Below are 72,089 nucleotides of genomic sequence, written 5' to 3' on the forward strand. Positions count from 1 at the left end.
GAGTTTCAAAGATAGTAATTACCAGCCTCCACCCCAGAGAATACCCCAGTATGCTCCTAGACATATGTTTTCAGATGCCTGCTTCTCAGACCCGTACTTTAAGATAGGCAAATAAGCCTATTTCACATAATGTCTGGGTGCTTTTCAAATGGCTGCCTCTATGCTGAGCCCTAGGGTAGATGAGTCAGAGTGCAAGACTTTTAAGAGTGTTTCTCAGTTTGCTACAGCTTTGTAGGCCTCCTGGATGTGAGTCCTGTTGGTTTTCAAAGCTAGATGTTGTAGGGGCTCATCTCTCAGATGCATGTTTTTAAAGTAGGGGTGCTGATGTGAAGTTCAAACCATTAACTCCTCAAGAAGCTTTGGGTTTTCTGTTCTTTGCTGCTTATGGGTCACTGCTCCAGGGGTGAGGCTTATGGTGAGATTGTGTCTCAGCTTCTACAACCCATTTTGAAAAGAAAGTGCTTGTTTGACATGCAGAGTCACTTAGCTAGTTTTTAGTTTTTTTCCATAGGAAATTGTTCTATATGAACCTATAGATTCAGTGAGTCTATGTCGGGAGGTAAGCTCAGGGTCTTCCTATGTCACCATCTTGAACCAGAACACCTAGGCCTAATTAAATGTTAAAATTCATTTCCTCTCCTTAGCTCCTAATTTTACTCACACACACCAAGATAATTAGAATAAATAGATGTTCTAATGCACAGTAAGCTTATAACTTTCTATGCAAGCCAACTAAGATAAAATAAACACTGACTCACCTAGCAAGCATAGAACAAGTGTTTCTTTCACATCATGCACATTTTTTGTATTGAATAGCACAAATTTCTGTATTATAAAATTATTAAACACTAGTAGGAGCTATAACCAGTGGAGTATACTTAGAGAAAACTTAGAGAGCTTTTCAATAAATAAGTTCCACATAGTCTTATTGAAGACTACAGTGAAGATTAACATTGGGTAACTCCCATTATATGCCAAAGAGTTAGGGAAATTTTTTTTTGTCTCATTCATTTAATTATTACTTAGAGCTTGGCAGCTAAATATTAGTTTAGAGATTAAGCGACTAAGATTCAGAGGGTCAGAAAGTTCCTGTTGCAGGACTTAAACCATTTTTGTTTCTCTTCAAACTATACACTTCTTACCACAGTTTGGTGTTCTTTCCAGGACTGGTGTGAGGGTTGGCAACAACACATGTATCTATGGAACACAGCATCAGGAAATAATGCTAGTAATTATTATCACTGTTATTCCATACTTTCTTCTAATGGTTTAGTACAGGTCTTGTGCTACTTTTATAGAAATCCTTTTGCAAAATGTCTGCTTTCCAATTTCAAATCACACTGTGGCTACTTACTATATACTTGTAGACAAAAGAAAAAGAGACAAGAAATTAGCTGTAACTTTAGGAAAATCTTTCCAGAGAATCAAAACTCTGACCCATTTTTTTTTTTTTTTTGCAGATGTAGATGAGGCTTATAAATTATGGATAGGTCCACTGGTCAGATACAGTGTTGAATCTGACCCTTTCAGCTATTCAAGTTTATTCAATAATGGGGAAATGCCAGGAGAAGTAAGGGTGCAAAGGCTCATGTAGCTCTTTGGGAGAATGAACCACCAATGAATCACCATACTGTAGACTAGTATCTGCTTACAACCCCCTAGGGATTTCTGAATCAACAGCCAAGAGAGGGTTGAAAAGTACACTTGGGATTTTCCCTGAATTGAAGCACTTCTAAAGGGCTTGGAGAAGTTGGAAAGAGTGATTACTACATAGGAGACCTTCTCCTCTCTGTTAGCCTTCTCCATCCTGTGCCTGGTGTTGTGGCAGCCTATCACTCACCACAGAATATTTTGTTCTTTTTACTTTAACTTTGTGAGTTTTTATACAAGATCATTCTTCTTTTTTACAGAAGACCAGAGACCCTACTTGCATAGTAGAACTAAAGAAATAGCTACATTTTAATTAAATTTACACAGCTTTTATGATACCAGTGGGCAGCCTTCACTACTACCCAGAGAAACCCCAGAGCCATCAGATGTACTTCACATGTAATTAATCTCTAATGCTCGATTTTGTAAGGTATGTAATAATGCTGGCTGGTTAGAAAGGACAGCTTCAGAGAAAAGTCATATTAAAGATGGAGAGAGAAGCTTTAGGAAGAATTGGTTTTTAAGATAGCAACTAAGTGGGAACTTTATTAAAAGGAAAAGAAATAATGGGAATATCTTGCATTAAGTAAAATGCTTGACATCTTCAATTTTTCAGTTTCTTTTATTTTGCCCCAGACAAATGTTACAGAGTTTGTTTTTATAACATATACCATTTAAAGTGTTATGTCTGTAGCCTCTCAGATTTAATATTTGGGCAAGGGGAAGATTTGTTGTATTCAGGAATTGAAAATAAAGGGAGAGAGAAAGAAAACATCAACTATGACTACAATCTTCAATAGAATTTAAATCTCTTTCCCTGAAAATATTTTGAGAAATTATTTTCAATCAAGAGTTTTTATTTTTAATGATCAAATTAGCAAACAACACATTAAAATGCTATGTAAATCATGTATACGGCATTTTTCACAATGCATCTCACTCGTTCCTCACACACAGTGGGAGTCGGGAAGAGCAAGGAGTTTAACACCATTTCACGAGTGATGTAATAAAGAACTGTAGCGATCAAGTTGTTTATCCAAGGTCAAGCAGCTGACTAATGAAGAATGATAACTTCTGATTTAACCTCTATGGTTATTTCATTCTACAATCCTGATCCTATTGTCATTTCTAGACCTTTTAAACACTATGTATATCTCAACATAAAGCTTACATACTATATTGCTTACAAAAATTAGGGGATATTTCAAATAAATATGAAGCAATAAAAAGAAAAAGCATTGGATTTTTTTTATTAAACAATATCAGTAAAGCAAAACACAAATCAAAGAAAGTTGTTCAATTCTACAAATGAGATGCAAAACCAACTTTTATTTTATTGGTGAAAATGCACTTGACAAAAGGCTGAAAGTACTGGAGTATCTCTACACATTCCTTGATACCCTAAATTTTTGTAAGCAGTATATTAACATCATTATTGGTTACTGCCTAAGCTTGGGAGAAAAATTATGTAGAAGAGATTATTCCATTATTCTCTAAAATAGTCTCAGTTGTAAGCATGTTGCTTTTATGAGATAAAACCTCCTTCATTGTACCCCCCTTTCCAGTTTCACCCTTCTCTTGAATTCTCCAGATGGAATAACATTATCTCCATTCACTCTGTAGGCCTTGCTAGAAACATCAGCATTATTTCTTGACTCTTGTCTCTTACACATTATATTCAGTTATCAAGTTTTATAAGTCCACTTTTACAAAGCCTATGATCTCATGTAACCTCATTCTATTCATTTCTATGGTCACTGCTCAGATTCAAACCTTTATCATTGTTATAAAATGTGCCCATAAATCAAAATTTTAATTTCTACTCATTCTATCCTACTTACTGTGATGAGAATTATTGTTGGAAAACTTTGACTCAGTCATAATTCTTTTCCACTTAACAATCTTCATTGACTCCCCTCTGCTTACATGATAACAGACAAAAATATTAATAAGATATACAAGACTTTACACACCTGCATCCAATATCTCTTCTCAATTCCTTTCTCTCATTCATTCTACTCTGTGCCAACAATAGGCAACTCACCAATTACTCTTCTTTGCATGAGTTATGTGTATTCAACCCCTGTCTCTTGTTCATGGACAACATATTTCCTTTTGCATGCCTGGATCCATCTGTCAAAGTTCTATTCATCCTCTAGAACTCAATCAAAAAAATAATAATTTTCCCTGATTCTCCCCATTCCTCCAAAATAATTCTCTTCACTTTTGTTTTCCATCAGGTTACATTCCCTTATTTCAGCCTTTTTAAATTATGTCCTAATTATTCAATTTTTAGCTAGTATTTGGGGCACAGAGTTAAATGGGCTTTTTGGAAAGATGTAGGTCTCCATAAATTAACCCTAAATTATTTGGTTAGACATAACTGAAATGAAGAATCAGACAGCCTGTATTTTAAACCAGTAACATTTAGATTTCCTTCCCTGTATTTCAAAAAATATCTCCAAGCCTCCAGGGGCGAGGGAACAAACCTAATTTAATAATAGAAATACTAGTCAGGAAGAACAAGAGAACTGGCACCAGTTTGATTATATCCAGCATAACTGAACTGAGTGTCAGAGTGTGAATGATTTGGTGGGCCATTTCTAACTCCGCCTGCTTTCTCACCATTTTAAGGGTGTGTGTGTGTATATGTGTGTCTGTGTGATGTTCTCCTTGAGAACAGTCTAGCTACTCTAACATTCTCCTTTAACTGACAATCTAAAAATATGAATATTAGTCCCAACATCTAGATATGCTTGCGCACATAAAAGGACAAGTCTATTGGGACACCTCTTTACCCTTCAGCTTCTCTCTGCTTTACCTATTTTAGTTTTAGCCACTGCTGTGTAGATTACAGTCAAGTAGATTTCAATTTGATTAGATTCCAATTGAATTATCTCAGAAGCAACCCAATATATTGTCCTATGGTCAGAGAATATGCTCTGTGTAATTTCAGTTTTTCAAAATTTTTTTTTTAATTTTTTTTTAAATTTTTTTATTTATTCATTTTAGAAAGGAGAGAGAGAGAGAGAGAGAGAGAGAGAGAGAGAGAGAGGAGAGAAGGGGGGGAGGAGCTGGAAGCATCAACTCCCATATGTGCCTTGACCAGGCAAGCCCAGGGTTTCGAACCGGCGACCTCAGCATTTCTAGGTCGATGCTTTATCCACTGCACCACGACAGGTCAGGCCAAAATTTTTTAAAAACTCGTTTCATGGTGTGCCATATGATCAGTTTTGGTAAAAATTCCATGTACATTTGAAAAAAATGTACATTCTGCCTTTGTTCAGGAGTAGGTCCTTTGTTGGTAAGGTCAATTTTGTTATTTCTGTTCTATTTATTTATCTGGATTCTTTGCTTTTTACTGTATGTATCAGTTATGGAGAGTCTTCTAACATGATTATATATTTTTCTATTCCTTCTTTTAATTAGTCTGAAATTATGAGGCCCTGGCTGGTTGGCTCAGTAGTGGAGCATCGGCCGGGCATGTGGATGTCCTGGGTTTGATTCCTGATCAGGGTACACAGGAGAAGTGACCATCTGCTTTTCCACTCCTCACCCCACTCACTCTCTTCCCCTCCTGCAACCATAGCTCAATTAGTTTAAGAGAGTTGGCCTCAGGCACTGAGGATGGCTCTGTGGCCTCTGCCTCAGGCACTAAAAAAATGGCTCCATTGCTGACCAATGGAGCAATAGCCCCAGATGGGCAGAGCAGCACCCCATAGTGGGCTTGTAGGGTGGATCCAGGTCCGAGTGCATGCGGAGGTCTGTCTCTCTGCCTCCCCATCTCTCACCAAAAAAAAATTATGCTGTTAGGTGCATAAAATTTTAGAATTATCTTTTCCTTAACAGATTGACATTTTAGTCATTATGAAGGTCTTCATCTGCCTTCTTTTGAAAATATTTTTTATTTCATGTTTTCATGTTATTCCTAGTTTCACCTTTACTTTCATTCTTATATTTAAGTATTTAAAATGTTTTTACCATATATTTTAATTTTAAAAAATCTACTTTAGCAATTATTGTGCAGTTATATTTAATGTACTGCTTTTTTATTTATCATCTTATATTAGTTTTCTGTTTGTCTCACCTAATCATAAATTAGTCATTTTTAACTACTTTTAAGGTAATGCTAAAGCCTAGGATTACTCCTCTCACCCCTTTTGTTCATGTACTTTAATTATAAATATACCTTAAACCCCACAAGACATCATTGTTTTGTACCATCATTATTTTGTATTTTCATCAATTCTGTTGATCTTCATCCCTTCCTGCATTTTGGAGTTTAAATCTAGGGTAATATTCCTTCTACCTACAGAACTTTATTTGACATTTATTTTAATGTGGAAATACTGAAGACAAATCTCTCTATATAAGTTTACCTAAAAATATTCCTTGTCTTCATGCTGAAGGTTATTGTCATAAGATAAAAAATTCTAAATTTGGCATTTTTATTTTTTCCCCGGACATTGCAGGTAGCACTGTATATTGTATTTTGGATTCCATCATTTCTGTTGGGAAAACAACAGAAATGAGTCTAATACTGCTCCTTGGAAGGTAATATGCATTCTTTCCCCTAACTGCTTTCAGTCTTTCTCTTTGCCTTTGATCTTAACCCCTTCTGCTATGGATATACATAAGTGTGCTTTTCTATATATTTTATTCTTCTTAGGTTTATGGAACTTCTTAAATGTTTGGCTCAATGCCTTTTGTTAGTTTTGAAAAATTATAGGCCATTATCCCTTTTAAAATTGCCTCTATTCTGTCTTCTACCATTCTGGAACTATAAATGCATATAAGTTAGACCATTTTTTAAAAATGTCTCTTCTATCTCTATTGCATTTTCTGTACCTTCACTTTTTTTTAATTCTCCATATTTGTTTGAATAGTTTATACTCATTTCTTTTTCTGATATTAAACCCACATGTTATTTTTTTTAGTTTCAGCGATTGCATTTTACATTTTCAGAATTTTAACCAAATTCTTTTTATAATTTCTATATATCTAGTAAAATTTCTCATCATTTTATCCATTTTTAAAATATAATCACAGTTATGTTAAACTGGTATTTTAGTAAGCTGTTAAGTCTCTTTACATTTTCTGTTTTTCTTTTGGGTCCTCTTCCTAGGTATGTTAGGTGACCATTGTTGAATGATGAACTTTGTATGTAAGAAATTGTAGATGATGATGATAGCTCTCGCTACACGGGACCCACCTTTTTTCTATTATGTGACTAGAGCAGAAATAGACACCTATGAGGAAACAGTTTGATTTCAGACTGAGTTTTGGACTCATGGTGTTAACCTTTCCTCTGTTTCATCTCAACGCTGCAGTAAAGGTCCCCAGGGTGCTAAATGAGAGCTCTAGGTGTTTACTAGCACCCCTCCTATTTGCTGGGTTCTGAACTCATATTTTTGCCTTCAAATCACTGGGAACTAACAAAAGTTTTATCAAACTTTCCACCTGCTTTTTATACACCACAGCTTAAGAATTGGCAAATTATTCAAAAAGGAAACTAGTGTGGAGTGACAAGGCAATTTCTCTACACCTCTCTTCTTCAAGATCTTGGTCTTCTAAATCCTGGTTATGTTAAAAGGCCTAGCTCTCATTTCTGTCTCCATAGCCTCATAATATCACCAAAAGTTTGCTCAAATTTTCTTTCCTGACTTTTCCCCTGTACTGCTTAATTACTGGGATATGTCCCAAGGGGAAAAGTCATAAGTAGACAAGCTGGAATCTTCTTAATGGACTTCCCTTTTATTTAGGATTTTGGTACCTCAAGTTATGAACTCCACAGAAACTCCCTGATTATTACAGATTTTTTTTCATATTTTATCCAGATTTTCTAGTTATCAATCAAAATAGAAATATACTGATGATACCAACTACAACTTTTTGTATTGTTTCTCTTTTAAGAGGAAGTGTCTTATCAGACAGCTTATGGTTTTGAAGATAAAGCATAAGCATGTAGACTCATTTTGTAAAACCAATTTACTGGGTATCCCATTACTGGGCTGATGTTGTACTATACACTAAATATATACAGCACAGTGACATTATTTTTGTCCTCAAGGGTTCCTAGTCCAGTTGGGTGACAAGCAAGTAAACATATGACATGTACAGTGTGCTGAGTGCTCAGATAGACATGTACATAGGATTCTCCAATAAATGGAGGAAAGGAGATTTATGTAGTCAGGCAATTGGGGAAAGAAACAAAATAATTCTGGTTGCTATGGCACATTCTGGTTTTGTCCACTTAAAAAGTTCCTACTGCTATACAGGATCAAAGGGCACGTCTCCCCAGGTATCAGAGAGATAGGTCAAAGTACTTTCAATTCCTTTTTGTGCACTACATATTAGTTACCAAAACACTGTGGGAAAGAAATGTGTATAAACTATATATCAGTTAGTACCTTCTTGCCCTTTGGATTTCAGGGTATAATTAGCCCCGACTCCAGACAATTCCACAGCCTATGATATCTTTTAATTTCTAAAATTTACTATCTCAGAGGTTCTGCCTTCTACACAACCTTGTACTCCGAATATTTATCAGTGTGGAATCATTATGTTGTGAGAAATAAAAGTCCCAACACAAAAAATAAGGAGCTTAGATATGAAAGGGGCTTTACTGACTTATCTAACTGCAAAATTAAATTGGAGATGGAAGGCTAGTTAATTCCCCGTGCCCACATCGTCATCTCTTCTCTGTGTTCACATTTGATCTTGTGGTCAGAGGACTCACCTAAAGCTGAACTTTCTTTTTTTCTCGTTCACATTCATGTGAGAGTTTTCCTCTCAGAATTTTAGCAAAAGTCCTACATTTTATCCTGATTATATCAACTAGGGTCACATGACAAACACTGAAGCTATGGTTATGGCCAGGAAAATGGAACTACTGTGCAGATGGAATCATCTTCCCTTGGACACAGTAACTCTGATTGGGGGGTGGACACCTAAATGAATCTAAGGATCAAGGACAGAGAACAATAAATTGATACTTTTTGTATATAACTGAAAATGTCCACTACATCCACCTACACCAAAAAGTCAGTTTCTATTGGACTTTCTTCCAGAGAATATACCCACACACAAAGCTGCATGAAATATTTAGGTATTACCATAGATTTGCTAAGCAATCAGATGTAGTTGTGGAATATGCCTTTTACAGCAGAGAGAGCAAAATTCCATCTTAGCTATAATTATCTCACTCTCCCATTTTATTTCCAGCTATCCCTTATCTGGTGTCACTTTCAGGTGGAAACATTACTAGCCAGCTCATGAATCACTTTCCCTTTCTTCCCTAATTCAGAGGTCATAGAAGTAAGTGTTAGATTGGAGCTGCCCCGTTGCTCCACAGTAAACATGAACAAGAAGCACAGCATGGTTGGATGAAGCTTCTGGGGAGAAATATCAATATACATTTTTTTTTAAATGCACACATGCCATAAATTAGTGATTTTAATAACATGACAGTACTTTCCATTATAAACCAGATATTTTGTACCAAATAAACAGCCTATTGTTGGACACAGAATAGCTTTAGATTTTTCCTCCTATACTAGCAGATAGTTAAGACTTTGAGGATTCTATGAATAAAAGGGGAGAAAAGCCTTTTTTTGGTCTTCTAATATATTCCACAAAGCCAGAATGTGAGACAGTTTTACCTACTTCCTTGATTTTTCCAACCTCATTGTCTTGCAACGATGAGAGACAAAGCCATGCAATACTTTTTGCTTCTAAAAATAATTAAAAACTGCAAGGTCTGTGTGTCTTATTCTTAAGTCAAAATGATTTATGCTACTTATTATTTAATGACTGATGCTTTGACATCCTCATTGCACAGATGCAATTGAAAATATGATCACATTGTGATATATGTTGGAGGCAAGCATTTTTGTTTTTACACTCTGTATTTAATTCATTCAACATTCTTTTCACTTCATTGCTCCCTCTCTCCCCTGGCAAGAATAAACTCATACACCCAGCTTAGATCAGCTGTCAGTGAACACTGAGAGGTTCCTAAATTTGGCAGAATCCCCTCCCCTTCACAAGAGATATTCCAAATGAACAAGCTTGAATGCTGGGCTTTCCACCCCTCACAACCCAAATTTTCAAGTCTTTAAACTCCTTCCTTCTCTCTTCAAGTCTCAAGGGGAATTGCACTGATAAGGTTTCTATTCATCAAAAGAATGGAATGGCAGTAGCTCTGCTATTCCCAGGACAGCTCCTCTGGAAAAGGGCGGCTTCTCCCCTGAGAAGCTATTAGAAAGAACAGGAGTTCTCCAGCTCCCATCATGAATGCATCACTCCATTTCAGTTATTGTTTCTGTGGATTCCTTTTCCTCTTGACTCTCTCCCCCACCCTCAAGCAGTTTTTAAAATCCATTACCTAGGGAGTTTCAAATTGTATCTGACCTATTGATTCCATGAGATGGCCATGTCCAATGGGCATGCAATACAATATACAACCTGGAGCCCAGAAAAAGGCAACTTCCTGATAAAATGAGGAATACTGAACAGTAAACCACAATTTGGAATTTCTAGGGAGATAAAAAAAAATATTAAGTTTTCTGACTTGGGTTGGAAAATGAAACAGTATATGAAAGAAAACCTATGTAAAGCATAAAGCATTATGTAAATATAAGATATGGCCTTTACTAATAAAAATGAAAAAAATCTAATCTTAATTAGTTAGGGGCTATCTCCATCTCATGCATGTATCTCATCCATATCTCTATACCAGATTTCAGGAGGTTTTCAGTGCTGGTCTATACCTCTAAATCAGGGGATGTTTACAAGAAAGGAGGGCGTTATATGAAAACCTGTCAGTTCTCACTTTTTTGGAATTTCAGAGAAAGGCTTTGTGGGAGGTAGCAGAAACAGATCAAGAGCAAACACAGCTTAAACCTCCCTCTGTTGCAGGGTGTCTATCAAAGCAGAGTCTGTTGGAAAGCTATACCTTTCACACTTGACACTGGATGTGAATATCTCTGGTCTAAGATAATGGCTATGCCATGGACCGTGATATTGGATAATTTAATCCTGTTTAATTAAACCAAATCTTGATTTTGTGCTAACCTGTGACCCAATCCCTATGTTAGTCTCTTTGGGGATATTAAAAATATGTAGGACATGGCCCATAACCTCAAGGAGTTAAGAATATAATTAAAGGGACTTACAATTGAATTAGTTCATAAAGGGGGGAAGGTGCTACAAATTGTTATAAGAATCATTCTTCATTTTATTGCCTTTAGCTTGAACAATCAAATAGTCATACTTTGGAGGGAAAATTAATATGTACAAATAAAAGAGAGACACACGCTTTTATATTGTGCCTAAAGCAATAAAGCTTGCTTTGTCTCAGTTCTTCTGCAGAATAAGTAGACAGACATACAGGATTAGATATATAATGTGTGGGCACTCTTCAGTAACCACTATTGAACTTCAAAATGAGTTTAGTCATTAGCTTTGATAAATGAGGAGCCTGTTATTGATTTTTACACATGTCTATCATGGGATCTATTTAAAAAGAACAGTCAATTCCAGGAAAGATTATGTTAATCTTATTGGTTTGATTTCCTAATGGGAGGAGGCAGAGCAGAGAGTAAAAGGAGAGGTCCAAAAACTGGCCATATCAGTATCAATTTCTTGAATCCATTCAAAAAGCAATTATTTGGAAGAAAGCTAAGATTATATTGATAAATCTTTCCAGACAATTTTAAGCAACAGCTTGGGAGGATCATGAGGAAGGACATTGACAGGAGGAATACAATTACAAATTTATTTGTCTTTTTATGGTTCAGTTAAGAGTATCTTAGGTAGTCCAGCACATGGCAGCTCGTCAAACTTCACAGGGTAGCTGTCAGAGTTTTGACTGATGTACAAGAACGACTTGCTCATGTTTGCCCTTCCTTTCAGGGGAGTGCACACAGGTAAGACAGCTTGTTGGTAATTTTTATTTAATGCTCCCAGGATCTGTGGCTGCACTTTTATTGAAAGTTCTGACAATAAAATCCCACTCCCCGAAATTTCCAAGGTTTCTGCTGCAAGCACTTCTCCACTTAAACAGGCTCTTCCTCTGGGATTAGACAACTCTTTAGGGTCTTTTCTGATGCTTTCTGATCTTGGAGACAGCTGTTTAGTATGTTGGAGACCATTTTATTTTGTTTTGTTTTGTTTCTTTCTTTCTTTTTTTTTTTTTGTTTTTTTTTTTTTTGTTAGCTCCACTGAGAAAGCATCTAAAAGAAAAATGAAACACAAGGAATTAGCAGTGTGAAGGCACAGCAGGGCTCCAGGGAAGCCTTCATGGTTCTGAACTGGCAAATGTCAACTTGTACCAAGTCTGACGGTTTTCAACATTCTCCCCAATCCCTTCTCCATTCCTCACCTCCAGTGCAATCTATTCATTAAGTGAAGCTGTCCATTCCATACTTGTCTTTTAAGTTGGTCCTAGAATTTTACCTTATTTTTCTAAAGATTGAGTGTTTTAGTCTCAAAACCTCTCTCAAGCGGGTTGAGTTCTGGACTGTTTAGTGTTTCATCGGAAGTGTTTTTAATTAAGTAGGCATTACAAACCAGTTTTCATACCCTTGAAATACTTGGGCGTGTGTTTGAGGACAATAAATTGTAATATGGCCTGGAAATGCCTTAGCGTGGTAAAGGCAGCTATCTAACACATCCACCTCATCTTTGCTCCATCTGTATGGATTGTGTCAATGAGATATTCAGAGACCTGTCATAATGCTGATGAACACAGCTATCATTATTTGGTTCCCAATGTGAAATCCAAAACTTGATTTGTATTCTCACATAGAAAGTATGAAGTGCTATGACATAAGGCTTGATTGGTAAAGATTTGAAGGTATACTCTATTATTAGAAATAATTATTTCCCCCTCATGTGGTATATTCTTATTGTATCCAGTAACGTCTTATATGATATTTGTGTAATTCTAACATTTTTGGATTCTACTCCTAAAACATGCTAATTGTTTCATTAAAAAAAAAATCTTACCACAGCATAAAAGTGTATGAAGAATATAAACTGAGAATAAAGTCCAGTTCTTTAAAATTAACAAGTTTAGCTTTATAAAAAAATAAGCTTAATTGTTCTGCAGGAAAAAAATAATACTAAAACTCAGGGTCCAGAAAATAACAAAATGCTCATGCCACATAAACACTGGGGCATTTTGGAGGGGTTAATACATCCTAAGAAGCATGGAAAAAGTGAGAAAGCAAGGCACCCTACATGTTGAAACTTAACATTTCTGTGTAGAAGGAACACATATATATCATCTCTATTTATATTTTATTGTCCAAAGCAAATCACATGGCTCACCCTTGCTCAATGGGCTGGAAGTGTATTCATGAGTATGAATGGAGCACCTCTGGATATTAGTGAATATTATACAAGATTTGGCAAAAGTAAGTTTGCAGTTGTGAGTACAAAAAAACACAGTTTTATTCTTACATTTACTATTAATTATTGTACTGACTACAAACAACTGGAATCCTACTCTTGCACCATCCTGTATAGTTTCTACTTCTCATTTTAGAGATGAGAAGCCCCAGTGATTTTCATCTCTGTATCCTAAGTGACTGTTACACCATCTGATCCAGAGTACTAGTTAGTATAAATAATTTAATAAGGGCTTGAACCTAGGCACTCTGATTCATGTCTGTCCCCACCTGTTCCCTCGGTGCTCAAAAATAAAGATCATATTTATAAAGTAGATTCCAAAGAGCAATTTCACATCTTTTTGTTTGTTTGTTTGTTTGTTTCAGAAAAATGACCCAAGGTTATTAAGAAAGGTGTTTATTCTGTTTTTGGATTTAAGGAAACTGATACATAGAGAAAAGGTAGCTTACCTAAGATTTTATAGTAAGTGGTAGGGTAAGACTCCATTCTGAATCCCTGAATCTCATTGAGTTTACAGGAGGGTGTAAGTCAGCAGCCCAGGTGACAGCAGGCCTGGGGCAAAGAAATATCCGTTTGGCATCTGTTTCCGATTCAGTTGTCTTCAAATTTTTGCATTGTGGACTTCCTTTCATCAGGTTCTAATTCAATGTAAATGGGAAACCCTAGTCTTACTTTCTACAATTTGCTGAAGTAGTCCTTTCAAACTATTTGCATGCATCTTTTCAAATTAATGTTTTACATTTCTTTGGATAAATACCCAGAAATGGAATTGCTAGGTCAGATGGCAGTTCCATTTTTTTTTTTTTTAGTTTATTTTTTTTTTCATTTTTCTGAAGCTGGAAACAGGGAGAGACAGTCAGACAGACTCCCGCATGCGCCCGACTGGGATCCACCTGGCACGCCCACCATGGGGCGATGCTCTGCCCACCAGGGGGCAATGCTCTGCCCATCCTGGGCATCGCCATGTTGCGACCAGAGCCACTCTAGCGCCTGGGGCAGAGGCCACAGAGCCATCCCCAGCGCCCGGGCCATCTTTGCTCCAATGGAGCCTTGGCTGCAGGAGGGGAAGAGAGAGACAGAGAGGAAAGCGCGGCAGAGGGGTGGAGAAGCAAATAGGCGCTTCTCCTGTGTGCCCTGCCCGGGAATCGAACCCTGGTCCTCTGCACGCTAGGCCGATGCTCTACTGCTGAGCCAACCTGCCAGGGCGGCAGTTTCATTTTTATGTTTTTGAGGACCCTCTGTACTGTTTCCACAGTGGCTGCACCAGTTTGCAATCCCACCAGCAGTGCACGAGGGTTCCCTTGTCTCCTCATCCTTACCCTGGCCAACACTTGCTTGTTGATTTATTGACAAAAACCATTCTGAGAGGTGTGAGGTGATATCTCATTGTGGTCTTAATTTGCATTCCCTTGATGATTAGTCATGTTGAGCATTCCTTTGCCCTGACATCTCTCCCATGACGCCCCTGCCAAGCAGAGAATACCTGCTGCAGTGGGAAAATACTACAGCTCACATCCCACTTGGAGCCATAGCACACATTTCCCTTATAATGTGAACTTGTGACTTCAACACAGGCCAAGGCAACACAGAGTCAGGGGGCTGCTTACTGAAGAAATGCCCCATGAAAGCTGACTTCACACTTCTGTGGAATTTACTTATTAGACTTGGGTTTTTAAATATTATTCCTCTTGATTATTATTGATATTTATGCCTTTATAATTTTTTAATCATATAAGCTTTTCTTGATTATATCTTATATTAATATATACTTAAAATGTTTGGCTGATGAATATTCAGTCTTATCTCAGTTTTACAGTGAGGCATCAGGAAGATATAAAAGAATACTATTTGTAGTCAGTACTCTTTTGAAGAGAATCCTTTCTGCTCTCTAAATTTCCATTGATATTCAGCTACGGTAACATGCTGCCAAAAGGTTGTCTCTTTTGTGAGCCTATCAAATTCTCCCTGAGATTCTGTCTTTGGGTAAAAAACAGGTTTTTGAGTCTTCAGAGAGAATGTTTATCTGATGGCGTCCCCCAATATACAAAGATCAGATAGCTACATAGGGAATGGGACTATATGTATTTATATTTTAGTTATAGTTACAGAAAAATCAAACATTTTTTTAAATTATTTTACCCTGATAGGAATGTGATTATTCTAGATATTGATGGATTATTCCTTACCCCGTGTTTTCTGCAAAGTCCAGATATTTTCAAAAGGATGTTATGCAGGAAAACTATATATTTAGGAATATTCAACCTCTGAGACATTCTGGAAGTAAATAAGTTTAATACTTTTAAGTTCAAATGTGCAAGATTTTCACAATGTCCTAGAAATTAAAATAGATATTATTTTAGTTATATCTATAACCTCTTTATAGTTATTTTAACATGCCAACTATATTAACATATAATTTAACTATTGGAATAAAATGACAATTTAAGTTATTGAAAGAAATGTCAAAGTTGATTTTAATTTTGAGAAGATTGAAAATCTTGTCATATTTAGGAACATACAGAATTAACATAAAAATGAGTTAAAAATCATATTTTTCTTGCCTATAAAGTAGTATGACAATAACTCAAACTGATATGAAGATTAGGTACATTAGTAGTTAAGACAATGGTAATTTTGCTGACATAGGTTAGAAAACTATTTTTTTTTAGCAGTAACTTTATCATAAATCAAGAGCTTACATATTTGTGGGCCTCTTTATGCTCTATTCTGTTTCATTTGGGCTATTTATACTTATACCCATAATATATTGCTAATTATTGTGAATTTAGAAAAAGTCTTATATCTGATGGTGTGAACCCTTTAGGTATTTCTTCTTTTTGATAGTTTTGTGAACTCTTGGTCCTTTATTTTCCATAAAAATTTAGAATCTGCTTCTCAATTACCAAAAAAAATTTTTAGGATTTTGATTGAGATTGTATTTTGGGATAACTGATATCGAATCTATAAAAGCATTATATTTCCCACTTATTTTATTCTTTAATTTCTCGCAGTAATGTTTTATACTTTTCTGTAAAGAGAATTTGCATAGGTTTATTGTTAATATTTGCTTTTATTTTATGTTCCTTTTTAAAATTTTTATTTAGAAAATTGAATTTAACAGGGTGACATTGATCAATAATAGTACATAGATTTCAAGTAAAGTTTCTATAGCATTTGAACTGTTAACTATGTTGTATACCCATTACCCAAAGTCAAATTATCTTCCATCACCGTATATTTGTCTTTCTTTACTCCCTTCCTGCAACCCCCTCCCCACCTCCCCCACACCCCTTCTCTCTGGTAACCACTTCAGTTTAATTTATGTCCATGAGACTCAGTTTTATATCCCACCTATATGTGAAATCACACAGTTCTTACCTTTTTCTGATTTATTATTTCATTCAATATAATGTTCTCAAGGTCCATTCATGTTGTCGTAAATGGCACTATGTCATCATTTCTTATGGCTGAGTATATTCCATTGGGTATATGGACCACCTCTTCTTTATCCAATCCTCTATCGAAGGACACTTTGGTTGTTTCCATGTTTGGCCATGGAAAAATGCTTCAATGAACAAGTGTGTGCATGTGCCTTTATGTACCAAATTTTTGAGTTTTCAGTGTAAACAGTAGAGGGATTGCTGCGTCATATGGTAGTTATTAATTTTTTGAGGAACCGCTATACTTTCTTCCATAATGGTTGTACTAATTTACATTCCCACCAACAGTGAATGAGGGTTCCTTTTTTTCCACAGCCTCTCCAACCCTTATTACCTGTCTTGTTGATAATAGCAAATCTAACAAGTGTGAGGTGATATCTCATTGTAGTTTTGATTTGCATTTCTCTAATAGCTAGTGAAGATGAGCATCTTTTCATATATCTGTTGGCCATTTGTATTTTTTCCTGGGAGAAATGTCTCTTCATGTCCTCTTCCCATTTTTTTTATTGGATTGTTTCTTGTTTGTTGCTGAGTTTTGTGAGTTCTTTATATATTTTGGATATTATTCCATGTGAACTGTTGTTTGAAAATATCATTTCCTAGTTAGCTGGTTGCCTATTTGTTTTGTTGACAGTTTCTTTTGCTGTGCAGAAGCTTCTTAGTTTGATGTAGTCCCATTCATTTATCTTTGCCTTTACTTCCCTTGCCTTTCGAATCAAATTCATAAAATGTTCTCTATGGCCAAGGTCCATGAATTTAATACTTGTGATTTCTTCTATGTAATTTATTATTTCAGATCTTATATTTAGGTCTTTGATACATTTTGAATTAGTTTTTGTGCAAGAAGACAAACTGTAGTCAAGTGTCATTCTTTTGTGACTTTTCAATTTTCCCAACATTATTTATTGAAGAGGTTTTCTTTTCTCCATTGTGTATTTTTGGCCCCTTTGTCAAAGGTCATTTGACCATATATATGTGGTTTTATTTCTGGGCTCTCCATTCTGTTTCATTAGTCTGAGTGTCTGTTTTTTCTGCTGACACTAGGCTGTTTTGATTATCGTGGCTCTATAATATAATTTGAAGTCAGATAGTGTAATACCTCTGGATTCATTCATTTTTATCAGAATTGGTTTGGCTATTCATGGTTTTTTATGGTTCCATACAAACCTGACATTTTTTTGTTTTATTTCTTTTAAAAATGACATTAAGATTTTGATGGGGATTGCATTAATTTTGTATGTTGCTTTGGGTAATAAGGTCATTTTAACTATGTTGATTTTTCCAATCTATGAACATGGAATATTTCTCCATTTCATTGTGTCTTTTTCTATTTTTTTTCAATAATGCTTTGTAGTTTTCAGTATATAGGTCCTTCACATCCTTTGTTAAATTTATTCCTACGTATTTAATTTTTTTATTGCAATTGTGAAAGTAATTGTGTTTTTGAGTTCATTTTCCAAAATTTTATTGTTTCCAAAGTTTTATTGTAGGAAAGTAATAGACTTTTGTATATTGATTTTGTATCTTACAACTATAATGTATTGGTTTATTGTTTATAATAGTTTTCAGTGTAGTCTTTGGGGTTTTCTATGCACAGGATCATGTCATCTGCAAAATGGAATAACTTTACTTCTTCTTTCCCAATATGGATGCCTTTTATTGTTTTCTCTTGCCTAATTGCTCTGTCTGAAACTTCTAGAAGAACTATGTTGAATAAGTGTGGAGAGAGTGGGCAGCCTTGTCCTGTTCCTAGTTTTAGAGAAAAACCCTTCATTTTTTTGCCATTTGGTATTGATATTAACTGATCGTTTGTCATACATGGCCTTTATCATGTTGAGGTACTTTTTTTCCATTGCAATTTTATTGAGTGTTTTAAACATAAAAAATGTTGTGTCTTATCGAATGCCTTTTCTACATTTATTGATAGAATCATCTGATTTTTTTGTTGTTTTGTTGATGTGGTGTCTTACATTCATTGATTTCCATATGTTGAATCATCTTTTTGCTCCTGGAATAAATCCCTCTTGATTATGATGTATTATTTTTTTAATGTGTTGTTGTATTTGATTTACTAGTATTTTGTTTAGGATTTTTGCATCTGTATTCATTAGAGATATTGGTCTGTAGTTTGTGAGTGAGTGTGTGTGTGTGTGTGTGTGTGTGTGTGTGTGTGTGTGTGTGTGGTCCTTGTCAGGTTTTAGTATGAGTGTTATGTAGGCCTCATAAAATGTGTTAGGGAGTACTGATGCTTCTTTTATATTTTAGAAGACTTTGAGAAGGATAGTTACCAAATCTTTAAATGATAGAATTCACTTGTGTAGACATCTGGTCCTGGACTTCTATTTTGGGGGAGGTTTTTATAGTTGTTTTTATTTCCTACCTGCTTATGAGACCATTTAAGTTTTCCACTTCTTCATGACTCCATCTAGGATGATTGTGTAGTTCTAGATATTTATATATTTCTTCTAGATTGTTAACTTTGGTAGCATACAAACTTTCAAAATCTTTTTCCTCTTTTATTTTGAATTTTGTTTATATGAGTTCTTACTCTTTTTTTCTCAGTGATACTAGCCAGGGGTTTGTCAATTTTATCGATCTTTTCAAAAAACCACTTCTTTTTTGTATTAATTTTTTAATAGTGTTTTTTTTTCTATTTAGGTCTGCTCTAATTTTTACTATTCCCTTTCTTCTGCTGACTTTGGGTTGCCTTTGTTCTTTTTCTATTTCTTTTTTTTTTTTAATATTTTATTTATTGATTTTTTAGAGAGAGAGAGACAGAGAGAGAGAAGGGGGAGGAGAGGAAGCATCAACTCCCATATGTGCCTTGACCAGGCAAGCCCAAGGTTTCGAACCGGCGACCTCAGTGTTCTAGGTCGACGCTTTATCCCACTGTGCCACCACAGGTCAGGCTGTTCTTTTTCTATTTCTTTAAGGTGTAATATTAACTTGTTTATTGAGATCTCTCTTATATCTTGGTATAAGACTTTAGTAATATAAACTTCACTCTTATCACTGCTTTTGCTGCATCCCAGAAATTTTTATATGCCTTTTTGTCATTTTTATTTGTGTACATGTCTTTTGATCTCTGCATTTCTTTTGAATTCCATAATTTTGTGCCTTTTTTTTTTTTTTTGCAATAAAATTCTAATTTCAAAGCCTTATGGTCAAAAACTATGCTTGGTATAATTTTAATCTTCCTGAATTTGTTGATGTTAATTTTGTGGCCCAACATATGGTCTATCCTTGAGAATGTTCCATGCACACTGGAAAAGAATGTATTATTTAATGTTTTGGGATGAAATGTTGTGTAAATGTCTATTTTGTTCATTTGGTCTAGTGTGTCATTTAAGGCTAATATTTCTTTTTTTTCTATTTAAAGACTTTATTCATTTTAGAAAGGAGAGGGGAGAGAGAGAAAGAGAAAGGGGAAAGGGGGGAGGAGCAGGAAGTATCAACTCTCATATGTGCTTTGTCCAGGCAAGCTCAGGGTTTCAAATCAGTTATCTCAGTGTTCCAGGACAATGCTTTATCTACTGTGTCACCACAGGTCAGGCTGAGGTCAATATTTCTTTATTGATTTTCTGTTTGGATGATATATCTAAAATGTAAATGGTGTATTGATATCTCTAAGTATGATTTTATTTTTGTCAGTTTCTATTTTTAGATTAGTTAGTAGATGTCTTATATATTTTGGTGCTCCCTGGTTTGGTGCATTTATATTAGGAATATATTATATTAATTAGTGATATATTATCTTGATACAATGTCCCTTTTATCAGTATGAAATGTCAATCTTTCTCTCTGGTTACCTTTGTTACTTGAAATTAGCATTGTCAGATATGAGTATGACTACACCTGCTTTTCTCTGGAGATTATTTGTTTGGAGAAACATTTTCCAACCTTTCACTTTGAGTCTACTCTTGATCTTGCATCTTAGATGTGTCTTTTGAAGGCAGCATATGGTTGGGTTTTGCTTTTTTATCCAATTTGTTCCTCTGTGCCTCTTTATTGTTGAGTTCAGTCCATTTACAATTAAGGTGATTATTGACATTTGAGGATTTTCTATAGACATTTTATGTTTTGTTTTCTGGTAGCTGTGTCTTATTTGGCTCTTCTCTTTTGTGTTTCTGTCAGTTGTTTTTGTTTGGTGGTATTTTATACTTCTTCCCCCTGTTTCCTCTTTTTTTTTTAAGGTGTGTATTTAGTAGTGGCTTTTTTATTGGTGGTTACCATTAGGTTATTAAAACTGTGATATGTACAAGAGTCCTTTGTCTTATGAGTGCTTCTCTACTCCATCCTTGTTTGCTACTAAAGATGTTTATCCTCTCCCCTTTTAAGTTATTGTTGTCACAGATTTTCTTTGTTTTTATTGTGACCTTGCTGAAGCTTTTACTTGTAGGTTTTTTTATTTTATTTATTCAATTTAGAGGGGTGGAGGGAGAGAAGGAGAGAGAGAGTGAGAAGTGTGGGAGGAGGAGCAGAAAGTATTGACTCCCATATGTGCCTTGACCAGGCAGTTCCCAGGGATTCCAACCAGCAGCTTCAGCATTTCAGGTCAACACTTTATCCACTGCACCACCACAGGTCAGGATACTTGTAGTGTTAATTTGTTTTGTTCTTTGTGTCGGGTTGAATAACCCCCTTGAGTATTTCCTGCAGTGGAAGTTTTCTGGTGATAAATTCCCTCAGCTTCTGTATGTCTGCAAAAGTTTTTATTTCTCCTTTATATTTGAAAGATAACTTTTTGATAGATACAGTATTCTTGGCTGGTAATTCCTCTCTTTCAATACTTGGGTGCACTCTCTTCTGGGTTGTAGAGTTTCTGCTGAGAAGTCTGGTGATAAACTAATGAGCTTTTCTTTATATGTTTTTCTTTTTTTTCCCAGCTGCCTTGAGGAATCTTTCTTTGTCATTGGTTTTTGACTATTTAATTATAATGTGCTTTGGAGTAGGTCTGGTTGGGTTGAGGTAACTTGACATTTTATTTGCTCCTTGGATTCAAGTCTAACTCTTTCCATAAACTTTGAAAATTCTCATCAATTATTTCTTTGAATAGACTCTCCATTCCTTTCTCCTTCCTCTTCTAATATACCCACTATTCTTATATTGCTCTTTGTGGTGTAGTCAGACAATTATTGTAGAGCTGTCTCATTTTTTAAAATTCATGAGTCTCTCTCCTCTTCTCTGTGTAAAATCTCTAGTTGCCGGTCTTTGATGTCACTGATTCTTTCCTCTATCTGGCTTGTTCTATTGGCTAAACTTGCTACCTCAGTTTTCCATTCATGTATTGAGTTCTTTCTCTGTTTTAAAAGTTTCAATCACCTTGGTGAGCTCATTAAGTTGCCTATTGGTGTTTTCTCACATCTCATTGAATATTTTCAGAACTTCAATTTTGACATCTTTATCATTTATCTTCAAGGTTTTCCATGTGATTGAGTTTGTTTTTTTTTTTTTCCTGGAGGTTTTAAGTTTTCTTTCTGAATTATGTGTCTGTCCTTTGTAGCCCTGGTATTTGATTTCTTCTTTCAGGATTGCATTTGAGAGTGGTATGTTAAGAACTCTAACAAAAACAAACAATAAAAAGTATAAAGTACAATAAAAATTTTAAAAATAATGACAATTATAAAAGGAAAACCACAGAAAACAAAGATCAAAAACCAAAATAAAAAACAAACAAAACATCCACAAAAATAAAAAATATCAAAATTATAGAAAATAAAATTCAAAAGAGAAGAAGAGAAGAAGAAAACAAGAAAAAATAAAAACAAAAGAAAAAATAAATTTTGGTTTTGAGAGGTTACTATTTTCTTCCAGTGGATGTTGCTGTATTACTTTTTAGCTCTGTGAAATTCTGAGCTGTCTTCTGCTGAGATGTTGCTCTCACAATGATGTAGGTGGGGCTGCAGTTGCATTGGTGAGTGCTGCATTCTGTGAAGTCTTTATGGCTTTGGCTTTATGGCTTAAGTGTTCTGGCTTTATGGCTCTAGCAATGGTGATCTCAGGCCTGCAGGTGCTGCTCTTCACATCTCAATAGAACAGGGACCAGATATGGAGTGCCTCTGTTTTTCAGGGGAAAAAGTGGCTCTGGAGAGCTGGCTGTGGGGTTTGTCTCTGCCACTCTTCATACCCATGAGGTGAGAGAGGCAGGGTCTGGAAGGCTGGGGGACTGCACTTTAGTTTTCTCTGTCTCTGCTGATTGTGGGCTGCAGGCAGACAATAGGAACACTGGCTGTGACCCTGAGCTTGCCACCTCCTCAATCCACTATCTACCCCTTTGCCCTCTATCTCACTGCTCTTTGCAGCAGAAGGAGACCCAATCACTCTGGGCTTCCTTTTCTGTAACCTGGAGGAAAAAATGAGACAGCTGAAACTTCCCTCCTCCCTGTAGTCCAGCAGAGGAAACAAAAAACCCAGTCACTGTGGGTTTGTCTTCTCTACAGAGTTAACCACATATGTGTTTTATCTTCTGTCCTCCTTTTCAACCTGTCCCACCTTTAGTCCATTTGGTGCATGGGTCTTTCAGGTGCACCAGTGAACCCAGTTGGGGTTCCTTTCCTGTCTTATATTTGTTCAATTTGTTGAAATTTCAAGGGGAGAGATCAGGAGTTTCTCTCATGCCACCATTACTCTGACATCATCCTTATGTTCTTATTACTAGTATTGTTTTTAGCTTCATTTTCAAAATGTCTGTTGCTAGTAAATTAGAAAAAAATTTATTTATATATATCGATTAATCTTGTAACTAGGATTTTGCTAACTTTACTATTAATTCTACTGGATTTTATGAGTTCAATTGAAGATATTGGAAACATGATTTTTGTGAATAATTAAAGTTTTATTTATTCCTTTATTTTTTCAGCTTTATTGAGATATAGTTGACATATAACACTGTAAGTTTAAGGTGTACAATGTGATAACTTGATGCCCTTGTATTTTGCAAAATGTTTATCACAGTAGAGTTAGTTAATACTTCTATCACCTCATATAGTTAACTTTTTTTTGGAGTGAGAACATTTAAGATCTATATGCTTCACAATATTCAAGCACATAAATATTTTTGCATTACATCCCAGAAATTTGGTATTTTCTATACACCTTTCATTTTCTTCTTTTGCTCTTAAATGTTTTTTTAATTTAAAAATATTTTAATTACAGTTGCATACAATGTTACATCAATTTCAGTTACAACATAATGATTAGACATTTATATAATTTATGAGTGACCACCCCAATAAGTCTAGTACATATTTGACATCATGACTCATAAATCATTCTTACAAAACATTTTACTTTATTCTCTATGTATTTTATATGCCCATGATGGTTTCTATAACTAGAAAATTTTCCTTCTTAATCTGTACACTTTTTCCACCCCTCCTCTAATGCCCCTTCTCCCTTCAGGCAACCCATCAATTTGTTCTCTGTATCTATGAGTTGGTTTCTGTTTTTGTTCATTATGTTGTTTTTTAGATTACACATATAAGTGAAATCGTATGGTATTTGACTTTTCAAATTGTTTTATTTCACTTAGCATAAATTCTGGGTCCAACCATGTTGTCACAAATAGCAAGATTTTCTTCTTTTATATGGATAATATTCCACTGTATATGCACACCATTTCTTTATCCATTACTCTATAGACAGACACTTAGGTTGCTTCCTTATCTTGGTTATTGTAAATAATGCCACAACAAATATTAGGTTACAGATATCTTTTTGAGTTAGTTTTGTGAATTTATTCAGATAAATATGCAGAAGTGCTATTCCTGGTTCATATGATAGTGCTACTTTTAAAGTTTTGAGGAAATTCCATACTGTTTTTTATAGTGGCTGTACCAATTTACAATCTAACCAACAATGCATGATGGTTCCCTTTTTTCCACATATCCACAAACACTTGTTTGTTACTTTATTGACAGTAGACATTCTTAGAAGTATGAGGTGCTATCTCATTGTGGTTTTCATTTGCATTTCCCTGTTGATTAGTGATGCTGGGTATCCTTTCCAATGTCTGTTGGCCATTATTTGTTCTCTTGGGAGAAAAATCTAATCAAGTTCTCTGCTCAACTTTTATTTAGATTGTTTCATTTTTTTGGTGTACAGTTGAATGAGTTACCTATACATTTTGGATATTAACCCCTCATCAGATGCATCATGGGTGAATATCTCCTCTAATTCAATAGGTTGTCTTTTTGTTTTCTTAGTTTCTATTGTTGTGCAATCTTTTTATTTTGATGTAGTTCCATTTGTTTCTTTCTTTTTGTTTCTCTTGCTCAAAAAGACATTTCCAAAAAAATATTACTAAGAGTTATGTCAAAAAGTTTTCTGCTTATACTTTCTTCTAGAAATTTTATTTAAGTCTTTCTATTTTAAGTTTATTCTTGTATATAATGTAAAAAAATGATCGAGTTCATTATTTGCATGTTTATTATTTTCAGCTTCCCCAACACCATTTATTCAATACACTGTCTTTACCACATAGTATATTTTTGCCCCCTTTGTCATAAGTTAATTGATCATATAGGTATTTGTTTATGTCTGGGCTCTCTATTCAGTTCCATTGATCTAGGTGTCTGTTTTTATGGCAGTACTATGCTGTTTTGATTATTATAGCTTTATAACATAGATTGATACCATGCAATGTGATACCTCCAATTTTTTTCTCAATATTGCTTTGGCTAGTCAAGGCCTTTTATAGTTCCTAAAATATAAATTTATAATTAGTTGATCTAGTTCTGTAAAAAATGCCATTGGAGTTTTGATAGAGATTGCTTTAAATCTGTAGATTGCTTTAGGTTGCATGGATATTTTAACAATGTTAATTCTGTCTATTTATGAATACTGTATAGCCTTCCATTTCTTGTACTCTCTTCAATTTCATTTTTCAGTGTCTTAAAGTTTTCTGAGGATAGGCTTTTAGCCTCCTTGGTTAAATTTATCCCTAGGTATTTTATTTTTTGATGTAATTGTAAAAGGAATGGTATTTTATTTTTTCTTTCAGATAGATCATTATTGGTATATAAAATGCAACTGGTTTCTAAATATTAATTTTATATCTTGCTACTTTACTGAATTTACTTATTAGTTCTAATAGTTTTTTTAGATGAATTCTTTAGGTTTCTCTCTATAGTGTTATGTCAACTGCAGATAATAACAGTTTTATTTCTTCCTCCTTTTCAATTTAATTTTTTTTTCCTTGTCTGGTTGTTGTGGCTGGACTATCAATACTAACTTGAATAAAAGTGGACATCCTTGTCTTGTCACTAATCTTAAAAAAATAAAAAGCTTTCAGTGTTTCTCCATTAGTATGATGTTAGCTGTGGGTTTGCAATATATAGCCATTATTATGTTGATTATTATGTTGAGGTTTGTTCACTCTATTTGGACTTAGCTTAGAGTTTTTAATATAAATGAATGATGAACTTTGTCAAATGCTTTTCTGCATCTATTGATATGATTATATAATTATTATCCTTCAGTTTGTTTATGGCATGTGTCATGTTAATTGATTTGTGGATGTTAAACCTACCTGCATCCCCAAAATAAATCCTACTTTCTCATGATGTCTGATCTTTTTAATGTATTGCTCAATTGTGTTTGCTAATATTTTGTTGGGGATTTTTACATCCATATTTATCAGGAATACTTACCTATAATCTTCCTTTTATGGAGTGTCTATTGGGTTTTGGTATCAGGGTAATATTGTTCTCATAAAGTGAGCTTTCCTGCCTCTTCACTTTGTGAAATAGTTTGAGAAGAATAGGTATTAATTTCTCTTTGAAAGTTTGGTAAATTTGATCTGTGAAGTCACTTGGCCTTGGCCATTTATTTTTGGGGGGGTTTTTGATTACTGATTCTAATTTATTAGCAGTTATTTGTCTGTTTAGATTTTTTGTTTCTTTCTAATTCCGTCTTGGAAGATTATACATTTCTAGGAATGTATCTATTTTTTTCCAGGTTTACAATTTGTGGCTTTGAAATTGTTTATCATATTTGCTTATAATTTTTTTCTGTGGTGTTATTTTTTACTTCTCCTTTTTTTTTTTTTTGTATTTTTCTGAAGCTGGAAACGGGGAGAGACAGACAGACAGACTCCCGCATGCACCCCACCGGGATCCACCCGGCATGCCCACCAGGGGGCGACGCTCTGCCCCTCCGGGGCATCGCTCTGCCACGACCAGAGCCACTCTAGTGCCTGGGGCAGAGGCCAAGGAGCCATCCTCAGCGCCCGGGCCATCTTTGCTCCAATGGAGCCTCACTGCGGGAGAGGAAGACAGAGACAGAAAGCAAGGAGAGGGGGAGGGGTGGAGAGGCAGATGGGCGCCACTCCTGTGTGCCCTGACCAGGAATCGAACCCGGGACCTCTGCACACCAGGCCGACGCTCTACCACTGTGCCAACCGGCCAGGGCCTACTTCTCCTTTTTTTATGCTTCTGATTTTATTTATTTGAGCCCTGTATCTTTTTTTCTTGGTGAGTCTGGCAAATAATAATTTATGTATTTTAATTATCTTTTCAAAGAACCACTCTTGTTTTCACTGATGTTTTCCACTTGCTTTTTGTAAATTCTCTTTTATTTCTATTTATTTTTACCTCCCTTTTATTCACTTTGGGCCTTGGTGTATTATTTTCCTAATTCTTTTAGGTATAATGTTAGATTGATTATTTGAGATATTTCTTGTCTCTTTCAGTAGTCCTGTATTGCTATAAATCTCCTTTTAAAAATGATTTGTTGTTTCCCATGAACTTTGGGCCATTATGTTTTCATTTTTATTTATCTCAAGGTATCTGTTCATTTCTTTCTTAAACTCACTTTTAACCCAGTCATTGTTTCACAGCATGTCATTTAGCCTCCATGTGTTTGTGTTTTTTAGTTTACTTCTGGTAATCGATTTATATTTTGATACACTGGGATCAAAGTTAGCCTGGTATGATTTCAATCTTTCTAAATTTAGTGAGACTTGCCTTGTGGCCTAACATGTGATCTATACTGAAAAATATTTCATGTGGACTTGAAAAAATGTATATTCTTCTCTTTTGGGATAAAATGTTAAAAATGTCAAGTCTATCTATTATTTCAGAACATAGTTTCCTTGTTGATTGTCAATGGGGTGTTAAAGGGACTACTATTTCTATATTACTATCAATCTCTATGTCTATTAAGATTTGCTTTATTGTGATGGTTGTGGGGCTGGTTGAAAAAGGTGAAGGGATTAAGAAAAACAAGCAAACAGAAACATAGTCACAGGCTCTGGCAGGCTGGCTCAGTGGTAGAGCTTCAGACTGGTGTATGGAAGTCCTGGGTTTGATTCCTGGTCAGGGCACACAGGAGAAGTGCCCATCTGCTTCTCCAACCTTCCCTCTCCTTTCTCTCTATTTCTCTCTTCCCCTCCCACAGTCAAGACTCCATTGGAGCAAAGTAGGCCCAGGCACTGATGGTGGTTCCATGTTCTCCACCTCAGGTGCTAAAATGGTTCCAGTTGCAATGAAGCAACACCCCAGATGGTCATAGCATCACCCCCTAGTGGGCTTACTGAGTGGATCCCAGTCAGGTGCATGTGGGAGTCTGTTTCTCTGCCTCCCCACTTCTCACTTCAGAAATAAAAACAACAACAACAAAAAAAAAACCCATAGTCACAGACAACAGTATAGTGATTAGCAAGCGAAAGGGACATCGGGGAATGCAGAAGAGGTATCAGTTGGAGGAAAAAATGGTGATAGAAAGAGACTTGACTTGGGGTCATAAACAACAATACAATATATAGATGATGTATTATAGAACTGTACACCTGAAACCTATATAATTTTATTAACTAATATCACCTCAATAAATGAAATTAAAAAGATTTGTTATATATATTTAGGTGCAACTACTTTGGGTGCATAAATATTAACAAGAATTATATCATTTAGTAGGTTGACTCCATTATCATTATGAAATTCCCCTCCTTGTTGCTTGTTCTAGCCCTTCTTTTAAAATCTATTTTGTCTGTTATAAGTGTTGCTATGCCACATTTTTTTCATTTCCATTTGCAGAAAATATCTTTTTCTATTTTTTTTACTTTGTATGTGTTTTTGATCTAAAGTGGGTGCTTTGTAGGCAGCATATATACAGGTCTTTGTTTTGCTATCTCTTCAGCCACCCTATGTTTTTTGTGGTGTGTAAACTATTTACATTTAAATTAATTGTTGATAGAAATGTAGTTATTGCCATTTTATTATTTGTTTTCTAATTTTGTAAATTCTTTGTTTCTTATTCTCTTGCTCTCTTTTATAGTGTTGCTTTCAAGTTACTTTTTCTTTATTTCTTATATATCTTTTACATTTTTGCTTGTGGTTAGCATGTTCTTCAAATATATAAAACTATGTTTATAGAAATCTAACTTAAGGTGATGTTCGCTTAAATTTGAACACATCCTAAAATACAATTTTTACTTACCCCACCAGGTTTAATTTTGTCATTATAATTTACTTCTTTTGAGTGTATGTGTGTGTGTTTGTATATATCCCTAATTTATTGTTGAAATTACACATGTGCTTTATAATTTTATTTTGTTTTATTTATTCATTTTTGAGAGAAAGAGAGAGAGAGAGAGAGAGAGAGAGAGAATGAGAGAGAGCAGGGGAGTAACAGGAAGTATCAACTTCCATATGTGCCTTGATCAGGCAAGCCCAGGGTCATGAACTGGTAACCTCACTGTTCCAGGTTGACAATTTACCCACTGTGCTACCACAGTTCAGCTCTGTGCTTCCTAATTTTGCACTTTAACCCTTGCAGCTGGTGGCTCCACTGCTTTTACTGTTTGCCTTTGTCAGTGTTAATTTTTCCTTTATTATATTTCTTACTTATATTTTTATCTTTTCTAATTAAGGAAGTTACTTTAACATTTTTCTTAATTCTGATTTAGTGGTGATGAACTCCCTTAGCTTTTTCTTGTTGGGAAAACTATCTTTCTTTGACTCTAAATGATAGTCTTTCTGGGTAGATCAATTTTGGTTGTAGGTCCTTATTTTATATCTCTTGATGAATATTTTGTGCCAATTCATTCTGGGCTGCAAAGTTTCCATTGAGAAATCAGCTGACAGTCTTATGGGAGTTCTCTTGTACATACTTTTTTTTCTTTCTTTCTTTCTACTTTTAAGATTCTTTCTTTGTGTTTATGCTTTGGCTTTTTAATTATGATTTGTCTTAGTGTGGGCCTCTATGGGTCCATCTTGTTTGGGACTCTGCACTTTCTGGACTTGTCTGTATGTTTCCTTCACCAGGTTAGGGAAGTTTGAAAAGATTATATCTTCAAATAGGTATTCAATTCCTTGCTCTCTCTTTTCTCCTTCTGGTAAACCTGTGATTCAAATGTTGATTCATTTTATGTTGTTCCAAAGGCAGCTTAAAGTATCCTCATTGTGTTTGCATTTCCACTTAGGTATTTTCCACTACCTTATTTTCCAGATCACTGATTCAGTCTTCAGCTGCATGTAATCTGTTTTTGATTCCCTCTAATATATTCTTCATTTCAGTTACTGTATTCTTCCTTTCTTTTTGATTATCTTTTATAATTTGTATATCCATCTTTATGTTCCTATCTCTTTGTTAAAATAGTCACTGAGTTAATCTATTCTTTCCCTAAGTTCATTGAGCATCCTTATAACAAATGTTTTGAACTCTCAATCTGGTAGATTGCTTCTCTCCATTTTGTTTAGTTATGTTTTGGGGGTTTTGTCCTGTTCTTTCATTTGGGACATTTGTCTCTCCATTTAGGCTTCTTCCCTGTGTTTATTTCTATGTATTAGCTTGATATGATATGTCTCCCAGTCTTAGAAAAATAACCTTATATAGAAGGAGTCCTGTGGGGCCCAATAGCACAGTCTCCTTTTACATCTGAGCTGGGTGCTCCAGGGGTGTCCCTTGCATGAGATGTATGTGTTTTTCTGCTGTAATTGAGCCTTGATTGCAAATGGCACTAAAATTAATGGGTGAGTATGACCCTTAGATTGACTGACCATGAGGTCTGATTTTGACTACAGTGGAGGAGCTATTCTGCAGGGGTTATCTCCCTTGGCCAGGAGTTGCTTTAGCAGGCTTCTGGTATCAGCCAATTTGACCCTTTCAGGTGTGCTGTTTTGGGATTTGGTTTGTTGGTACTTTGGTATGGTCTGAAGTCAGTCACAGGGTGTGTTGGTTCTGGACCCTTTTAAGAGGGGCTCCAATGCAAGTTGATGAAAGCCACCTTTTGTGCCTGGCTTGTGACCACCTGATGATGGGAGCTACAAAGTGATATTCAGTTGGTTGCCACTTTTGCTGGGTTTGAAGGTATAGGAAGAGGCTATGCTGTGGATCAAGTCTGGCTGCTACTCTTGTTGGGCTTAGGACTTTTTAGTGGGCATCACAATGTGAGCTGAGGCCAGGCACCACTTGTTCTAGGCTTGTGGCTCTTTAGTTAACATGATGTTCCAAGTCAACACTGGTGGCAGCATGTGTGAGGCTTGGAGCCACGTGATGGGAGTTACTATGCAAGTTAAGAATAGTAGCTGTTCAAGATGGGCTTGTGGCCACTTAGGAAGAGGTATAGGGTGTTCCCATGCCACCTGTTGCTTGTTTTGGGTTTGTGGACCTTTCAGGATTTTAGGAAATTCTGCAGGATAAGCCTGGGTAAGCTACTTTCATGGAAAAGCTACTGGAAACAACTTGGGTCATGTGCACTAGTTGGGTGGTGTGAGGTGGAGTTTCAGAGAATCACCAGGGTGGAGTGAATGATGTTACCAGATTAATGAAGATCTCAGATTTGTTGCCCACCTATACTTGCCAGTTACATTGAAGAATGGCTTAACAAAGGAGAAATCTGCCTGTCAGTACTTTCAATCCCAAGGGAGAGTGCCCTGAATCCTGCACCTCCAGCCCTTGCCTTGAAGGTAATCAATTCAGTTTCTTTCGGTACATCTCTAGCAATTTTTGAGTTGCTTCCCTTGCACTAGAGCCCAGAACAAGTAAGTTTATAAGAGAACAAGTCAATGCTTGGGCTCCTTTGGAGGTACACCTGGGACATCAACAGCCCTCCATCTCACTCAGATGCATATCCCATTGGTTTTTACAGCCAGATGTCATGGGACTCTTTTATTTTACAGCCAGATGTCATGGGACTCTTTTATATCACTGGTGCCCTGATCTGGGGAGCTTATCTGGATCTGAAACCCCTTGCTCCTCAGGGGGAGGTGGGGCTAGAATCTTTGCAGCTGAGATATTCCTCATTCTTAATTACCTCACCATCGTGTGGGACCTGCCCGCCTCATCATGGCTTATTTTTTATACTATTAGTTTTAGCACTTTTGTTCAATTAGTCTTCAGGTGTTTCTCAATCATTATTGAGAAACTCTAAATCCTATAATTTAGTTATTTTATAAATTTGATGCGGTCATGGGTAGTAAGGTAGAGAGTACAGTCATTAACTACTCCATTATCTTGGCCAGAACTATTTTAAATTCTATTTTTGACTTGTTGCATAAATTATGATCTCTCATACAGCATTTAATAGAAGCATGTTTGGGCCCTGGCTGGTTGGCTCAGTGGTAGAGTGTTGGCCCGGCGTGTGGAAGTCCCAGGTTCAATTCCCGGTCACGGCACACAGGAGAAGTGCTCATCTGCTTCTCCACCCTTCCCCCTCTCCTTCCTCTCAGATTATCTCTCTCTTCCCATCCCACAGACACAGCTCCATTGGAGCAAATTTGGTCCGGGCGCTGAGGACGGCTCCATAGCCTCTGCCTCAGGTGCTAGAATGACTCTGGCCACAATGAAACAATGCCCCAGATGGGCAGAGCATCGCCCCCTGGTGGGAAACCCAGGTGGATCCCGGTTGGGTGCATGCAGGAGTCTATCTGACTGCCTCCCTGCTTCTAACTTCAGAAGAGAAAAATAGAAGCATGTTTGTTTTAGATGTGTCTGTGTTTCAAATTATAAATTTCCTATATTGGATTTAAAATATTTTTCAAGATTCCTTAGTTTGCTGAGGTGTGTGTGTGTGTGTGTGTGTGTGTGTGTGTGTGTGTTTAAATTATGAAGATATATTGAATTTTATCATCAACACTCTGGATCTGTTGAAGTAATAGGAATTTTTCCTTTAATACTTTAACATGGTAAATTTAATTATAGTTGACCCTTGAATAACATGGGAGTTAGGAGCTCTGCCTGACCAACAACACAATAAAAAGTTCTCATGTAACTTTAAATTGGCCCTCCACAGATTTAAAATTGTAATTTATTTCTGAATGTCAATCTACCTTTGCATTCCTAGAATAAGCCCAACCTGATGTTCATGTATGATCACTTTCTAGATAGGTACCTGTTTTGAGTCTGTTAACATTTCTTTAAGACATTTCTGCCTGCATTCAAAAGAAAGAGTGGCTTGTAATGTTTTTTTAATGTTTTTGTCAGGTTATAATTGCATAGTTATATTATTTTCATAAAATGAGTTGAATATTTTTCCTTTTTTATAATGCTTGGAAAAGTTTGTATATGATTGCTACTATTTCTTTTTCTTTAGATATCAGTATATTTAGAAGTATGTACCGATGAAGTTATTTGGGTCAGACATTTTCCTTGTGGAAAGGTTTTACATTAAAAATTCAGTTTCTTTAAAAGATATAGAACTATTCAGTTTTCCATTACTTCTGTATCCATTTTGGTAATCTATATTTTTCAAAAGCCTTATTTAATTTATTAATTTTTCAAATTTGTTGATGTTGCTTATCATCTCCTCTTATTATTTTTATAATATCTGTCTATTCATCTAGATTTTCAAATTTATTGATGACAATTGTTTACCATATCCTCTTATTATCTTTGAAATATCTATAGATTCTATAGGAATGACCTGTTTCTCATTCCTATTAAGATTATATTTGTATTTTGTTTCAAAATTGGTATTTCCAAAGGATTATTGCTTTTATATAGGCATATACCATTTTATTGTGCTTTCTTTAGTGCCCTTTGAAGATACTGTTTTTACAAATTGAAGGTTTTTAGCAGCCATGCATTGAGCAAGTCTATTAGCACCATTTTTCCAATGGCTCAGATAATTGTCAGAATTTTTAGTAGTATTGTTAAATTAAGGTATTTTTTAGACATAATGCTATTGCACAATTTATATACTACAATATAGGTAAGCATAACATTTATATGCACTGGGAAACATAAAACTCATATAACTCACTTTATTGCAATATTTGCTCTAGTATGGTGTTCTGGAACTGAACTAGTAGTATGTATGATATTTGCCCATATGTCTTTTCAAAACAACAATTTTTGGCCATTGTATATATTGCTTCATTTCAAAATACTTGCTGAATTTTTTGATTAACATTTTGTTAATTAATTTAGAGTTTAACTATAGTCAGAGAACATACACTATATAAGTACTTTAGAATTGGCTATATAAGTACTTTAGAATTGGCTGACAATGACTTGGGTTAAGTTTTAGTCAATGTTCTATGTGCTCCTGAAAATAATGTGTATTTTGTAGTTGTTGGATGTATAATCTATACATAACAATTTGATCCAATTTGCTAAAATGTGGTGATAAATGTTTTTTATATACTGATTTCCTATTTTCTGTTCTATCATTTACTGAGAGATATCTTAAAACTTCCTATGAGCGTGTTTTGTCTATATCACCTTTTGTTCTTTCAGTGTTTGCTTTTTAAGGCTATATTATCAGTTGTGGAAAGTTTAGACTTGCAATATCTTTCTAGTAGATTAACTAGGATGTCTTATCATTATTAAATACTCTTGTTATAGTATATCTTGTCTTAAATTGTATTTAGACAATATAATTAGTAGTTATACTAGCTTTAAAAAGAAAATGACTTATTTATTAATATTTTCATTTTCTACTACCAACTTCTCGGTATGCTCATATTTAAAGTGTGTTTCTGTGAATAACCTAGTGTTGTTTTCAATTTGCGGTCTGACCAGGTATATTTAGTCACTTTACATTAAATGAAATTTACAATATTCGTGGATTTAATTATATTGTCTCTCTATATTTTTGTACCTATTTTGTTTATTTCTTTAACTTCTTTATCAATCTTTTTAATATATTATATAATTCCTTGTTAATTATATATTTTTATTCTTTTTAATAATTACACAAGTAAGGCCTACTATAAATTGTACCTTTTATTACTTTTCAGCAAGGAAATTGAATTTGTCTCACTTTCACCATTTGTGTTTTTGTTTTATATCACTATTATAATCCTTCAGGTATTCTAACTCCTGTAAGAAATTACTGTTAGTTTTTATTTTATGTATGTGTGTATATATGTACATACATTCATTTCAGTATACACACATATACACAAATACATTTACTCAGATATTAATCTTTTCTGGAATACTTCATTTCTTTCTTAATTTCCATATCACTATCTGAGATCATTTTTCTTTTATTTGAAAGGTATCATTTAGTTTATTTTATAGTATGAATTGACTAGTGAAATTTTTCTCTTTATTTTTTTAAAAAATTTATTTTGCCAATAGTTTAAAGGATAGCTCAATTGTTTATAAAATGCTATATTTGTAGTTAGTTTTTAAAAATGTTAAAATGTTATGTTTTAAAATTTTATATATTTTTATTGAAGTATAATTGGCATATAACATTAGATTGTTATACAACGATTTGATACATGTATATATTGCAACATGATCACAAGTCTAGTTAACATTTGCTCTATATTTAGTTATAAAATTTTTTTTCTTGTGATGAAAACTTTAAAAATTGACTTTCTTAGCAACTTTCAAATATAAACTATACTATTATTAACTACAGTCATCATGCTGTATCAGGCATCCCCAAACTACGGCCAGCGGGCCACATGCGGCCCCCTGAGGCCATTTATCTGGCCCCCCGCCGCACTTTCGGAAGGGGCACCTCTTTCATTGGTGGTCAGTGAGAGGAGCACTGTATGTGGTGGCCCTCCAACGGTCTGAGGGACAGTGAACTGGCCCTCTGTGTAAAAAGTTTGGGGACCCCTGCGAGTGTACGTTATATCTTTATGACATTTATAACTGGAAGTTTGTATGTTTTGACCCCCTTTACCCATTTATCCACTCTATCACTCCTCCCTGCCCAGCAACCTCCAAACTGTTGTGTATCTATAGTTTATTTCTTTATATTTTAAATTACATATATTTGTGAGAACATATAGTATTTGTCCTTCTGTGTGGCTTATTTCACCTAGCATAATTCCCTTAAAGTTCATCCATGTTGTCACAAAAGGCAAGATTTCAATTTTTATGGTTGGATAATTGTCCATTGTGTGTGTGTGTGAGTGTGTACACATTTAATTTTTACACATAAACATACACACAGGGTACCTCACATATGTAAAATTATAATCATGCATCAAAAATACAGTTGACCATTAAACAGTTTGAACAGTTTGGGTTTTAGTTTAAGAGAATCCAGGAAGTTCAAGCATGCATTGTTCAATGGTCTACTGTATATATACATTTTCTTTGTATATATCCATTCATTCACCGATGGACATTTATGTTGTTTTCATATTTTGGCTATTGTAAATAATACTGCAGTGAACTTGGAGGAGATGATGTATTTGGATAAACACTCAGAAGTGGAATAGCCAAATCACATGGTAGTTTTATTTTTAATTTTTTGAGAACTCCATTCTGTTTTCCACAGTGCCTGCACCAATTTACATTCCCATGAACAGTGTATAAATGTTCCCTTTTCTCCACATCATTACCAACACTTGTTATCTCTTCTCCTTTTAATAATAAACATTTTAACAGATGTGAGATAATATCTCATTGTGGTTTGGATTTGCATTTCCCTGATTGTTAATGTTAAGTACCTTTTCATATACCAGTTGTCCATCTGTATGTCTTTTTTTAAAAAATGTCTATACAGGCCTTCTCATTTTTTAATTTGATTGTGTTTTGTTGTAAGGTTGTATAAATTCTTTAAATATTTTGGATATTAACCCCTTATCAGATACGGTTTGCAAATACATTCTCTCACTCAGTAGATTGCCCTTTTATTTGGTTGATGGTTTCCTTTGCATGGAGAAGCTTTTTAAATTGATGTAGTCCCACTTATTTTTGCTTTTGTTGCCTTTGTTCTTGGTGTTAAGTACAAAAATAAGTCATCACCAAGGTTAATAATGTCAAGAAGCTTACAGCCTACATTTTTTTCTAGGAGTTTTTTTTTTTTTTTTGGTTTAATCTTACATTAAAGTTTAATGCATTTGAATTAACTTCTATGTACGAATGTAAGATAGTAATCCAGTTTATAATTTTGCATGAGGATGTCCAAAACTATTTATTAAAGAGAGCATCCTTTTCCCATGTAGCTTGGCTCTTTTGTCGTAAATTATTACCATAAATGTGTGGGTTTATTTCTTGGATCTCTATTCTGTTCCATTAATATATGTGTCTGTTTTTATGCCAATAACATAGTGTTTTGATTAGTTTAGCTTTGTAATACTGTTTTAAATCAATGAACATAATGCCTACAGCTTTGTTCTAGTTTTTAAATATTTCTGTGGCTATTTGGGTTTTATACAAATTTATCTTTTGTGGTTTTATACAAACTTTAGAAATGTTTGTTTTATTTCTGTGAAATATGCCATTGTAATTTTGATATGGATGACCTTGAATCTGCAGATTGCTTTGGGTGGAATAAATATTTTAACAATATCAACTGTTCCAATCCTCAACAGACTATCTTTCCATTTGTGTCTTCTGATAGCTTAACTCTTGGTCTTTTAATATTTGATGCCATTGTAAATGGGACTTTCTTAATTTCTCTTTCTGATAGTTTGTTATTACTATATAGAAACAACAGATTTTTGTATATTGCATCATTAACCTACAACTTTACTGAATTCATTGATTAGTTCTAAAATTTCTTTTGGTGTAATCTTTGGAGCTTTTTTTTATATAATGTCATGTCATCTACAAACAGTGAGTTTTACTTCTTTCTTTCCAATTTGATGTCTTTTATTTCTTTTTCTTTCTAATTGCTCTGACTAGGACTTCTAACACTATCTTGAAAAAAAAAAAAACGTGGCAAGAGTGGGCATCTTTGTCTTATTCCTGATCTTAGAGAAAAAGAATTCAGCTTTTTATCATTGAGTATGATGTTAGCTGTGGGTTTGTTACATATGACCTTTGTTATATTGGGGTATAATCTTTTTTTTTAAGTGAGAGGAGAGGAGACAGACAGATTCTCACATGCACCCTGACTGGACTCCACCCAGCAACCCCATCTGGGGCTGATACTTTAATCAACTGAGCTAAAGTTAGTACCTGAGGCTGAATATGTGCTGGGACCAACCAAGCTATCCTCACTGCTGAGCTGATGCTTGAACCAATTGAGCCACTGGCTGTGGGAGGGGAAGAGGAAGAGAAGGGCAGAGGGAGGGCAAGAGAAGCAGATGGTCACTTCTCATGTGTACCCTGACTGGGAATTGAACTCAGAACATCTATAGGCTGGGCCGATGCTCTATCCACTGAGCCAACTGGCCAGGGCCTATATGCTACCTCTTTACTGAATTCATTTATCAGTTCTAATAGTTTTTTGGTGGACTCTTTAAGGTTTTCTATACATAATATCATGCCATCTGTTGGTATTTGATCTTTTTTAATGCATTAAGTTTGTTTTGCTAATATTTTATTGAGAAATTTTGAATCCGTGTTCATTAGAGATTTTGCTCTGTCATTTTCTATTCTTTTGAATTATTGGCCTGATTTTTGTATTTGAATTTGGGAATGGTGGTCTTATAAATTGTTTGATAGTGTTTCCTTCATATTTTCTGGAAGAATCTGAAGAGGATTAGTAATAAGTCTTCTTTAAATATTTGGTGAAATTCATCAATTAATTAATCCTACCCTAGGATTTTATTTGTTGGGAACTTTTTGAGTACTAATCAATCTCCTTACTAGTAACTGATCAGTTCATATCTTTTTTTTTTTTTTTTTTTTTTTTTTTTTTAGATTTTATCAGAATTGTTTTATTTTTCAATCACAGTTTACATTCTATTATTCTGGATTAATTTTAGATATATAGCACAGTAGTTAGACAATTATGTAGTTTAGATTAGTCCCCCCAAGATTTCAAATAACCACCTGGCCTATACATAGTTAATATGATATTATTAACTTTATTCCCTATGCTATAACTTACATTTTTGTGACTACTCTGTAACTACCAATTTGTACATTTATTTATTTACTTACTTACTTCTTATTGTGAGAGAAGGGAAGAAAGACAGACTCCCGCATGCACACTGACTAGGATCCACCTGGCAACCTGTCTGGGGCCAATGCTCCAATCAACTAAGCTATTTTTAGAACCTGAGGCTGAATACGTGATGGGACCAACCGAGTTATCTTCAGTGCTGGGCTGATGGTTGAACCAATTGTGCCACTGGCTGCAGGAAGGGAAGAGGAAGAGAAGGGGAAGAGGGACAGGAAGAGAAGCAGATGGTCGCTTCTCATGTGTGCCCTGACTGGGAATTAAACCCAGGACATCCATACGCAAGGCTTGTTGTGCTCTATCCACTGAGTCATCTGGCCTGGGCCCAATTTTTACTTCTTAATACCTTCAGTTTTTTTACCCAGCCCTTCTCTTTTGTCACTGTCTGTTCTCTGTATATGTGATTCTATTTTTATTTTGTTTTTATATTCCATATATAAGAGAAATTATATGGTATTTGTTTTTCTCTGTCTGGTTTATCATACTTAGCATAATACCCTTTCGGGCTATTCATGCTGTTGTAAAATGTAAGGTTTCATTCTTCATTTATAGCTAAGTAATAGTTCATTGTGTCTATGTACCACAGCTTTTTAATTCACTCATCTATTAATGGGCATTTGGGTTACTTCCATATTTTGGTTATTGTAAATAATGCTGCAGTAAACATGGGGGTGCATATATTCTTTCAAATTAGTGTTTTGAGTCTCTTTGGGTATATTACAAGAAAGTGGAATTGCTGGGTCATAAGAGAATTTTATTTTTAATTTTTTGTGGAGCCTCTGTACTGTTTCCTACAGTGGCAGCACCAATCTGCATTCCTACCAACAGTACGTGAGGTTTCCTTTTTCTGTTTATCCTCACCAACACTTGTCTGTTGATTTATTGATAGCTATTCTGATAAGTGTGAGGTGGTTTTGATTTTCATTTTTTTGATTATGATTAGTGATGTTGAGCAACTTTTCATTTTTATATTGGTATCTGTATGCCCTTCTTGAAGTGTCTATTCAGGTCTTCTGTTCACTTTTTAATTGGGTTGTTTTTCTGATGTTGACTTTCTGAGCTGTTTATAAATTTTGGATATTAACCCCTTATCAATTGTATCATTGGGAAATATCTTCTTCCATTCAGTACATTTTTTGTTTTTTGTCTTTAGTTGATGATTTCCCTTACTGTGCAAAAAGTTTTTAGTTTGATGTAGTCTCATTTGTTTATTTTATGTTTCCTTTGCCTGAGTACTTATCTCAGGAAAAAAAAATATTGCTAGGAAAAATAGTCAAGATCTTTGTTCAGATTTTTTTTTATTTATGATCCTGATGTAGTAGATTATATGTTTCTAGAATTATTTTTTAATTTCTTCTATATTGTTCAATTTGTTGGCATATGATTTTCACAGCACTCTCTTATGGTCCTTTGAATATCTGTAGTATAATTTGTAATGTCTCTTCTTCTGTTTCTGATTTTATGTTTTTGAGTCCTTTATCATTTTTTCATATGAGTCTAGCTAAAGGTTTTTGATTTTATCTTTTCAAAGGACCAGTTTTTACTTTCATCTATCTTTTCTATTGTCTATTTAGTCTCTATTTTATTTATTTTCACCTGAACTTTATTTCCTTTCTTTTCACTTTGGGCTCTTTTTCCCCATTTTCTTGAAGTGTAGAGTTCACATTTATTTTTCTTTTTATGTAGGTATTTATTGCTATGAATTTCTTAGAACTTCTTTTGCTGCATCAGATAAGTTTTAGTATATTATATTTTCATTTTCATTTGTCTCAAGGTATTTAATTTCTTTTTTTCTTTAACCCATTGATTGGTCAGTACCATTGCTTAATCTCCACATATTTGTTTATTATTTTGTTTTCTTCTTAATTTATAGTTTCATGACATTATAGTTGGAAAAGATGATTGATATAATTTCAATCTTTTTAAATTTATAAAGACTTGTTTTGTGGCTTAACATATAACCTATCCTAGAGAATGTTTCATGTGCACTTGAGAAGAATGTGTCTGGTGTAGTTTTTGTATAGAATGTTTTGTATATCTATTAAGTTAGAAGTTGTACAAAATAAAATTCACATATTCATTTCTTATTGTCTGGCCAATAAACCCAAGGATGTTTCTCAATTATTGAACCTTAATTTTTTTCAGAACATTTGATGTTTGTGCTATGAAAGTGTTATTAACACTTTAGAATTCTAATTAAAAAGTTAAAATAATCTATCACTTGAATTCGTTTTCTTCTTTCTACATTATCAGAAGATTTTTATTTTACCTTAACATGGCCTACTAAACAGGCCCTTAAATGATCTCCAGACCTCCAATATTTTTCTTCACCAATCCATTCATCATGTCACTTCTATATTACCACATTCTATTTTACTCCTTGTAAAAACAAAACAAGAAAAAAAAATTGCTTCCTTTGGCCTACAGAGAAAAACTAAATAATAAAGCCTACCCTGGCTTTATTAATCCACTTTTCTCTAGGCCTCATTTTCTCTTTCTTTCTTTAATCTCTATATTTTATTTTTATGCGTACAAAGGCAGTCTCCAAGTTACAAACAAGATAGGTTTGTTCTTAAGTTGAATTTGTAAGTTGGGACAGATATACCTACCTATCAAAGGCACCTTAGATGCATGTTTGTCTTACCATAGTATTCATTTTTACTTTTAGAGCATATAAATACTTAAACATTTTCAAACCTATAGAGCCTACACATTTATAACCTAGGAACTCCCTGTACTTCAAGTTTTTACCAGGAATCCTTTTTTTTTCCTGAATGTAACCTGCAACTCCCTACCTTACACTTTTGCTAACTTTGTTTGTTTGTTTGTTTCAGAGAAAGCAGAGGATACGGTGAGATTTAATACTTCTTTTGTGTCTGTTGGTGAGTTAGCCATATATATATCATATAAAAGCCAAGTGAAAACAGGGGACATATACTGATATAACATCAAGGCAAGTCTCTATCTTTGAAACTCCTAAATCTGCTTCACATGGAAATATTGGAAAACCAGTCTTTTGAAATCTGCCCATCCTATTAAGTCTAAACTCAAATTCTAACTCATCCATTTTGCTTTATTTTTAAATTGAAATAATTCCTCTTGGCACTTCTTCAGCATTTTAAAAAATTTCTTTAGTTATTTTATGTACAGTATTATGAGGTTTTATGTACTTACCTTACCCCCTTTACTCATAAACAAGATGAAGAGAGGGTTATAATATTCATTTCTGTATACTCCATATCATCCACATAAGCATTGAAATTATGGGAACTATGTGTCTGCTTAATAGTCTAAATAGAGTCAGATTATTCCCCCCTCTTTTAATCGGGTCCATTTTATGTAGTTTTTGCTCTGATATTACAAGTCACTCATCATTTATATTTTTATCTGACAACAGACATTATGCCTGTGATTTGGCCTGTTCTCTACTGACAAAGCTTTATTTTGTTTTAATTTTATTTCTATTCTCTTCAGCATATACAATGTCTTTGTGGAGCAATATACACCCATATATACATACTCATATACACACACTTGAATAAACATGTATCTCTCTATTCACCTAAGTCATAACGACTAGTACTTCTTCTAATGATAAATTTCTTGTGTGTTTAACTTTTTATGTCTTGTTAGTACCTTGCTTGATGCTAGACATATAGTCAGTGTTTAATAAATATTCAGTGCCTCAAAATATGGAGCCCTTTTTATAGTTATATATTTATATATGAATTACAGCAGTTTTTAATATCTTTATGTGGAAACTTAAAATGGAACTGCTTTTTACTTCTCAATTAAATGTGCTCTACAATTCATGTGTTAAGCAAACAAACAAACAAACAAAACAAAAACAAAAAACAAAAACAAAAAAAAAAACCCCAAAAAACAAAACCAAAAACAACCACTACATTTAAAAATTTTATGTGGTACACAGTCACCCCCCACCACCAACTCAGACTGAGGCATCTATAGAATGCCAAGTATTCTTTTGAATTTGGAGTTATTCTAAAGGTGACATGCATCTATATCTTTCCCATTTGGGGCAGCATCTGTTCCATATTCTTACCAGAAGAAAACAAAGATATTGGGGTAAACACCACAGCACAATATCAAGTTCTACAAATCTAACAGAAGTATTTATCTATTGTCGATCAAGTGGCCAGAAGCATTGTGAGGCTCATACTATGGTGCTTGATAATTGCTCTTCTCAACTCCCTTTAGAAAATGCCATACTCTGGGCCTGGGAATAACAAGTTTTGCATGACAGCATAGGGGCCTATAAATAGGAAACTCATTAAGCTACCTGTAGCTGGCCTCTAACCGAGCCCTATACTGGCTTGGGGAGCTTAATGAGGTGATAATGAGGAGAAAATGGTTTAGCTCTTTTTGGCCTGGTAGGGAAATCTCAGTCTTCACTGAAACAGCCACCATAGAGCCCAATTCATCATTTAGGGTGGGTCTATACTAGAGAAATAATTTGCTTCTAGGCCCTGAAGTTATTTGGCTCTCCTGTCTATGGAAACAAAGCAAGCTATTCATTTACATTTGAAGGGACTGTCCGAATGACACCAATAAAGGGTGTTAAACTAGCTGGTCATTAGCATTTGAAGGGAATGGCCAAATAACACCAACAAAGGGTGTTAAACCAATCCACATTGTAGGTAGTGGGGCTGGGAACACTGTGCAATTCTAAGTGGATTAATGCCAGCATTATTTTCTCACTGTAAATCCAGCCTTCTCCCTAAGATTTCATATTCATGGCTGGACCAAACTTTCTTGGCCAAACATTCCCCTTCTTTTTCCCTATAAAGAAAGAAAGCAGTGAGCTGGGATTAAGAATATAATATTTAGCCTAGTAGTGAAAAGACAAGAGATCGGATCAGCAAACTATTGAGTATCCAGGCCACAATGCCAAATTCAGTAAAATAGTCTGTGGCAGTCCCCAAGAGGGGTCCAGGAAGAATAGACCGATGATGATTTCATCTGCTGATAATCCACAATGTAAAGAAAAATTAAAAAAATAGAAATACAATCTCAAGAGGAAAACACCCCAACAATCACTCAGTCAAAACAAGAATACTCTCTACAACGTCCCTTTAGAAAGAACATTCAGCCTTTCATTGAAAGCAGGCAGGAAAGTCAGGAAGAACAAACAGCTGGATTTCTGTTGCTGTGGGTGTTACATCCTAGGAGACAGGCCACAGCAGACACAAAGTAAGTTTTATAAGTTTTATTGCAGACCTGCACAGGGACTGCAGGCAACCCATGCAAGGGAGCACTGCAGCCAACCAAACCTGCACAGCCAACAAACTGCTCAGGGACTGCAGCCCCCCAAACCTGCATAGGGACTGCAGCCAACCCACGCCTCCAAAGAGACTGGAGCACTGCAGCCACGAGCTTCTAAAATGGCTCCTTTTTATAGGGTGGCTGTCTAGGATGAGCAAGCATCATACAGAAGCTGATGTGGCTGTTAGTCATTGGCTAGGGAGGTCGTGTGCAGTTACGGGGGGGGGGGGGTATTACTCAGTGGAGAATTTCAAACATAAACTTCTGATAAGGGTCTCTGACTCAATGCAGGATGTTGCTGAACTCTTTGTTCTCAGTGTCACAGGGACCTTGTACACTCTTGGCAGCCCCAGCATGTCAGTACTCCCTGAATCTAACATTCCCCCACCTCTTTTGGGCATAAATCAAATCCTTGATTCTTTATCAGTGGGGAGAATGGTATAAGGCTGGGGCTCATGAGAATTTTCTACTTTAGCTGTAGCTATAAGCTAATTAGGTCAGGGGTCCTCCCTAGTATGTGCTGGCACGCTGATAGTGTGCCCTTAGTACTACAAGCTTTACGGACTAATTTCTTTCTGCCTTGCATTTTTCTTCTCTGTACTAACTTCTTACAACTTGCACAAACCTTCTGCAACTTACACTAACCTTCTGCAACTTACACAAACCTTCTGCAACTTACATAAACCTTCAACTTTTATGCACTTTCTTATCCAGGAATAACTGGCCTTCATAACAACTTACTTTTTCCTTTCCTTTTCAAAAGTACCTCTACACCTTATACCTTCTATTATCAAAACCATACAATTCCTTTCTAATTCATCAGAACTCTTAATTCCCAAAAACCTTAACCTTCAGCAAAGACTAAGTTAGTACTAAGTAATACTCTTTTAAAGATTGCTTTTTGGAGGTGTCCTTTTCATAAGTAGCCTATTGGACACATGACCAATATTCACAGATTATTCTATAGTGGTAGCTATGAGCACATACATAACTTTCATTTACCTTGTAGCTTCTCTCTCAGCCAAGGGACCTACACCCCCTTTCTGTATGACTCATAGCAGTACATGCATCAAACCTTAAGATGACTTACTTGGCTTTCCTTTACCTTAGTTTCCCTCCCTCCCCAAAGTCTCCATGCGTGGACCAGTTAACTTCTGGTTTGTGGCTGAAGCAGGGCATGCTGTCCTTCTCAGGGTCAGCTTACAAGGGTTGGCAGGGTCAGTCTTCGCTGTCCACAAAAGTGTCTCTGCTGGGACTGCAAGCTTCAGCCGGCTATGGTGGACCCAGGCAGGTATGCCTTCTATCTTGGCAGTAGTGGGGGTGGTCAGGTTCATGGTGTCTGGACCCGTCTAGGTGGGAGTCAGTCCTTGGGTGGTGTACTGCTAGAAGTGCCTCTTGGACAGTCTTTGAACAGTTTTCTCAGTAACCTATAAAACCTGTAAGTACTTAGGGAAAGGGTGTTACATTTCTACACTTTGCAGTTAGAGTTTAAGTCCTAGTGACCACTGCTTCTTGCTGGAATTAGCAGCAAGTCCCAGCCTATAATAGGCATGGGACATTGAGATAAGAGAAATAAAGGGTACATTAAATAAAGTAATAAAACCAGACTGTCAATACTCACAGTAGAGATCTTTGAGGGATAAATAAAACTTAAATATTCAAGCAAGGCATAGTAGATGGCCTTTGTGTTATTAGCTTATCTGCTACTTGGAAGACATACCTTAGGCTCCTGAACGATGTCCTTAGGCCTTCAGTGGCAATTCCCAGCATGCTGGGCAAGGTCATGTCACAGGTAGCTGGAGCAGGGCTAGAAGACACTGAACCCTCCCTCCATGGAGCAAGGGGACAGCTTACCTTCTTATGTCCCTCTTTCCACAGCACAGACGTGTCCCTTGATGGGGCCAGGAAGCCTGGCAGGCTTCAGTTCAATGACCTTTCTTTCCACTCTGGAGCAGGCCCTTGATAAAGCCCCTTAGGGCGCTGGAGCCAAAAGTTGGTATTTCCTGACTTCTTTTGGGCCTTATTTGCCTTTTCTGTTACTTCCTTGGTCATTATAGACCTTAAAAGCCATGCTCAGAAGATCTCACTGAGGGGCTTGACTAAGAGAGCAAAATTGGGAATACAACAACAGATAACCTCTAGCTTACTGCACTGTTATCTTTTGCCTGACTAAGCAGTGGCTCAGCCCTTGAGCTGGTGCCCAAGGGGGAGGGGCAAGTGCCTGAAACTGTGAGGGGAGCCTGCCGCTTCTCCTGCAGCCAGCTGCAGCCTGGCTGCCTTTTATTTCTCTACCTCTGCTGCTATACTGGGCTGCATACTGACTGTGCCACCTGCCTGCAGGTGGGTGCTGGTGATAGTACGCTAAACTCTCTATGTTTTCTATGGGTCTAGCAATCCTTGGTTTGGCCAGTCTGCTCTTAACTTGGCCATTCTAGTAGCAGACAAACAAACCAAATATGCACACAAAACAAACAAAAAACTTCTAAACCAAAACCAAAGGGAGAAGGCAGCGTCCTGCGTTCCCCGACTGGGTGAGGAGAAATCAGGTGGCGTCCCGCCTGCTCCACTACACCCTTTTCTAACCAGAGCTCTTTTTCCAAATATTCAAAGAGGAAGCTTATTTACCAAACAGTCTCAAGACTCCAAATGTTGGGAGTCAGCCAAATTCCATTTCAAACGGCAACTGCCGGAGGCTGGCCAGCTACCAAAGTCTGCTGCATCCCACTCCATGAGGAGGGGTCTTACACGGCCAATCTTGCTGGGGGCCTCCATCTGTTACATCCTAGGAGACAGGCCACAGCAGACACAAAGTAAGTTTTATAAGTTTTATTGCAGACCTGCACAGGGACTGCAGGCAACCCATGCAAGGGAGCACTGCAGCCAACCAAACCTGCACAGCCAACAAACTGCGCAGGGACTGCAGCCCCCCAAACCTGCATAGGGACTGCAGCCAACCCACGCCTCCAAAGAGACTGGAGCACTGCAGCCACGAGCTTCTAAAATGGCTCCTTTTTATAGGGTGGCTGTCTAGGATGAGCAAGCATCATACAGAAGCTGATGTGGCTGTTAGTCATTGGCTAGGGAGGTCATGCGCAGTTACGGGGGGGGGGGTATTACTCAGTGGAGAATTTCAAATCATAAACTTCTGATAAGGGTCTCTGACTCAATGCAGGATGTTGCTGAACTCTTTGTTCTCAGTGTCACAGGAACCTTGTACACTCTTGGCAGCCCCAGCATGTCAGTACTCCCTGAATCTAACATGGGTATTACTACTATTCTACCAGGTAGAAAATGGCCAGATGACATATACATATTACATTAATCAAGGAATTTTGCCTACATTATTTAAAAATATTTTTCTGGGGTGCACAAAAGTATCATTTTGTTAATAAGATAATGTCAGGTGAGAAAGTTTAATTTATCCAGCCTAACATAGGTAGTAAGAGCTGCAGCCAAAATTCACACCAAAAGTATATAGTTGTCTATAATAACACACAGTTGGGACCTAGACAACCATAGATCTCAGCTGATAGGTCTTGGTGATAATTTAGAGATTTCAAGAAAACCAGGGCCTATTTGATACATGAATTTATCTTTAACCCTCACCAAATCAACAACAAAATTTAAAAATGCAAGCTCACAAGTACGGTGAAAGTGGGAGCAATGAACACAGTAGTTGAGAAAGATGTAACAAAGCAAAAATAAAAGTTGAATTTATAATCTCCAAGGGATTGAGGAAAGCAAAGCTGATAAGAGACAAATTAATTTATGCCACAAAATGAAATTAGGAAGGTGGGACGTCGGGTAGGGCAATAGCAAGCTCTAAGCCAAGGTGTTGGATGGGGCTGAAACAATACCAGTTCCATGTATGTTCATCTCTTTGAACCTCTCCCCCAGGCCATCAGGTTAGTCATATGTCTCCTCCCACACTTGTCACCTCTTCACCAGTTTATGATCTGCTGGTCAGATTGATTCACAACCTCCATAACCTTAAAACTAATCTCCCTTATAAACATCCTCATTTCAATAAATTTTACCATTATTTTTCTATTATGTTATTTTATTAACTTATAATATTGATATTCTGATATTACTTATTGATTACATATTTTCTCAGTTTTTAGTTTATCTTTTCTATGATATTTTAAGAAATATTTTTAAATTATAAATTAAATTTATTTATCAAAATTTATTCTTCTCAACATTTGTGTATGTCTTGTTGAAGAAAACCTTTCCAATTCTGAGTTTCGAAAGATAAATGTCTAGAGGTAGGTCTAAGATGGCAGTGTTGATGGACACTGAATGAACCCCCTCACAAGAATACATTGAATAGACATCTATATTTAGAGGATATCTTCCAGAGAGATTTGAACCAACTGAATAGCTTCTATACAACAAACAAGAAAGAGGAACTGCATAGAAAAGATTGGGGACCCTAAGAAAGGACAGAAATGGCAAGGCATTGAAACTCAGGCATGCAGACTGGCCCTACCCAGCCCCTACTCTGACTGTACACAGTTAAAGTAACAGTGCATGCACACATGCTAGGCTGCCCCTACAGAGTGAGAGGGACATGGCTAAGTTCATGAATTGCTGTGCTGCTCAGAGATGGAGCAGAACTCGAAAATGTGGTATTGCATATAGGCAGACCTGACCAACCCAGGGAGAAGATGGAGCTGGTCAGTCTTTAAAAGGCAATCATACAAAACATCTACACCCAGACCTTGCTCTTATCATAGAGAGTTAAAGCAACAGAGTATACCTAGTAGAGATCCTTCTCCATCAGGAAGCCCTACCCAGATTAGAAGGGCAAAGAAACTAGAAAAAAAGTGGAAAAAAGCAAAACCCAATAAAATTAGTTGGAAATAATAAAGAAAATGGAAATAAATGAAATAAAAAACAATAGAAAAGATAATGAAACTAACACTTGTTACTTGGAAAGGGTAAATATAATTGACTAGTCTATAACAAGACTCATTCACCAAAAAAGAGAACACAAAATCAGAAATGAAAGAAAAAATATTATAATGGACACTAGAGAAATACAAAGAATCATTAAAAAATAGGATGAACAATTATATACCAAAAAATTCAACAATCTAGAAGAAATAAATTTCTAGAGACATACAAACTTTCAAGACTAAATCATGAAAAAACAGAGAATCTGAACAGATCAATTATTAGTAATGAAATGTAAGAAATAACCAAAAAACTCCAACAAACAAAAGCCCAAGACCAGATGGCTTCACAGATGAATTCTACCAAACATTTAAAGAAGATATGGTACCTATCCTTTTCAAACTATTCTAAAAAATTGAAGAGGAAGGAATGCTTTCAAAATTATTTTATAAAGTCAGCATTACTCTGATACCAAACCAGACAAAGACACTACAGAAAAAGAGAATTATAGGCCAATATCTCATAATTACATTATCTTACATGATCAAGGGAGATTTATACAATGGATGCAAGGGTGATTCAATATCCACAAAACAACGGGATTTATCACATCAAAAAACCAAACACAGAAATCATATGATATATATTAATGAATGCAGAAAAAGCATTTGACAAAGTTCAAAATTCATTTATGATAAAAACTCAACAAAGTGGGCATAAATAAAAGGAATTTAGCTCAATGTAATAAAAGCTGTATATAGCAAGCCCACAACTCATATTATACATAGTGGTGAAAAGCTGAAAACTATTCTTTTAAGATCAGGAACAATATTTTTCATTCAGTATTGGAAATCTCCAAAGCAATCAGACAAGAAAAATAAATTTTAAAAAAGCATTCAAATTGGAAGAAAAAGTAAAACTGTCACTATTTACAGATGACATTATAGTATCTATTGGAAACCTTAAGGAATCTACCAAAAATTAATAGAATTTAAAAACTCAGTAAAGTAGCAAGATACAAAGTATAAAAAAAAAACTTATCTTACTATTCACAAGTAACAATTAGAGGGAGAAATTAATAAAGTGATCTCATTTAAAACTGCATCAAACAGGATAAAACACCTAGAAATAGATTTAACCAAGGAGGTAGAAGGCCTATATTCTGAAAACTGTAAGATATTAAAGAATAAAATGAAAGAGGACACAAATAAATGGAAGGATGTACCATAATAATAGATTGGAAGGATTAATATCATTAAAATGACCATACTCCCCAAAGCAATATACAGATTCAGTGCAATTCCTATAAAAATACTAGTGACATTTTTTTTTTCAGAACTAGAACAAATAATCCTAAAATTTTCATGACCACAAAAGACAAGAAATAGCCAAAGTTCTTGAGGAAGAAGAAAAAGGTTTGGGGGTATAATAATACCTAATTTCAAATTATACTACAAGCCTATAATAACCAAAACAATATAGTACTGGCAGAAAACCAGGCATTTAAATACATCAATGAAACAAAATAGCTCAGAAATAAACCCTTGCTTATATGGTCAACTATTCTATGACAAAGAAGGTAAGATTATACAATGGAGTAACGACAGTTTCTTCAACAAGTGTGGCTGTGAAAAATGAAGAGATAAATACAAAAAATGTAACTGGACCATTCTCTTACACTATGTACAAAAATAAACTCAATCGTTTAAAGATTTGAATGGACCACATCAAAATTATAACTAAACTATAGAACAACCATCATTTGGAAACCTCCTGAAATTTGGCTGAATGGAAGTCCTGCAACTAGGGAATTCAAGAAACCACCTGACACTGGTAGAAGGGGCAGAGATGCAGAATGCATTGGTCCTACATCCATGTGTGGTAAATAAAAATCAGGAGGGATGTCTCAGCTGCAGAGGTCCCCCCCCTTACGCTTGAGCCCCACACCAAACCCCCTAGCCCAGTGTTCCAGTGCCAGGATGAGAAGTCCCCATAACTCTGGCTGTAAAACCCAGAGGGCATTGAGCCCGAGTGAGATGAAGGGGTGCTGGAGTCTCAGGCAGTTTATCTTAAAGGGTATGTGCAAGACTTACTTAGATTCAATCTCTCTGAGCTCTAGCATGGGGGCAGCAGCTTGAAAGACACCAGAGACATATGAGGAGGAACTGAGTTGTCTGGCATTAGTTTAGAGCTGGGAGAAGCTTTCTGCCAGACAGAAGTGGTGGCAGAGACCATTGTTTCTTTGATGAGCTCAGAGCTATCGGAGACTCTATCAAACTGGCTCACACTGTTTGCCTGCCTTGGTGATTCCCTGAGGCCCTGCCCCACCCAACTTTTGGGCCCACCCAAGCTGATTGCAGTGTTGCAGTGGCTTGCTTTCTTTTTCTTTCTTTCTTTCTTTCTTTCTTTCTTTCTTTCTTTCTTTCTTTCTTTCTTTCTTTCTTTCTTTCTTTCTTTCTTTCTTTCTTTCTTTCTTTCTTTTTTAAGAGAAGAAGAGAATCTTTATTTTATTTCAATGTGCCTAACAAGTCTTTGTAAAACTTTACTGTGGCAACATTTTGGCAGCAAGCAAAATCAGCATGTCGTTTATATCAATAGAGAGGGAATCAGAAATAAATTCTTGACTTACTTCAATTTCATGGGTCACAGAAAGAAAATTTAAATTAAGCTTTAAAGCTGAACCACTCAAGACTAAACTAATATACATTTTTAAAAATTAAAATAATTCTTAATTTTAAAATATTAAAATAATTCTAAATATTATAGACATAAAATTATCATTGATTTGACTTTAGTTTTCATAGTACAATAAAGTATTATCAATGAGATTAATTCAAGCTGTCACAAAATAACACTGATTGAGTAATCCATGTTTTATTTTTAGTCTTCTTCTTTTTTGTTATTAACAAACTCTGTGCTTGGCAATGCATGAATAAATGAGTGAATGTATAGCTTAAATATATAATTTTCTATAAAATCTTGTTGACTCTTTCTTAATAAAATTATGCCCTTCTTGGCTTCTTCACACTTTTAGTATATCTTTTTAAACTTTGCTTTAATATTTTGATAATGTGTTTTATTTCTGTGTTATTTTCTAGAGTTAAAAGACCATATTCTTTATTTCTCTTTTTATTCTCAACAAAGCCTATGGTATTGGTAATATTACAGATGTTTAATTGTTTGACAAAAGAATTAATGTGTGAAGCAATAAGTGAATAAAATGCATACTAACATGCCATGTTGACAGTATCAATTAGAAAAATAAAAACTCTAAATTATTGTTTCAGTCATTCACAAATATTGCAAGTGCTTGATATAATAAATAAAATAAATGAATTTGTTGTTACCGATCAACTATTGATTTAAGTTATCAGCTCTGACAGTGAATATGGTTGATGAAGGCAGTGCTTCTGCTGCACAGATTCCCAATCTAAAGTTCTTTACCCAAGATTTTAGGTTATTATGGTCTCTGTAAACACTAGTGAGAGTGTCTTCATCTGTTTTACCTTTAGGCTTATCAATTCCTTCTTTGTAATATGAAGGGATTACCTTAATGATCTTTAAATTTTCTGTGTGTCTAATATTTTTTCATTGACTTTTTTGGGGTAACATTAATTAATAATCCAGTAGATTTCCAATATTAATGGCATGTCTTGGTTCATGCTTCAGATTTTCCTAAAAATCTCTCAAACAATCAGCAGCTGGCCTGCCTCCCTATGCCCCGTACCTCTCGCCAAGTGGCCTTCGCGCTGGCACTAGCAGCAGCTGGCCTTGGTTTGCAGCTTGGCCTCACGAGGGCACCTCCAAGCCCAGCACAAGTAGCAGTCTCCTGCAGATTGCTTTTTAGCTCATGCATTGTGGCCCTGGAATGAACACAAGCAGTGGCTGACCTTGGTTTCTACCTCCCAGTGCAAGGGAGGCTGCCAAAATGAGCAAATGAAAAAAAATAATGTCCCAAATGACAAAAAAGAATGAAACTCAAAAAACGATCTAAACAAAATGGAGACAATGTACTAGATTCAGAATTCAAAATGCTGGATATAAAGATGCTCGGTGGACTTAGTGAGAACTTCAACAGCATAAAAAAGCACCAGTCAGAAATGAAGGATATGCTAACTGAAGTGAAAAATAATTTACAGGGACTCAGCAGTAGAGCAGATGAAGCCAAGAATCAAATCAATGATTTGGAATATAAGGACACAACAATCACCCAATCAGAACTGCAAAAAGAAAAAGTGTAAGGAGCCTCTGGGACAACCTCAAGCACACCAACATTTGCATTATGGTATAGCCGGGAGAACAAGAGAGAGAGAGCAAGAAATTAAAAAACTGCTAAAAAATATAGTAACAGAAAACTGCTAACTCGATGAAGGAAATGAACATATATAAGGAAACAGAGAGCATCCCAGACAAGAACCCAAGGAGGCCCACACCAAGACACATCATAACTACTGTGCAAAAGGTTAAAGACAAAGAAAACCTTAAAAGACTCAAGGGAAAAGCAGTTAGTTACCTACAAGGGAGCTCCCATAAAACTGTCAGCTGATTTGATTTTTCGACAGAAACTTTGTTTCCCAGAAGGTATTGGCAAGAAATAATCAAAGTTGTGGGGAAAAAAGGACCTACTATCAAGGTTACTATACCTAATAAACTATCATTTAGAATCGAAGGACAGATGAAGAGCTTCCCAGACAAGAAAAAGCAAAAGGAGTTAATTACCACCAAACCAGTATTATATAAAATATTAAAGGGTCTTGTTTAAAAGGAAGAAAAAACTAAAAAATATGAACAATAAAATGGTAATAAATACATAGCTATTGACAACTGAATCTAAAAAACAAAATAAATAGCAGAACAAAAAATAAGCATAAGAAGAGATTGAAGTATTTGAAAATCAGTGTACAATAGGCCTTAATATTTTGAATTCCATAAATTAGCAATTTATGAAAACTCAGCAAGAACTAGGTTGAATTTTACTTCTGTACTATTTATGAAGAAAGTATTGGCTGAATAATAAAGACAATGAAATCTCACAGGTTGTCTTCAATATATCTAAATTAAACATTTAAAAAGACCCTTTACCATATAACTCTTAAAAGTAAAACCATAGGTAGTAAACTATTTGACATCAGTCTGAGTAATGTCTTTTTGAATATTTCTCCTTGAGCAAGGGAAACAAAAGTAAAAGTAAACAAATAGGACTTGATCAAACTAAAAAGTTTTTGCACAGTGAAGGAGAACATCAACAAAACAAAAAGACAACCTACTAAATGGGAGAATATATTCACAAATGTATATATAATAAGGTCTTGATATAAAAAATATCTAAGTAACTCCCACACTCAGTAACAAAAACAAAACAAAAAAAATTGATAAAAAAATGGGCAAAAAACGTTAAAGACATTTCTCCAAAGAGCATGTACAGATGGCCAACAGACATGGAAAGATATTCAACATTACTTATCAGGAAATGCAAATCAAAATCACAGTGAGATACCATCTTATAACAGTCAGAATAACTATTAAAAAAAAGTCAGCAAATTAAATATGTTGGTGAAAATATGGAGACATGGGAAAAGGGAACTCTTGAGTACTGTTTTGGAAATATAAATTGGTGTAACCACTATGGAAAACAGAATTGCATTTTTTTTTTAATTAAGTGAGAAGAGGGGAAGCAATGAGATAGACTCCTGTATGCACCCTCCAACAGGGATCCACCTGGCAAAGCTCCCTACCAGGTGATGCTCTGCCCATCTAGGGCTGTTGCTTCATTACTTGGCAACTGAGCTATTTTTAGTGCCTAAGGTGGAGGCCAGTAGCCATCCTCAGCCCTTGGGGCCAACTTGCTTGAACCAATCATGCCATGGCTGCAGGAGGGGAAGAGAGAGAGAGAGAAGGAGGAGGGGAAAGGGTAGAGAAGCAGATGGTCACTTCGCCCTCTCTCACTGAGCAAACCAGCCAGGACCAAATCACATTTTCTTTAAAGTTAAAATATAACTACCATATGACCCAGCAATTTTACTGCTAGGTAATAATCTAAAGACAATGAAACACTAACTCAAAAAGAAGTATATATACATCATATTCATTGTAGCATTATTTACAATAGCCAAGATAGAGAAGCAACCTAGGGGCCCATCAACAGACGAATGGATAAAGAAGAGATATACATACATATGGAATATTATGCAGCAACAAAAATAATAAAATCTTGCCATTTGTGATAACATAGATGGAACTAGAGGGTATTATGATAAGTGAAGTAAGTAAGAGAAAGGCATACACTGTATGGATCCACTTACTTGTGGAATCTGAAAAACAAAGCCAACCAATCAACAAAAACAGACTAATAGAAACAGAGACCGAAATGATGGTTACAAGAAGAGAGGATGTGGGAGATGGGTAAAAAATGAAGTGGAATAGAGTCAATAACACTGTGAAAACTTTGAATCGTAACAGATCATTATTAGGATTGGGGGGGGGCAATCAGATAAGGTATAAAAAGGTCAACTCACAATATTGTACCCTGACAATAATATAACATTGTATACCAAATATACTTAAGTGATATTCAAAAAGACAGCTGAAGTTGTGGGCATGTTGTGCAAATATTGTGCTAGGCAATGTTATATTCTTTTTCAGTATCAAAACAATAATAAAATAGCACATGATAGGGTGATTCCATTGTGAATTCTGGGATTTCTACAGGAAAGAGAGGAAATAAAATCAAATAATGAGAAATACCTCTCTTTTTTAGCATCTCATAAGAGCATTATATGTTGCCAAGAAGACAATTCTATTTTCTTGGCACCCAATGACCCATTTTCTTGTTTTTTCTTAAAACATTTTTATGCTATTTTATTAATATTAAAAGAAGTATTATATATTAATAAAAATAATGTAGTAGTCTAAAAGTTTTGACTTATATATTTTATTATAATATATTTGAAGGGTTTTTTTCTTTTTTTAAATAATTTTTTAAATTATTTTATTTATTCATTTTAGAGAAGAGAGACAGAGAGATAGAGATAGAGATAGAGATAGAGATAGAGATAGAGATAGAGATAGAGAAGAGAGAGAGAAGGGGGGAGGAGCAGGAAGTATCAATTCCCATATGTGCCTTGACCGGGCAAGCCCAGGGTTTTGAAGCAGCAACCTCAGCGCTCCAGGTCGATGCTTTATCCACTGAGCCACCACAGGTCAGGCGGTTTTTCTTTTTTTCTTGTATTTCATTGTATAAAGCTCTATGATGATAATTCTATATGAATTAATATCATAGCACCATTTATCAAAAATTCCTCATTTCCCCATGATTTGTGACACATACATCATTGTCACAATCAAGTTAATAATTTATATATCTGTGTATATGAATAAACATGATGTGCTTTCCTGTTCTGTTTATCTCGCTATTCCTGCACTGTCCTAGTTAACACAGCTTTAAAATGAAGTTTGCTATCTGGTTGAGTAAGCTATCATCAGTTTATTCTTGTTTAGGAGTAGCTTGAGTTTCTTAGCTTTATTTTTTTACCTATCCATTTTTAGAATAAGTTTGTAATTTCCTTTCAATATTCCTGTTATGGTTTTTATCAAAAAAATAAAGAAAAAAATTACATTGAAACTATTTATTTTTAGGTTTTTTAAATCCATGGAATATGGTATTATACTATGTTTTATTGAGATTTTCTTTGACAAGGCTTTGAATATTGATTTATTTTTATGTGCTATGTTTTGGTTATTATACATTTTGTTATTAATATTTTTGTGTGTGTGACAGAGACAGAGAGAGACAGAGTGAGGGACAGGGACAGACAGAAAGGAAGGGAGAGGGATGAGAAGCTTCAATCCTTCATTGCAGTACCTTAGTTGTTCACTGATTACTTTCTCATATGTGCTCTGAGCAGAGCAAGTGAACCCTTGGTCATGTCAGAGGCCTTGGGCTTCAAGCCAGTACCTTTGGGCTCAAGCTAGTGACCGTGGGGTCATGTCTATGATCTCACACTCAAGCCAGCGACCCTGCACTCAAGCTGGATGAGCCTGTGCTCAAGCCCGTGGTTTGAAAAAACTCAGGGTTTTGAACCTGGGGCCTCTGCGTCCCATCTGACACTCCATGCACTGTGTCACCACCTGATCAGGCTGTTATTAATATTTTACTAAATAGAATTGCCATAAGAAAGTACGGGCCTAGGGCCTAGCTTACTTATCCCAACATTAGACCTGCATGCATCCCGGGGCAGCATGTACTTCCCTATTTGCTTATATCCCGAAATGCTTATTCTACATTCAGCTCACTGTTTCTTTTTATTTATGTGTTTAGTCGTTCTAGGAAAACTTCCCTTTCTTTCATGTGATTTCAGCAATACATAAAAGCATATTTGTGCTAGTTTATCCAGGATCTAGTTGGTTTTTCTGTAGTGAGGTCTTTAATAATAGCCACATACTATCTAGTAAACTCTAAGAAAGTTCTCCAAAGACTTCTTGGAAATCTATTCACAAGATCAAATAAACATGCAGGGTAATCAAAAGTTTGAAATGTTGTTCAATATTTTCACTTGTTCAGGCTACACAACTCTTTCTGGTTCTCCAACTGTTTGCTGAGGGAGAGGAGGGCTGCTTTAGCTAAATTTACTTAATTTCAGGCTAACACCATCTCTGGTGTAGGTGATTATGCATATTGATTTAAATGATCTTTATTTCCAGCTCTTAGTGGAAGACAAGTAAATAGAATAGATGGTGTTGTCAAATTTTCTTGGCTGTATAAAGAAGTGATTGGAATAGATGAGCTTGAAGGTGTTTTTCAGTTCAAAGAAAAGATTTTTTTTATCAAGAATATTTTATAAAACACTACTTTATAAAGTAGCATTTCCCATTAATTACCTGCCAGTAAATAGTTAACAGTTTGGTATACATTGCATTTTTCCTCTGTTAACAGTAGCAACTTCTAAAGTATCTTTTTTTCACCCTTCAGTCCTTATAACAGCCTAATGCTGCCCTCAAGTCACTAATAATTGTTGCTGTATCTACCTGTCATTTATGGATTGAGATTTACTGCAGTCTTTGTTAGCAAATGCAGATGGATAATCCAGGCCTAAAAATCAAAGTTTAAAACTGTAGCCTTGGAACAGGACTCCAGGGACAGAGCCATAGCTCATCTTGCAGCCTCTAACCAGACAGTCCAGAGAGAACAGGTTTATTGAATGGAAGTAATTCTGACCCCGGGATATTTATGAAGTCAGAAACCAGGAAGAGGAAATCAAGTTTGTAAGGTTAAGAAAATATAAGGAGTGACCCTGAGAGTAATGGCCATGATCTGTGGAAACAAGTTCTAAAACAGTATTTATGGAAAATACAGGCTCCAAGTACTATATATACACACACATGTGTGTACCCACTCATATATAAAATTAACTTTTAAGAATATGCCATTATCTTTTTGTACAAGTCCTGAAAATCTAGGTTGTTTTTTTTTTTACTCTAAATAATTGAACTGAAGCAATAAAATACAAAAGATTCCTTAACGTCCTTTGCAGACTCTTAAATATACCAGTACTCAAAGATCTACAAGCAAAACTTTAAGGTGTTCATTTCTGAGATCCAATTCATAGGAAATCTGTACATGTAACCACTACTGGCTTTAACAGTTTTATCATAATGTATTATAAAATTAATAACTATAAACTAGATAGAATTGGGATAATTATGTAATATCACTTTATACAAGTTAGTAAAATGTTTCAAGATTGACGGACTTGTATAAGCCACACTACTGTAAGGTACAAAACTTAAGATACATATTTTTCCAATTTGAAAGGTTGACAGTTGAAATATATGTAGAGGTGTGACTAAGCAGCATACAAGTATTCTTATTAAATTAGATAATAATAAACCAAAAGCAATCTATGTCATTAACATTTTGGAAGTATATGACGTTAATGCTTTTATATTTTCAAGTTTGAAATTCCTGCTCATTCTCTAGTTTTCAATTATTACTGAGAAATCTTAAAGTTTAAAAGAGAAAAAGAAAGTCTGGCTACTTTATCTTACAGCATTAACAGAGGCCTCTAAGAAGCAGCTCATTAAAAAATGGATTGGAATGTTCATCTATCACTTTTCTTATGGAAAGTGAATATGGAGTAACAGCAGTAGTGTTTGTCAATGTCCTCCTGTGACTGTTAGCAATGCATCCTTGTACATATTGTTTCAGACAAAAAAAAATTAGTATTTTGCATTAAAAGAGGATAATTAGGCAATAAGATACAAAAGCGAGTGTGGTTATCATGAGATAAACACACACATGGGGTGTTATGAGGCACAGCCAAGTGTCTGTAATCCCTCTAGGGTATGATTATCTCGTGATAACCACACACCCTGGAGTTGCCTTATTGCTATTATAAAATATCTTTATTATAGGAAGAAATGTGCATTTTTGTGCAGAAAGGAGACGGAGCAGGCAATTTAGAATGCCAAACAGCAGTTTTAGTTGAGGTATGTGGTTTACATAGATTAATCTATACCATTGGAATGTTTTCCCAGCCAAAAAAAAAAAAATGTTCCCTAAATCCAAGCAGTCATAATCTCTAGTGATGTTCAGCTATTTGGAGCATGTGAAAAATTCCCTGCCTGGTTCTTAAGCTGTTGGTTTGATGGTCGCATAGGGTAAATGGTGAGATGCACAATGATGGGAGGATCTACATACACAGTGTTCTGGGAACCCAAACTGTGATTTAGGCAAACATCAAAATTCAGGGCCATAATTTTGTCTTTGTTTCTTGACCAGAATAAATATTTTCAAATCCTTATGAAAACATAATTTAACAGTAGAGAAATTTGTAAAGGGAAAGAAGTTAATAAATTGGAAACATGAGATTGAGATAAAACTCAAAATGGTCAGGAAAGAGTTAATGTCCTAGATTAGAGATTACCAATTTGAGGCCAACAGACTAAAGGAACTGAGGGCTTTAAAACTCAAGAAATGAAGGCCAAGGGAAAGTATGATGTGCATTTATATTTCTGATTTATAATTTATAAGGAGTGGGTGTATTCTTTACAGCTCCAAAGGTGAAATCAATTTTAGTTAAAATCATGGTGAAAGAATTTTAGTTCACCATAAGAATAACTTTTAAAATGTTAGTGGTAACAGAAATGTAATTGTCTTTTCTAAAAAAAAAATCAAGCTAAGACACAAGCTATGGACACATACACAAACCTAAGACGAAGGTACAACATCATCAAAAATGCAAAAACTAAAAATAGAGTGTGAATTCAAAGGATATCTTGGGTCTCTATTAATAGAAGTAGAAATCAGTAGTTTTGTATGCATCATAAGTCTTTAGGTCTACAGAGCACACTAAAATTAGACTCAGTTATACTGAGACCTACTTGATGGCTAAGTGTAAATGACTAGCTATATGAATCCTGTTTGATTTAAAAATTGTACTTCTCTTTTCATGAATCTGATTATTAACTTCATATTCTAAAACTAATAAAATCATAAGATGGGTGGTAAACATATTATTTAAATAAGTTTCCATTGTTATTGAACAAATTGTGAAGTAAAGTCAGCAATAGACTAGCCTATAAACTGCGTGTAAAATAAAAATCAGTATTTATAATCATGTTAAGTCAGCCAAATCTTTGGGAAAATAATACAGAGGATTTAGCCCACCTTTGGTACTTTTATAGTAGTCACATCAAAATATGTCAACTTTAATATAAGACTATTGTTTAATATAGGATATAAAACCAATATAATTGATCTGATTGAATTTAAAAAAAAAAAACTTCTAAGAATATATGCCATACCTTTTTAAATGCAACAAAGCCAATAATTGGTTTACATGTGAAAATGAATTGTGTCCAGAGATTTCTTACTCAGCCACAGTGATATTTTATTGGTTTCTGGATTTTACTAACCGATATACTTCCATGTAAATCAATAACTCACAGTCTAATATATTTTGCATTGTTTTGGTGTGGGTTCTATAAGCTAAAATACATTTTTGATCTATAACTCCCACTCTTTACAACAAAATTTGCCATGGGGAAAATTTAAAGGGGTACCATTTGTTTTCTAAATATTCAACGGCATCTTTCACTAAATTGAAATGCTATCATTTCTAGTCTAAATCCCCATCTTTTAATTTAGCCCTAGGCCATACCTTTTAAATAAATTGCCATCCATGAAATATCAGATGTTCCAACAGGGCCAGACTTGTGTACCTCCCTAGTAGAGCTGTGTGAAAAATTTCACACCTACACTCAAACTGCCAAAATATGCTTCTTCACTCTTTTCAGTACCAAGGGAAAAACATATACTTTTTCCCTTTGGGCAGTTTTGACAGTTTTAATACAAGTGAAAAGCAGGTTTTGCCAGCATAAAAAAGGGGAAAAGAAAGAAATCTTGAAATTATAATGTGAGAACTGGAGTCTTAGCAGGCGGTGGAGGAGAGGGGAAATGGAAAATCTAAGCTAATACTTCATCTTATCCAAGGCTGATCACATGACCAGTGCTGTTCAATTGCTTGCTGGGGAAGATCATGGCAAGTGCAAGAGGCTAAACACTTTAAGGGTACAGCATACATTAAACACAAATAATAAAAAATGGCAATAACACTTAAGTCTCCTGCATTTTCCCTCAGAGTTAAATCACACATAAAGCCAATTAGTTCGAAGAATTTATTCCACATTGCCAGGTTTAGTTATACCCTCCCCCACATGTATTATCAAGATTTAGAAGTTTCCTTTGGCCAAGGGAGAGAGAAAAAAATATAAAAGTCAACTAATATATCCGTGAGATATCTCACGGCCCTCTGGAAAATCACCCTTTCTTCTCTACTTTGTTAGTCTTGAAATTTTTGAGGAATCCTGTACCTTTATGAGAGAGAAAGGAGCTTCTTTGTTGAAAGGTTTTTAAATAGAAAATTGTCATTTACGATGACCACTTGCCTCAATCATCACAATCTCCCAAATGCTCAAAGGGCTTGGAATAAAATTATGGGTCTAGAAAATACATATAGATGTAGCTCAGGGGATTGAGCCTAGCAGAGAATTATTCTGGACCCATGAGCTCCTATAGCATTTTTACACTCTTTAGTCATGCTTTAAAACAATTGAACACCCAACATAAACATCAAGTCACTGGAAAATCAAGCATGCCTGAACCACTCTGCATCCACCAAACTCATCTTGTAGAATACTGTATTTTCAGAACACATGGAATGAATTTTAACTTGACTCTTATGTGGAAGTCTGTACAACATGCAGTTCAAAGCATTTACATAATGATGCATCTTTTGTCACTTTGAAGATAGAGTTACTGTGTACTGAAAGACAGAATTTGTTGGGTCTTTTATATGAAAAGGGAAAGTAGCTTTTGTAATAATCTTAGAAGAGGGACAATTCTAGATACTATATTTGTAATTAAAGAAAACTGCTGAAGAAAGTATTTGGGAATTTGCCCTTTGAATTATTTTGTATGTTGCTTAGTAAATAATAAAAATAATAGTCATTTGAGTAAATGCTATTGTATTTACATTTTCTATACCCGATTGCTGTAGAATGGTGAATTTGTAGAACTAATGCATAGGCATAAGATAAGCTGAAGCAATACCACATTGTCAACAGTTTTTAGGGAAGGATGGCAAGGGGAGAAATGTGTTTTACTGCTTTTATAGGAAAAAATAAATAAAGGATGGACTTTTCCAATGGCATCACACTATATTTGTACTTTCATTGAGAGCTGAGGGTCAACTTTCTCTCCTGAGAACCCTTTGTAATTTTAAAATTTTATTTTATTTTATTTATTCATTTCAGAGTGGAGAGACAGAGAGAGAGAGAGAGAGAGAGAGAGAGAGAGAGAGAGAGAAGATGGGGAGGAGCAGGAAGCATCAATTCCCATATGTGCCTTGACCAGGCAAGCCCAGGGTTTCAAACCAGCAACCTCAGCATTCCAGGTCGAGGCTTTATCCACTGCACCACCATGGGTCAGGCCTGAGAACCCTTTCTAATCTATCATCTTCCAACACCATGGTTCTGGGAATTGCGGCTGGGTTTACAGTGACTCGTCACTGCCAATATAATTTTCACTGTTATCTACTGCTATTTTCTTCTACTGACCTCTAGTCTCCATGCCTGCTAATGCCGGCTCCAACCCAACACCACAAAGCTGATACCACCTGCACTGTCCCAGCACCACTCAGCAGGCATTACCATTGCAACGGCCTCATCAGAAACCCTGGAAGGTTGCACCCAGCTAATTAGGCATAGCCTTTTTTCCCTATCAAGTCTTACAGACTTTGAGTGACAAATGTTTCTTGATGAAAAATGTTATCTTTCTCTCTCCTAAAGATTCAGATATATGTACGTAGGGGCTGAGATAGAACAGATGTGCCAGTGATCAACTCTGTGTTTTCTTTAGCACAGTTCATTTCTTTAACAATGAAAAACATGCTATGAGGTAAAGTTTTGCCTTTGGCTTCCTCTCAGGACAGTATCTCTTTAAAATCCTCCTCTACTGATCCTGACTCCCAGATAAGGACACATACCCAGTATATAGATAGAATTTGGCCAAACTATGGAATACACTGCTAATATTTTTCCAGTGTCCATTTGTTTCCTCTTTGTTGTAGTAACAGAACTTTCACACTAACCCATCCCTGGATCTTAGCAAGTCACATGGCAAGTCAGCCAGACACTATATGCCCCCAACCTCTCTGTGGATGAGGTGTGACTCAGTGACTAAGTTCTTGCAGTGGATGTGACAGGAAGTGACTCTTTAAGGATGTGTCTTTAAAAACTATCGTACATACATTTCCCTCTCTCTCCTTGCCTCTTCCTTCTGCCTGGGAAATGCCAACAGCTGAAGTAGCTGCCTGGGGCTAAGAGGGAAGTCACATCTTAAGGATGGCAGAGAAGATCTAGCAACCTGGACACTACTCAGCTGGTGGAGAAAGAAGGGAGGGTCTAGCTCTAAACTCTAACGCTCACATGAGAGGGAAATAGGTTTCTAATGTATTTGCTCCACTCTCATGGAGTATCTTCATTACAGCGTTTTGACCTGTATGCTAACCAATAAAATAGGGCTTAGACAAGAGAAAATATTTAATAAATATTTTGTAATATATCACAAAGTATAAACTAATAAACCCAATCAACTATCTTCTCTATTTTGGTATCAGAGGTTTGGAAGAAAATAATCCCACAATTAAGTATGGTAATTATAAGAGAAATGATTACCTTGGACATTGGGACTAACACAGCTTGCAAATAAATTGAACTAGTATCTCAAGATAAAAAATGAGGATGTAGTAAAAGTAGATTGCATACATGACAGCTTTGTGGACCGTAGAGTAATAGTTACATTAAAATAATCATAATAATAATTACTATTATTTTACTGATATAATTACTATTCTTTGTGTTTTAGCCTTTTCAGAGACCTAAACAGAATATATTTCTGCTGGTATTTGAAATATACTCTAATAATTAGACAATGGTATGGTTTAATTGCTTTATCCATTCATTTAATATGTATTCGTGGGCCACATGACTGAGTATGTATCACAGAGGTCAATGTAACCATCACCCTACAAAAACTGACTCAAATTTCATATATGCTTGAATTTAAATATTCACACAAGGTACTAAAGAGCAAATTTTCAAGCTGCACATTTGTTGATATGTATATAGGAAAATACACAGTACAAATCAGAAAGTTGTTTAAAAGAGGATTAGTGAATTCATTTTCTTTCTTTCTTTCTTTCTTTCTTTCTTTCTTTCTTTCTTTCTTTCTTTCTTTCTTTCTTTCTTTCTTTCTTTCTTTCTTTCTTTCTTTCTTTCAGAAAAATCAGAAGGAAACAGTAACAAAATGAATGACTGGTTTAGAGGGCAATCAAACGGGAGGAGAAGGGTATTCTATGGGATTGCATACAGTAGGAAACTCACGTTTCTTTCCTACTTCAAATGTGGTCTTGTTTTTTGTGAAGTTAACTGGCTAAGCCTGTGAAATGTTCATTGATCAAAGTGGATGGGTCTAAGGGCAAGGGCTTGTCAGCTGGGACAGCTTATCAGAAGAGGGCTGTTCTTCCCACCCCTCCTCCTTCTATTTATTTCTAAACCAGGGAAGATTCCCCTGAGAGCATGGAGGACTCAGAGGGAACATTGCAGAGACTCAAGAGATGAGAAACGGTTTGTAAATGAGCATTTAAAACAAGAAAACATTCTTGTTTTTAAAGCCAATGAGTATAAATAAAGTACCAGTGGGAGATGGGAGTTGACAGCTGGGACTTCTTTCGTCTGGCCGCGGGATTCTGAGTCAATGTCTGACAGATGAAAAGTAGGACTGGGAGAACTGAATATATCAGAATCCGTTCAAAATTCCTGGGCTTGTCCTTTCCAACCAAATGCAAACCTTCCAGAGTTTGAGATTAAAGGGAGTGTTTACAGAAAAATAAAAGAGCTTGAAATGCTTATTAAGAGGCATCTTAGAAATCTTTATAAAGCATCATTTGTGATGGTTTACATGCAAATGAATCTGAATGTGCTTGGCATACATTATGGAGGGTTTTCAGATTTGATCAAATCCATGCTGATCATGGAAAAAGAAATGCACACACATAGAGCCACTGAGCAAGGATGGCATGTGCATCCCTGGTTTAAACAGAGCAAGGGTAAGGGATGACATGTAAGTGCTGCTTATTCGGTCACTAAAGGACAACTTTTGTTCCCAGAACTGCACTTTGAGTCCAGAGCTAGTTCCAAAGGCTTTTGGGAGCATGAAATGCCCTCAGAACTTTGGGTTTGAATTGGAGAGGCCTTGAACATGGATTTACCCCACACCCAGAAGATTTCAGAGACTATAGTTTATTCCCGTGTTTCTGGGGGATCTTTTTTCACCAGGTCCTTCTAGATTTCCCAGATGGTCTCTGGTCTGAAGTGACCTCTCTCAATGACAGGAACGGAACTGGGACCCCAGGCCTTTTCTAATCATAGTCTGAATTACTGAAAAGGTTTCCAAATTCAGGAAATAGCCACAGAGTGTAGGATGTAGATAAATGTAAACAGACAAAAACCTGTCACCAGGTCCTCAAGCTGCCCCGAGCAGGAAAGCCGTGACAAGGTTATGTAACAAGCTAAAATAGGTCTCTGTGGAAACATTAGGAACTACTGAGTTCTTACTAATTGTTAAATGATGGCCGATCTACACAAAACTGTAGGTTCTAGAAATTTCCCAAAACACAGGCAAGTATTAAGGGAGCGTGTCTTCCTCCATCAAATAGAATCTTCAGCTTTGCACATCACCTAGTGTAGCATCTTCAGATATCACACACTAGCACAACACTCTGGTCAGACTTTTTTGACTTTCTCCCTCAGTCTATTCTAAGATTGGTAACCCAGACGCAGGGCCCCATTTGAATTAAAATATGAAGTAAGCAAAAGTTTGCTTTGGATCCCTATTCCCTCCTCTTCCCACCTGCCCCTTCCACACCCTTGACTGTGTATGTTCTTTACAGCATGTCTCCTCCTGTCCCAGATGTAGCCCTTATCCATAGAAATAAGACTTGGCCAAGATAACCATTAAAGACATTTGTCCTAAAAAAATATGCACACACACACACCATTATACACATATACATTTATACCCACACACATGTACATATGTGTATGTGTATTGCTATTTTTAAAAACAAATTAGCACCTATCACACAATTTGGTTATTTTCTATAAACCAGAAGCTTTAGTTTTTCTATCACTCTTTCATTAGGTAAGCCTAATTGTTAATACAATAGAGAATATTCTTCAGATTGTTTAAACACAGAAAATGGTTTGAAAGGTCCCTGAAAGAGATGTGAGCAAGGTCAAGGAATCAAATAAAGAATATCAGGCATTCAGAAACCAGCAATTGAAGAAACACTTGAAAGCCCTAAAGATGTAGAAGCTAGTGGGAAAAGGGTATTATTACTGGGGCTCAGAGAGAGCTGGAGTCCCAGGGAAGGCAGCTACTTCTGGAGGGTAGGTAAGCAGGGAGGGAACAGGGAGAAATACACCAAACGTGTTCTCTTGTTCATGATTTCCATTGGTTGAACCCAGCCAGAAGCCATAGGGCAAAGAAGCTCAACTGCTGCTGTAGTCTGTAGGGTCAGCCACCTGGAGTAGCAGCAGGGCAGAGGGTACAGAATGAAGGGGTGATGCGGTAGAGGGTAGAACAAAAAATCAGTACATTAACTTAATCCTTATCTTTTTCTGTAGCTTGATGAGAATGTTACTTTTTAAAAAAAAATTAATTTAGAAAATTAAATTTAACAGGGTGTCATTGATCAGTAAGAGTACATAGGTTTTAGATAAACATTTTTATAACATTTGAACTGTTGATTATATTGTATACCCATCACTCAAAGTTAAATCACTTTCTGTCACCTTATATTTGTCTCTATTTACACCCTTGCCCCTCCTCACTCCCCTATTCCCCTTCTCCATGTCCCCTTCCCCCTGGTAAGTACTTTAGTTTTATCTATGACCATGAGTCTCAGTTTTATATCCCACCTATGTGTGAAATCATATAGTTTATCACTTTTTTTGATTTACTTATTTTATTCAGTACAGTTGTCCCTTGCCATATTGCAGTTCACTTTTCACAGTCTCACTGTATTGCGAATTTTTAGATTGTATATATCTAATTTTGTATTGCGGATTTTTCACTGTATTGCGGGATTCTGTGGTATAGAGGTATTTTTATATACTTATTATTTTATTTTTGCGGTAAAATAAGCATTTTCTACCCAAAAAATTTTAAATATATATATATAAATATTAATTAAAATATTAAATCAAAATAAAATACATAGTGTAGAATTTTATATGTTTTTAAAATTACATAGGTTTAAGAATGTAGAAAGTCTTTAAGAGCATAGGAAGTGTTTATAAGAGGATGGGAAAGGTTAAGTACAGTGTGGGAAAGGTTTATAAGAGTGTGGGGAGGGTATATAAAGCCTTAAAATATAAATATAAATAATAGAATAAATATAAGGTCGCTACTTCATGGATTTTTGCCTATTGCAGGGGGTTCTGGAACCTAACCCCAGTGATAGATGATGGCCCACTATATTGTTCTCAAGGTCCATCCAAGTTGTCATAAATGTCACTATGCCATCATTTCTTATGGTTGAGTAGTATTCCATTATATATATGTACCACATACCACATCCTCTTTATCCAATCAAAAGATACTTTGATTGATTCCATGTCTTGGCCACTTTGAACACTGCGATAATCATGGTGGTGCATGTGTCTTTACATACCAATATTTCTAAGATTTTTTGATAGATATCCAGTAGAGAATGTTACTTTCATATGCTCTACCATCTACATTATGTTTAAGGCACTCCAAACTCTGGTTGTAGGAATTTAGATAAGGTCAGCTTCAAAACCTCTTGCCTGTAACTATCACAATACCTTTCCAATTGTTTTATTCTTTCTCTCCTACTTATTTTGTTCTATATAATCTATTTAATCTTCTTAAAATAACTGTACAATTTAGTTATTCTTATTCCAATACTCAGCTCAAATGCCAGTGTTTATCATGCTGTCACTAATTGTTCCAGGGAGAGAAGAGACCTCCTATTTTTAAATTTTTCAAGTACCTCTCTGAACCACTTGTGTGGCATTTATCCCATGCCTCTAGTAACCTACACAGTCACATGAATGCTTTTCTTTTTTATTAGCATTAAATATACAAATCAACTTAAAATTTGAAATGGTTTTTTGCACATGTTTATATCCCTCACTAGGTCACTGGGTGCACTTGCTTTCTACATAGCAAGCACATATTAAATACTTGCTAGAAAAATCAACTTATGAATATCCCTTCCATCTCTCTCTTCATTGACTACCCCACTTGATCTATAATTTTCAATTTAAATGTAACTTCCTCCAAAAAGCCTTTCTTCACCTTTGTGTCCTCCCAGGGATATGTTGGGCACTCCTCGTAGATGCCCTATGCTTTGGCTATCATAGCACTTAAACAATCATACTGTCAATTGAAGAGCCATAGTTAAACTTCAATTCTATATGCTCTCAGAGATCATATTTTTCTGACTCACCATAATTCTTCTTAAGGATAATGTGAAAGGGAAAATTTACATTTAGGCAATGAGATAAGAAAGCACTTCATTAAAAAGCTGGTACAATAAATGGTGAATAAGATAAATTCTTGCCCTGGATGGGTAGCTCAGTTGGTTGGTGCTGTCCCTATATGCCAAGGTTATAGTTTCTATACATGGTCAGGAAGCATACAGGGGTCAAACAGTGAATGCACGGATGGGTGGAACAACAAATTGATGCTGTGTGTTCTCTCTCTGTCTCTGGAAATTAAAAATATTTTAAAAGATAAACTCTTGAGGTATAATGGACTTTTGCAGATAGCTATAGTAAGGGTGGGCATCATACACAGAATAAAATGTGTAAAGGCTTGGATCTAGGGTAGTACAGACTATGTTTGAAGCATTGTGGGAAATAAGGCTGCTTACGGTTGGCACATATAGTGAAAAATTCTGTTGTAGGATCCTGTTGCTATAATCTGTGGATACTCTAAGACACAAAGCAGATGGAGAATGGTTGAGAATGATCAAAACCAGCAATTTTCAACTGGTGTTCCACAAGATTTTTTTTTTTTTTTGTATTTTTTCTGAAGCTGGAAATGGGGAGAGACAGTCAGACAGACTCCCGCATGCGCCTGACCGGGATCCACCCGGCACGCCCACCAGGGGGCAACGCTCTGCCCACCAGGGGGCGATGCTCTGCCCCTCCGGGGCATCACTCTGTCGCGACCAGAGCCACTCTAGCGCCTGGGGCAGAGGCCAAGGAGCCATCCCCAGCGCCCGGGCCATCTTTGCTCCAATGGAGCCTTGGCTGCGGGAGGGGAAGAGAGAGACAGAGAGGAAGGAGAGGAGGAGGGGTGGAGAAGCAGATGGGCGCTTCTCCTGTGTGCCCTGACTGGGAATCGAACCCGGGATTTCTGCACGCCAGGCCGACGCTCTACCACTGAGCTAACCGGCCAGGGCCACAAGATTTTTTAAAGCATTAAATTTTTAATGACTTAGTCAGAGGTGTGGACTTCTTTTCTCCTAGACCAGTGGTAGTCAACCTGTTCCCTACTGCCCACTAGTGGGCATTCCAGCTTTCATGGTGGGCAATAGCAGAGCAACCAAAGTATAAATAAAAAGATAGATTTAACTATAGTAAGTTGTTTTATAAAGATTTATTCTGCCAAACTTAATGAGAATCCGACACAAAGTACTAGGTAAGTAATTATTATTATATGCTTTACCTTGCTGTAACTCTGCTTTATAAATTTTATAAAGTAAAGTTACCTTTCTACTTTATAAATCACCATTACTGTGGAACCAGTGGGCAGTTAGAAAATTTTACTACTAACAGCGATACAAAAGTGGGCAGTAGGTATAAAAAGGTTGACTACCCTGCCCTAGACTGTCAAATGAAAAAATGACAAAAGCCAACAAAACAATAGCCATCCAGTGTGAATGAGTCAAAATCAGACCTATTTTTTTTTTCAGATCAGCAAAAAATATATTTTTTGACATGCTGCAGGTTTTAGTAATTAGTTTATATGTGCCATGAGATGAGAAAGGTTGAGAATCTCTGGTCTAGACTCATAAAAGAATATACCTTATCAAATGAGTTGAGATATTTTTTGGGATGTTAATAAACTACTTTGTTATTGTTGTTTTATAAACAAAGGACTTTGGAAACTGCTTTAATTCATATATATGAGTTTGATAGTGAAGATTTTAAGTAGCCTGAGGACTGTTTCTACTCTAAAATTAGAACACTACCCTGACCAGGTGGTGGCACAGTGGATAAAGTATTGGATTGGGAGGCAGAGGACCCAGGTTTGAAACCCCAACGTCGCCAGCTTGAGCATGGCCTCATTCTGCTTTAGCATGGGTTCACCAGCTTAAGTGCAGGGTCTCTGGCTTGAGTGTGGGATCATAGACATGATCCCATGGTCACTGGCTTGAGCCCAAGGTTGCTGGCTTGAGCAAGGGGTCACTCACTGTGCTGTATCCCCGGACCCCCCATCAAGGCACATATGAGGACACAAACAATGAACAACTAAGATGCTGCAATGAAAAATTGATGCTTCTCATCTCTCTCCCTTCCTGTCTGTTTGTCTCTATCTGTCCCTTTCTCTATCTCTGTTAAAAAATAATAATAAAATAAAATCAGACCACTAGATACATATACATCCTTCACGCATGTGGGTTCAGAGTTAGGTAGTAATGAACATGGATTGCCATAGCTTGTCACTCAGGCAGAGGTAGTCTGATGAAAAAGTTCTCACATGAAAAACAAGGGACTTCAGGAAGGAAATTTTGGCCTACAAAGTCTTAATATTCTTTAGCATTCCAGGATGGTTAGTTTACCCACTTTGTGCTCTATTGCTATTTATCACATACATACAAACTGATAATAATAGCTATTAAAAATTACTTTAAAATAGTTAACTGAAAATGTCTCTGGCCCTGGCTGGGTAACTCACTTGGTTAAAGCATCATCACAATACACCAAGGTTGTGGATTCAATCCCTGGTCAGGGCACATACAGAAACCAACAAATGAATGCATAAATAAGTAGAACAAATTGATGTTTCTCTTTCTATCTTCCCCTTTCTCTCTCTCTCTAAAATCAAACTAAAATTTTTTGCACAGCAAAGGACCATCAACAAGAACATTCCATGATACATCTGATAAAGAATGAGTATCCACAATTAATAAAGAATTTATAAAACTCAACACCAAACCAAAATAAACAAACAATGATATTAAAAATGTATGAAGGGGCCCCGGCCGGTTGGCTCAGTGGTAGAGCGTTGGCCTGGCGTGCAGGAGTCCCAGGTTCGATTCCCGGCCAGGGCATACAGGAGAGGCGCCCATCTGCTTCTCCACCCTTCCCCCTCTCCTTCCTCTCTGTCTCTCTGTTCCACTCCCGCAGCCAGGGCTCCATTGGAGCAAGGTTGGCCTGGGCACTGGGAATAGCTCTATGGCCTCTGCCTCAGGCACTAGAATGGCTCTGGTTGTGGCAGAGCAACGCCCCGATGGGCAGAGCGTCGCCCCCTGGTG

General features: G+C 35.8%; 2 long non-coding RNA genes across 2 annotated transcripts; both read right to left on the reverse strand.

Annotated features, from left to right (window-relative positions):
• Positions 1–13,569: 13,569 nt before the first annotated feature.
• LOC136377292 (uncharacterized) lies at positions 13,570–46,329 on the reverse strand. Its single transcript, XR_010746275.1, has 3 exons — positions 45,910–46,329; positions 15,252–15,339; positions 13,570–13,703 (listed from the first exon to the last, which is right to left on the reverse strand). It is a non-coding gene; the product is annotated as an uncharacterized lncRNA (long non-coding RNA).
• LOC136376577 (uncharacterized) lies at positions 44,169–45,288 on the reverse strand. Its single transcript, XR_010746201.1, has 3 exons — positions 45,161–45,288; positions 44,721–45,057; positions 44,169–44,680 (listed from the first exon to the last, which is right to left on the reverse strand). It is a non-coding gene; the product is annotated as an uncharacterized lncRNA (long non-coding RNA).
• Positions 46,330–72,089: the final 25,760 nt, after the last annotated feature.

Source organism: Saccopteryx leptura, chromosome 6, assembly GCF_036850995.1.
Source record: "Saccopteryx leptura isolate mSacLep1 chromosome 6, mSacLep1_pri_phased_curated, whole genome shotgun sequence".
NCBI lineage: Eukaryota > Metazoa > Chordata > Mammalia > Chiroptera > Emballonuridae > Saccopteryx > Saccopteryx leptura.